This window comes from Nyctereutes procyonoides, unplaced genomic scaffold (genome assembly GCF_905146905.1).
Source record: "Nyctereutes procyonoides isolate TBG_1078 unplaced genomic scaffold, NYPRO_anot_genome, whole genome shotgun sequence".
Classification (NCBI taxonomy): Eukaryota; Metazoa; Chordata; class Mammalia; order Carnivora; family Canidae; genus Nyctereutes; species Nyctereutes procyonoides.
In genome coordinates, this window is record NW_026575126.1 from 36,989,458 (window position 1) to 37,061,336 (window position 71,879).

General features: G+C 41.8%; 3 protein-coding genes and 2 pseudogenes across 3 annotated transcripts; 3 read left to right on the plus strand and 2 right to left on the minus strand.

Moving 5' to 3' along the window:
- The first annotated feature begins 471 nt into the window (after window positions 1–471).
- CHIA (chitinase acidic) lies at window positions 472–11,871 on the plus strand. The gene is made up of 11 exons (XM_055340927.1): window positions 472–496; window positions 1,864–1,893; window positions 2,418–2,619; window positions 4,400–4,456; window positions 5,145–5,310; window positions 8,654–8,778; window positions 8,933–9,056; window positions 9,339–9,524; window positions 9,996–10,115; window positions 10,203–10,344; window positions 11,585–11,871. Exons 1-11 carry the CDS (start codon window positions 472–474, stop codon window positions 11,869–11,871), a joined length of 1,464 nt encoding a protein of 487 aa, XP_055196902.1.
- Window positions 11,872–31,733: 19,862 nt separating this feature from the next.
- Window positions 31,734–43,439, plus strand: PIFO (primary cilia formation). The gene is made up of 6 exons (XM_055340811.1): window positions 31,734–31,805; window positions 32,025–32,167; window positions 32,785–32,883; window positions 40,460–40,587; window positions 42,045–42,162; window positions 43,154–43,439. The coding sequence occupies exons 1-6, from the start codon at window positions 31,802–31,804 to the stop codon at window positions 43,220–43,222; spliced, it is 561 nt and encodes a 186-aa protein (XP_055196786.1). The 5' UTR covers window positions 31,734–31,801; the 3' UTR covers window positions 43,223–43,439.
- Window positions 43,440–44,165: 726 nt separating this feature from the next.
- On the minus strand, window positions 44,166–44,682 carry LOC129519963 (60S ribosomal protein L21-like; annotated as a pseudogene).
- A 13,182-nt stretch (window positions 44,683–57,864) lies between these two features.
- On the minus strand, window positions 57,865–70,167 carry LOC129520266 (pepsin B). The gene is made up of 10 exons (XM_055341352.1): window positions 70,112–70,167; window positions 69,381–69,537; window positions 68,099–68,216; window positions 67,480–67,598; window positions 66,573–66,772; window positions 65,678–65,690; window positions 65,091–65,197; window positions 59,225–59,372; window positions 58,245–58,343; window positions 57,865–58,017 (listed from the first exon to the last, which is right to left on the minus strand). The coding sequence occupies exons 1-10, from the start codon at window positions 70,165–70,167 to the stop codon at window positions 57,865–57,867; spliced, it is 1,170 nt and encodes a 389-aa protein (XP_055197327.1).
- Window positions 59,491–59,942, plus strand: LOC129519278 (mitochondrial transcription rescue factor 1-like; annotated as a pseudogene).
- Window positions 70,168–71,879: the final 1,712 nt, after the last annotated feature.

Genomic DNA, 71,879 nt, shown 5'->3' on the forward strand with positions numbered 1-71,879 from the left:
CTGATTGTACAAATTATACATGAATAATTCCATGAAGAAAAAAGGTTTAAAAACAGCTAGTAACTTCTAAGTGTTTTTATTATTTGCTTTCCAATAAAGATATGCTTTCATGCCAGGCACGAAATGTCCACAATATAAAAACCTAACCAGAATGTTTAAACAGATGCTTATCAGTGTTGGGAACTGCCATAAAAGCTATTATGCTGGTGATTTCCATTGTGATGGTCTCTACCACCTTATTAGGGGTCATAGCATTACTTTGTCCTTATTGAGCATAGAAAGTGGTGGTGGTAGGAGACTATAGGTTGCAAGTCTAAGGGTGGTGTTTGTAGAGGAGATTTGTTGATTTACTGATTAGCTACATACACATCTGAGTTCATTGTTCTCCACTTGGAAGCCCTTATGATAACCTGGGATTGGATGGTATAAAAAGTAAATCCAGGCTTTCCTAGACCAGTACCAATAATAGCCATGGCAAAGCTTATTCTCCTGACAGGTGAGTCTGCACTCAGAGACAGAGCCTTACTTTTACCTGATTTCCTTTTCTTTCTGCATCTGACAAGCCATGAAGGAGTCTTCACATTATACTTCTAGGGTGTTCCATTCTTCTTTCATCATTTCAAATTACCAAGAGAATCCTGACATATACGAATCAGTCTATCTTTTATTCCTTTAATCTCAGTTATCTCTAGTAACATTTCTACCTTCATTGATCCCATAGGCATTGTCCTAAAAGAAAGGCTTGTTTTCGTTCAATGCTTATCTTATTGTCATCCCTTATCGATTGTTTCTTGTTCTGTATTCATCTTCCTGCGGCCACCTCATTTTAATTGGTATTATTTTTATCTACATGCTTGCATCCTTGGTCTAGCTTTTCCAGGGATTAAAATCAGTAGAAATTATGTGTACTGTTTTTAGAGTTACTTGTCTTTTATCCTCTACTGTCCTACTGACTTGCTGATGTACCATAAAAATTTCAGCTAGAAACTCAGTCATTTAAAGGAATTAAACAAGTAGATTGTTTAGGACAATTGATTTATTTTTATTTTTTTAAGATTTTATTTATTTATTCATGAGAGACACACAGAGAGAGGCAGAGACACAGACAGAGGGAGAAGCAAGTTCCTCGCAGGGAACCCGATGGAACTCGATCCCAGGACCAGGATCATGCCCTGAGCCAAAAGCAGATGCTCAACCATTGAGTCACCCAGGGGTCCCTAGGACAATTGATTTAGAACAGTTGTTTAGAACAATGTGATTTACAACCCTTTTATAGTTTCAGAACCTTTTCTCAGTGAAACCTCTAATTCAATTTATAGAACAATCATGTCAGAAGTGCTCTGGTAAGACCAGGGAGAGGCATCTGGTCTTGCCTCACAGTTACTGGTACTTCTTTTCTACTGCAAGAGCTCCTAAAAGGTGGCTCCCCAAAAATTCCAAGGCTCCGGGAGACACTGATGCACTGCTTCAGAGGATGCCTTGTCTGTGGAAGGTTGTACTCATCCTGGTTCAGGGAGATGAAGCATGGATGGTTGTGTACTTATTGAGTAGAGTACATTCTGGGTAATTTCAGTAGAAATTCAGTAGATCTTCCATAGATAGTAGACTGTGAACTCTGCATTCAGGAATATATATTACTGACATGAAAAGTGGGAGAAGAGAAACCATGGCCATTTTTTACTAAGAGGAGGGAAGCGTAGATCTGTTGGTGCCTTCTTGGAAAGCCTATTCTTCAGCAGAATCCCTATATGCCACTGGGTTGTAACAACCTATGGCAAATAAGATGGCACCCAAGGCCTCAGAATTAGATTCCATACGGTATAGACAATTGATTCAGAGTGCACGTGTTTTCCTTCCCTCTAGGTCTGGCTCTTCTGCTGAATACTCAGCTAGGTAAGTCATGAGCTCTGTCTTTTATATTTTCCTACCATAAACCACAAATCTCTATAAATTACTCATAATGCAATTGTCTGAATAATGTATTTTTTAAAGTATATCAAGAGATAAGCCATATGAGGTAAAGAGAGCTACTGTCTACTTCATAGATGAGTTTGACATCGGGAGAACCTATTATTTTGGATTGACTGTCAGTGCTATCCTCCTTAGCATGACCACTGGGAGTTTAAGTTGGTATTCACTGGGTTCCACAGGAGTAATGGAGATCTTTTCTTACGTGGTTCGTAGGCTTAAGATCCCCAAATGACTCTGTTAAAGTAAAAAATAACTAATCCCAAGTCAGTGACTAGTTCCCAAGTTAGACTATTTTAACTCACTTGCAAGAGTATTTATATTAAATACCGCCACATAGAGTTCTGGCATTGAGGCAAAATGAGGGAAATAAAAGTAGGGCCCAAACTCACAGCACATTTCAGTGGCACCTAAATCAGGGCATTATTCTCACTTCTTACTACTCTCAGGTTCTGCTTACCAGTTGACATGCTACTTCACTAACTGGGCGCAGTACCGGCCAGGCCTGGGGAGCTTCAAGCCTGATGACATTGACCCTTGCCTATGTACTCACTTGATCTACGCCTTTGCTGGGATGAAGAACAATGAGATCACCACCATCGAATGGGATGATGTGACTTTCTACCAAGCCTTCAATGGCCTGAAAAACAAGTAAGAGATGGTGGAGATATCTAATTTGGTGTCTCCTAGGTCAGTGCTTCCCAAACATTAATATGCAAACAAATTACCTGATATCGTCTTAAAATGAGTTCAGATTCAGTGAGTGTGAAGTGAGGACCAAGATTCTACATTTCAAACAAGCTCCCCAATGATGCTGATGCTTCTGGTCCAGGAAACTACACTTTCAGTAGCAATGATATAGATAACATAGCACATTGCCTGCTTTCTAACATATTCAAAATATATCCGTTCTGTCTCTTCTTTTCCCTGCCAATATCTTTCATTATGACCCAAGAAACTGCAAGCCATCGTAGCTACTTATAAGAGAATGGAAGAATAGGAGAGAATAGGAGGTGGAAGATAATGAAGATTAGACATCACTGAGCCCCCAAATCAGAAATGTCTCTGTATCTTAAGAGTTCTATTTGTGTAAAAAGGAAACATAACAAAGAAACAATAACCCTGGTATCTTTTAATTTCTGGTTTTCTCAGTTTAGCTATTTCTAGGAAAAATAAGGCTACATACCATCACTACCACCAGTAGTGGTACTATCTTGAATGTAGCTGCTAGAATTAAAGCTGTGATAGAGAGGAAATAAACTCCTTTGGAATGGTATTTTTTGAAGTGTGATCCATTAACTCTGCATCAAAATCAGATGGGATACCTGATAAAAATGTCAATTCCTCCCATAGTTCAACTAAATCAGAATCTCTGAGAAAGGGGCTATAACACCAAAATTTTAATGATTTCCCACTCTGACCCTTTTATTCCATTCTTATATAAACTGAGAGCCACTATTCAAAAAATGTGCATAATTTTAATCAATTGATTTATATTCATTATCTTGGAGGCTGAGAGGGTAATTACGCTCAAGCAACATTTATCATTTCATCTGAAGGAACAGAATATGATTTAATTATGCTTTTAAGTTTTATATATATTATGTTGGCAAATTAAAACACAATAAAAAAGTTTTATAGATATTATGGCTAATGGATTCATATTTTTACAAAATCTGCTCTCATAGTTTGGATTTCCTCAAAGAATTTTGACTGCATTTATTATAGCCACAATTTTTGTTGTTATTGAAGTATAATTAACACACAGTGTTATATTAGTTTTCAGGTTTGCAATATAATGATTCAACAATTTTATACATTACTTAGTGCTCATTATGATAAGTGTACTCTTAATCTCCTTCCTATTTCACTCATCCCCCTATCCACCTCCCCTCTGATAACTACCAGTTTGTTTTCTATATTTAAAAGTCTGTTTTTTGTTTGTCTCTTTTTTGTTTGTTTTATTAAAGTCCACATATGATTGAAATAATATGGCATTTGTCTTTCTCTGATTGACTTATTTCACTTAGTATTATACTTAGTATTGGATAACAGCATAATTTTTATAAAGAAAGTCTTCAGTACTGATGGAAAATTATCCTACAGGATATCTTTTTTAAAAAATTTATTTTATTTATTTGACAGAAAGAGAGAGTACAAGCAGGTGGAGCAGCAGGCAGGGGGAGAGGGAGAAGCAGGCTCCCTGTGGAGCAGGGAGCCCAACGTGGGGCTTGATCCCAGGACCCTGGGATCATGACATGAGCCAAAGGCATGCCCAACCAACTGAGCCACCCAGGGGCCCCTATCCTGCAGAATATGTTATCAAGGCAACATCAAAGTATATGACCAGGCCCAATGCCAAAGCAATGTTATTTTAAATAGAAGGACTTGTGAATTTTGAAGCTTCTCTTTTCTATTCTTCACTTTATAGGAACAGCCAGCTGAAAACTCTCCTGGCCATTGGAGGCTGGAACTTTGGAACTGCTCCGTAAGTCCTCTGTGAGAGAGCCTGGTGTTCATTTGTTATTGAAAACACGTTATGTTCCTTAAACTTCACAATCTAAGACAGGTTATGAAGGATGTGTATTAAACAAATAGGCTACTGGGCTACTAGAGTAAATTACCAGAACCTCAAAATTATTTATTCTATACAAAATAAAATTATTTATTTTACATTTAGATGGATATTCTGGGATTCTATTCACAGCCATTTAGTTACTGAGATTTCAAAACAACCTGTTCCTAAAGTATTTCAAAAGCACAATCCCTGCGTAGAGTGTGATAGCACTCCTATTTATCTTCTAGGAGAAGAGAAGAGAAGTCATGCAAATAAACCAGAAGATTTCTTTGAGGGCATATGAACTTGGGGAGGGGGGGCGGCCAAGGTTTGGAGAGAGAACAGTGAGCTGGGAAGCCAGGTATTCAAAGCAACAAGTGCAACCTAGGAAAAAAATTAGAGCTGGGTAGATAACAAAATAAAGAGAACACTGAGGTCCCATGGCTGACTGAGCACTGATTACAAAGTAAGTACAAGAGAAAATCAGAAGCATATTTATATTCAGGTTGTGGGTCCTGGTGAAGAGCTCTGAGGTGGAAATATAAAAGTTTAATTTTACCACAAGGTGTTAGGATCACCAAGGCACTCCCTCACCTTTCTTTCTTTGGGTCTCCCTCAGCTTCACTGCCATGGTTTCCTCTCCTGAGAACCGCCAGACTTTCATTGCTTCAGTCATCAAATTCCTGCGCCAGTACGAGTTTGATGGGCTGGACTTTGACTGGGAGTACCCTGGCTCTCGTGGGAGCCCTCCTCAGGACAAGCATCTCTTCACTGTCCTGGTGCAGGTGAGGATGGAAATGGCAGTCTTTAGCCCAAGAAAATTCAAAGCCTTTTCTTTCCACAGAGAATCTAGTGGTTCCCAACTACAACTAAACTGGAATTTAGAATTATGGAATCTTCACATCGCAGATTCTTAGAGATCATGCCTTCATTCAAGAGCATTTCACAATGATAACAAGAACACATGTGTGCTATGTGCCAGGCACTATTCTGGTTTATTCTACTATTCTATTTTAAAAATTATAACTCATTTCACTTGTACATCTAGTCTATCATCTAGGTACTATAAGTATCACAATCTTTATTTACAGAGGAAACTAAGGTTTAAGTAAGTTGCTTAATACCTAGACCCTGATCAAAGATTTTCAAGCCCAATTCTCAGAAAAAGGTTCCCATACACAAATGTACACACACCCAGGGGTGGCAGCAGCTCCCCCTCCCAACAATACACACTAGTGTCCCCTAGGCAGCTAGGCCAGGCACACAATGATGGCTTTGACATGTCAAAGCCTCCAGCTATTCAAACACCAACTTGGATGTTGATGTGAAGCCATTTTGCAGATGTATTCAAAGCCCCTAATCAACTGACATTAAGCAAGACTATACTGGGTAATTTGCGAGGCTTGATTCAATAGCTTAAAGGTTTTAAGGGCAGAGGCTCTCCCCACGAAATCCCACCTGAGAACAGCAGCTTCAACCTGTGCCATGTGGGTTCCAGCCTGCACATGATATTCTCTGACAGCCAGGCCTGATTTTGTATTTGCTTATTATATTAGCTAGCCCCCCCCCAATCACATAGGCCAATTCTTTGTAATGAATCAAATGCACGTATACATACATAGAAAGTCTTGTAGTGGTTCTGCTTCACAGCTTTAGCCCTGGTTAACACCAATATTAAGGACAAGACCCCGCACCTAAGCTGAGGGGTTAGACACCTATGGAAGTCTCCCAGGAGCACTCAATCCACCCCCTCTCCAAGATATGGTTAAAGAAAAAAAAACCTAGTAGGGGTCATAACTACCCTTGTAGTCTGGCTACCAAGCCCCCTGCCTCTAACCATTGCACTAGACTGCCTATTATTACTGAACACCTACTCTGTCCCAGATACTGGCTTAGGTGTCAGGTTGAAGATAAGAATAAAATAATCCTTGGCTTTAGGGAATATAATATGAGGTGGCAGGTTGAAAAATAACCAGCAATTATAGTATGCTTTGAGTACACTACAGCAGGTATAGAGGGTACCTAATTGTACTCTGGGAAAGGATCGAGAAGAGCTTCCTAGAAAAAGTGACACTTGGGCTCAATCTTGAAAGCAACTGGTATTAGCAATGAATAGGGGAACCTCACAAATGAAGACATGTGGATGATTGAGTCATATGAGTCTGCATATGTGGCAAGAAACAGATCATGTGGGACTTGTATATGATGTTAAGGAATTTGGGTTATATCTCAAGGTTGTAGGGCAGCTTTGAAAGTAATGGAGAGATATGATGAAATTTGTGCTTTAGAAAGGTAACACTGGCTTAACCATGGAGGACGAATCAGAAGCAAGTAGGAAGGCAGGGATATAGTGCTGATGGCCCAAACAAAGGTTCTAACAGTGAGGACAGACAGGGCAAGTATACAAGGGACATTAGGAGGGTACAATCGATAGGATTTGGACACCAATTGGAAGTGGAAAAGAAAAATAAAATAAGATAATAAAAATAAAGGAAGTGGAAAAGAGAGGACTTTCAGTTTACTGACTTTGAGAAGGATTTGATTGTGTTTCTATTAACTAAAATGTAAAAACAAGAAGAGTAGATTTGAAACAAGAAAGACTCATTAATTTGTCTTTGAACACCAGGAGTGAGAGGAATCTGTAGGACCTCCTATAGGAATGGCCAATAGTCATTGAATGAATACCACTCCGGAGTTCAGGACAAAGAAACTAACTTTATATACTATATTAAAGTTATCAGCAAAAGCAAATAATTAAGAGATCACCAAGGAAAAGTGAATGGAGTAAGAAAAGCCAAGGATGGTTTTTAGATCTATTCTCTTCCAAGATAGATTGTTTCTACACCATCTCACATACTAGATCATCAGTCAGCCTCCAAAAGGTTTCAATGTTAAGTACTCACTAGTTGAAAAGTCGATCTACTTATTTGTTGAACAGCTCTAGGGATTAAAAAGAACATCTCTATTCTTAGCCAAAACATGCCCCCAGTCATAATTTATGACTTCTAGTCATTGGGAGTCTAGCTCTGCCCATCAAAATAACAAAGGATAAAACACCTTTTATAATTTGTCATTCAATATTTGCAAACTGCCATAACATCCTGCTTATAATTTCTCTTCCTCAAATTTAAATATCCTAATTCCTTTAACCAGTATCACATGACAATTCTCAGACCCACCCTTCACTCTGACACATACTAATAATACAATTATAAAAACTGAACCCAGTCCTCCAAATGAGATTAGAGTCACCCAAAGTAAATATGCTAGTGCTGGATGGGAACCTATCACCTGGTAACCACTTCCTTTTATTGGCCAAATCAGCTTTCATTTGATGGGATGTCAGTCCTATGAAGTAATTTGTTTACTGGATGAAGGGAAGCAACATATATACTGCCAAAAGCTGGATATAGGTTACTGCAGCAAATTCAGAATATAGTGATATAAATGGAGCTCTGACAGGTCACCTGGGACCTACATCTGATCATGACCTGGCTACTAACTTGCTCTGGGACTTTGGTGGAATTGTCTAGCATCTAGTCATATTAGATAGCTATAAAACTGATTAATGTCATCTAAAGTAAGACAAAATGGATAAAGAAGATGTGGTTTATGTATACACTGGAATATTACTCAGCCATTAGAAACGACAAATACCCACCATTTGCTTCAACATGGATGGAACTGGAGGGTATTATGCTGATTGAAATAAGTCAATCAGAGAAGGACAAACGTTTTATGGTCTCATTCATTTGGGGAATATAAAAAATAGTGAAAGGGAATAACGGGGAAAGGAGAAAAATGAGTGGGAAATATTAGAAAGGGAGACAGAACATGAGAGACTCCTAACTCTGGGAAACGAACTAGGGGTGGTGGAAGGGGAGGTGGGCAGGGGGTGGGGGTGACTGGGTGACGGGCACTGAGGTGGGCACTTGATGGGATGAGCACTGGGTGTTATCCTATATGTTGGCAAATTGAACACCAATAAAAAATAAATTTATAAATAAAAAATAAATAAAGACAAAATATATGAAAATATTTTGAAAAAGAAAAGGGTGATACAAACTTATTATTTAAGGGGCTGAAATCATATGCATAGATGACTTACCGTATTTGATTATTTTATAGGAAATGCGTGAAGCTTTTGAGCAGGAGGCCCAGCAGATCAACAAGCCCAGGCTAATGGTCACTGCAGCAGTCGCTGCTGGTATCTCCAACATCCAGTCTGGATATGACATCCCCCAGCTGTCCCAGTGAGTGATTCACTTTATCCTCAAACTCACTTTTGCAAAGTAGACTTGTCCTCAGTCTCTCTTACTATTTAGGGACCTTGTTCAGGAGGCTTTGGAAATGGTATCTTTTGCCTACATAGGAAAAGACTATCACAAATGTTTTTAAATCCTTTAGGTACCTGGACTACATCCATGTCATGACCTATGACTTCCATGCCTCCTGGGAGGGCTACACTGGAGAGAACAGCCCCTTATACAAATACCCTTCTGACACTGGCAGCAATGCCTACCTCAATGTGGTGAGTCCCTGCACACATGCAAATACAGACCAGGTATGGCTGTATATCACATGGAGATTCAGGGACAAAACAAATGAAAATTCTACAAATATCTCACTTGGATAACTATCCGTTCTAGGGGCTAAGCATATCTCATTAACTATAATTTCACCAAAATGCTTTGAAAAAATACTATCTGTCATTAACATCATATAATTTTGCCTATCAGAACAGCAGACTATCATAACTAAGCACTGGGTCATCCACAGGGTGGTATCTTTAGCTAACACCCTGCCATTGCAGGATTATGTCATGAACTACTGGATGGACAATGGGGCCCCAGCTGAGAAGCTCATCGTTGGATTCCCTGCCTATGGCCACACCTTCATCCTGAGTGACCCGTCCAACACTGGCATTAACGCCCCCACCTCTGGCGCTGGTCCTGCTGGGCCCTACACCAGGCAGGCTGGGTTCTGGGCCTACTATGAGGTATGTAGATTAGGCTGTGCAATTCTGTGGATTCCATGCCCTGTGCTAAACAGAATGAGTGCTTATTCTGTCTACTGTGTATCTACTTAAAGCACAGCTATCATTCCAAATGCTTCAAGTATTTAAATAAGCTATTCATTTACCTAATCCAGTATGAAGAGCACTTATAATGAACAATATCCCTTCAAGAAACAGACTACATATTTAAGGTCAATTATATTAGCATATAATGGAATAAAAGAACTATATGTCTCATATTAATGTGGGTTCCTAAAATCAAGCATTAAGGATAGGGATAACAGGAATATTTCAAAAGCAACTTGATCCCATTAATTTCAAATAACAACCCATAATTAGAAAACAGGAAAATCCCAATTGAAGACAAGAAAGAAAAATAATCAAAGAGACAAGTGTTTATTTTTTTCCCATGGGAATCATATTTAAAAGATTTGATCTCTTGACTTTTTAAAGATCTGTACCTTCCTGAAAAATGGAGCCACTCAGGCATGGGATGCTCCTCAGGATGTGCCCTACGCCTATCAGGGCAATGAGTGGGTTGGCTATGATGATGTCAAGAGCTTCGGAATTAAGGTAAGGTCAGCCCCTCTGACGTACTGTGGGCCCAAGCATGAGTCCAGGGAAGTAAAATGACCTTTGGTGTCCTTGATCCTTAAATAGGCTCAGTGGCTTAAGGAGAACAATTTTGGAGGTGCCATGGTCTGGGCCATTGACCTGGATGACTTCACAGGCACTTTCTGCAACCAGGGCAAGTTCCCCCTGGTCAACACCCTGAAGAAAGCCCTTGGGCTACAGAGTGCAAGTAAGTGAAAACAGGAGAATGCCAGGGGTAGACAATGACTCCTCTCTAATTCAAAAGGCAGCTCTAACATCTGTCTGCCCCACAGGCCAGAGAGTCACTTCTCATTTCACCTCACTGCTCTTGCCCACTGAGACACACAGGTGCTGCATTATTTCCCTACCCTTGAACTCCCAGGTCAGGAATATTATGCTGTTGTGGAAAACTAGGCCTACCTGGGGGGGGGGCATGTTGGCTAAATCTTAAAGGTATGGGAAAGCCCCCAAGAAACTAGGCTGACCTTCAAAATATAAGCATTTTACTTTTTCCTCATTAAAAGTCTCTCTCAGTCCACCTGGAGACTGAACAAAAAACTCTAAGTACTGCTCACATGTTTTTAATCTATAATTCAGGGGAGATACCACATCGCTAAACTTTTTCCAGATTTTTCTCTTAGAGCTTATTGGCTTGCCCCTTATATACCGAGATCCTAGAAAAGTATTTTGGACATACTGGCACCCAGTAATTTTTTTAAAAAGTTGGGACACCTGGGTGGTTCAGTGGCTAAGCACATGCCTTGGCCCAGGGTGTGATCCTGGAGTCCCAGGATCAAGTCCCACATCGGGTTCCCTGCATGGAGCCTGCTTCTCCCTCTGCCTGTGTCTCTGCCTCTCTCTCTTTGTGTGTGTCTCATGAATAAATAAATAAGATCTTTTTAAAAAGTTATTTTGACATTATAAAGGAAGGGAGAACTTTTTGTTTTTTTTTTAATTTTTAAATTTTTTTTATTGGAGTTCAATTTGCCAACACATAGCATAACACCCAGTGCTCATCCCGCCAAGTGCCCCCCTCATTGCCCATCACCCAGTCACCCCAATCCCCCGCCCATTTTCCCTTCCACTACCCCTTGTTCATTTCCCAGAGTTAGGTGTCTCATGTTTTGTCACCCTCACTGATATTTTCACTCATTTTCTCTCCTTTCCCTTTATTCTCCTTCACTAATTTTTATATTCCCCAAATGAATGAGACCATATAATGTTTGTCCTTTTCCGATTGACTTATTTCACTCAGCATAATTTAAAACCAGAGTAGCTTGAAATTGTAGCTTTCCCTGAGTATGGAGTTCTCTTGTGATCTCCTCACTAGTAAGGATCTAGAGCTAACGGCACCCCACCTCCAGACCTTCAGGGCCACTAGTCTCCTCACCTCTAGGAGTCGCTGGGAGCCTCTCCCAGGTCCATGAATCTGTTTTGTGCTGTTTCAGGTTGCACCGCCCCTGCTCAGCCTGTGGAACCCATACCTTCTCCTCCCAGGAGTGGAAGTGGGAGTGGGAGCAGCAGCTCTGGAAGCAGCTCTGGAAGCAGCTCTGGAAGCAGCTCTGGAAGCAGCTCTGGAGGCAGTGGATTCTGTGCTGGAAAAGCCAATGGCCTCTATCCTGTAGCAAATAACAGAAATGCCTTCTGGCATTGCCTGAATGGAGTCACATACCAGCAAAACTGCCAGGCTGGGCTTGTCTTTGACACCAGTTGTGATTGCTGCAATTGGGCATAAACCTGACCTGTCTCCATTCCCGAGTCTCCTTTGCTTAGTACATCTTGCTCCTACCTAGAGTTCTGCAATAAAAGCCATTAGTCAAAACATGAGTGTTTTGGGTTTTAATTGCTTTGGGTGGAAACCTATCTAGATGTCAAAAGACAGGCTGCTCAGGGGGAGGAGGTGGTGAGGAAATGGGAGTGCCAGCAACCCCACAGTCTTCTCTTTGCCTAGGTTGATCTGCATGAAAGTTGGAGGCTGTCAGGAGGAAATGCTTGAATATTTAGTGTTGGGATCGGATGAAGAAGATAGGTCTGTAGCCTGGTGACTGTGCTCTGGAAAGAGCCAGAATGATTCTGTGAGACTTGGGGGCACAGGCATGTGTGGCTTACTCAAAAAGCAGATGCCCAGGGCATTCTGTCCATATCTACTGAGGTCCCCAATCTGGTCCAGTGCCTCCTAGACCAGGTACTGGGAAGATATGTGTAGTGGACTCCTTTGGAGATGTCTGCCCAGCCTGTGGACCAGGAGTGTCCCTTTATTAGGATATTGTCCCCTTCTGCTGCCGTGCTTATACTACATCTTCTCCTACCCTGGTTGGCTGATTGGCTAGGACGGACATCAGACTTAAGAGGGCTAATCAGATTATCAAGCTTTAAAATCTGCAACTGACAACAAGGAATGGCTGTCATACCCTGAGTGGCTTGCCCTGGGATATTTAAACTCAAGAGGTATAGTGAGGGACTGCAGAGAAGGGCAGTTACAGAGCAAGAAGACCAAAGGGGAACTACAGAGAAAAGCCACTATGAGAGATGGAGGACACTCACTGATAGCTTTCCACCTTCTGATTACAGCTCCTTACTGAGACCCAGATGCATTTCTGCATTTGGGCTCTGTGAAGCACCTTCTATCTATACGATAAGTTCCTCTTTGCTGCTTAAGCTGGCTTAAGTTTGTTTTTATTTCAACTAAAAGAATCCTAATCCTAATGTCTCCTATTCTTTTTCTGCCAGACTTAATGTATGTCAAACTCTGTTCTTGGTATTTTACATGTATCTTATTATTTAATTCTCCCAGCCACCATGTGAGGAAGATTAACATTAATTCCAGGAAACTGAAGCACAGAGGAATCAAGTCACCTGCCTGAGATCATATAATAGGTGCAGAGCCAGATCTCAAGCCAGGCAGGCTGGCACCAGGGCTCACAGTCCTAACTTGTATATTTTACCACCTCCCTTCATACAGATGTCAGCGTTCACACAGTAGATGGCCACGTTGGTGATAGTGATGAGGCACAAGCAGCTTTATGAGTAATGATGACACACTCATAAGCTCACAGCCCTTAGTCATTATTATGTGCCAGGTAATATTCTAGGTACTAAAGACATAGTAGTAAATAAGATAAAGACTCTACCCCTATGGTGATTATATTTTGATGCTGAGAGTGTTAGGCAAACAAAGAAATGAGAAAAGTGTAATAATGATAGAAAATGACAAGGGAACAAACGTACTTTTGTTTGGACAGTCCAGGTAGGCCTCTGGGGGGGCGGGGGGCTCCTGGGTGATACAGTTGAATAAGTGTCCAACTCTTGGTTTCAGCTCAGGTCATGGGATCAAGCCCTGGGTCAGGCATGGAGTCTGCTTGAGATTCTCTCTCCCTCACCCTCTGCCCCTCTCCACACCCCACTCAAATAAATAAATAATATTTTAAAAAGGGGGAAAGGCTTCTGTGGGGAGTTCCCAAATGGGATGAGCCTTGATATTCAAGAAGAACCAGTCATTTTGAGATCTGGGAAGAGGGCATTTCAGGCAGAAGTGCAGCAGCTACAAAGTCCTTGAGCTAGAAATGAATGTGGCATGTTAGAAAAAAGACCAGGGTTGCACAGAGGTAGTGAGCAAAGAAAAGAAATAAGGAGGAGTCAGATTACATAAGGTCTTGAAACATGTTTAGAAGTTTGGATTTTGGGGCACCTGTGTGGCTCAGTGGCTGAGCATCTTGCTTCGGCCAGGTCATGATCCCAGGGTCCTGGGATCAAGTCCCACATCGGGCTCCCCACAGAGAGCTTGCTTCTCCCTCTGCCTATGTCTCTGCCTCTCTCTTCTCTCTCTCTCTCTCTTTGTGTGTGTGTGTCTCATGAATAAACAAAATCTTTATAAAAAATAAGTTTGTATTTTATTGTGAATGAGCTGTGGAGCCATTGGAAGTTTATGGCAGGGATGGGGAGGTGGCGTGTGATCTAAATTCACCATTGCGAAGACAGGGCTGGGACAGCATTACAGAATGTGGGAAAATCGGAGAAGGACAAACATTATATGGTCTCATTCATTTGGGGAATATAAAAAATAGTGAAAGGGAATAAAGGGGAAAGGAGAAAAAATGAGTGGGAAATATCAGAAAGGGAGACAGAACCTGAGAGACTCCTAACTCTGGGAAATGAACAAGGGATAGTAGAAAGGGAGGTGGGCAGGGGGTGGGGGTGACTGGGTGACGGGCACTGAGGTGGGCACTTGATGGGATGAGCACTGGGTCTTATTCTATATGTTGGCAAATTGAAACCAATAAAAAATAAATTAAAAAAAAGAATGTGGGAAAATCACACTCATGGTGATTGTAGCTGATGTATTGACTTCTGAGCACTTACATGACATGCCTTGGAGATCAAAAGCATAGATACAGGAGTGTCCTCAATAAGCAGGGGAAGGCAAAAGCCAGTAAAATTGGGTATTATTATTAATATAAACACATTTCTTTTTTAAGATTTTATTTGAGAGAGTATGCGAGCACAAGCCGAGGCAGAGGCAGAAGGAGAAGTAGACTCCCCGGTGAGCAGGGAGCCTGACACAGGCCTCAATCCCAGGACCCTGGAACCCGGGTCCCAGGATTATCCAACTGAACCACGTAGGTGCCCCAAAGTAATTACACTTCTTGGCAAAGAATAAGAAAGCCTAGAGTAAAACAGAGCATAGGAATTTGGGCAGTCTTTTTGGAAGGAGTTTCCATTTAAGTCACTACTATGGCAAATGACACTGAGGAAAGGATATGCAGGGAACTAGACTTGGTGAAGGACATGAAAGAGGCCATTGATCTGAGGAAAAGTGTCTTTGAACAACACAATGACCAGCTGCTAGATCAAAGTGGTTTCCCAGACATACCTTCTTCCAATGCCACTATTTTCCCATAATGATTGATTCTGTCATCATTTCTAGAATGCAAAAACTACTGCAGCCCCCCAAAATGGTGTCTCCCATTTCTCCTGCTACATTTACATATTAACTAGTCTATCAAATGAAAGTTTACCGCACCTGCTACATGCAAGAAGAGGACAGGCACAATCTGGCTCTAGATCTATGAAGGCTCTAACCTCACCTCCTTTGACTCTTCTCATTCCCTCTATTTTACCTAGTTCAGCTTCTTTTTCTGTTTCTTCAAGTAGCCCAGGCATGTTACTGCCTCAGGGCCTTTGCACAAGCTACGACACTCACCTCAGATTTCCATTCGACTTTTGACCTCACTTTCTTCAGGTCTTTCTTCAAAGCCAACTTCTCAGGGAGGCCATTCCTGGCTGCACAACCTAAAATTGAAACCTCCTTATTCCTTCTCCCCTTCCTGTGCTTCTTTTTTCTTGGTACCTGCCATATCATACATATTATATATTTATCATTTTTATTGTCTGCCTCCTTCAGGAGAATTAACCTCTGTGAGGATAAGGATTTGGGTTTACTGCTATGTTCCCATTGCCTAGAGCAGTGCCTGGCATATTGTAAGAGTTTAATAAGTGCTTGTTTAATAAATAAATTAATGAGGACAGGAAGGGAGACAGGAACTAATATGGTGAGTATTCCAAGCAGGACATGAGGTACTTTATATAGGCTATCTCCTGCGTGGTGAATATTGTCCCCATATTATAGGTAAGGAAATTAAGATCTTGTGAGAAAACCTTGCCCCAAATTGTGCAATTCAATTAATAATTAGAAGAAATGATTTTCAAAGTGGGGCCTTTCTGGCTTCCTTTTCACCATGATGCGACCCTTCAGAAAGTAATGTCACAATGACTTGGAGGATTTCAAGGGTGGGGCTGCTGCTTAGCAGCCAGTCTTAGTTATACCCTTCATTTTCTTGGTTAAAGTATTTTTATGGAGTGGTGACTCATGGAGCTATTCTTAAATGAGAGAAAAGAGTCAATTCAAAGGCCTTCTGATGGGGACATCTGGTACACAACTTCTTGGAGATCTTTAAACTCTATACCATCTCATCCATTTGAGAATTTGAGAGACAACAAAGCCATTCCATGGATCACCCATCCATTTCTTTGGAACTTCGCTAATGGTAATCATGTTCTTAAACTCTAGTACATCTATGAAAACTCATTTCTTCAGTGTGGGAGTCTAACCAGAAAGAGATGGTATATCCACAGGATTCCATAAAAGCCCTAATCCAGGCAGGGCTGGGGCAGTGCTCTTCTCACCAAGTCCTGAGCCTTGATAAGAGGTGGCACCCATTCAGATGAAAGGGTAACTTATATACTTATTTATTTATTTATTTATTTATTTATTTATTTATTCATTCATTCATTCATTCATTCATTCCCATAAAGGAACTCTGGGAGTTAGCTGTGGCTCTGGACACAGACGTGGTAGATCAAAAGTGCTTTATCAAAAGTTAAATGCCTTTAACTAGCCTAAATTTTAGGCTAGTCATTTGCTGTGTAATATTTGTCTTGCATTTCTTAAATTCCCATGGTAGCCCTAAGGAGGCAAGAAATAATTAGTGCCATTTTAGAGATATGTCAAGCCTAAGTAGCTTCCACAAAGTCATGTTGCTAGTAAAGGACATACCAGTACCTTTTGGAAACCAGTTGAGAATCTTCAAAGCCTGTGTTCATTCCTCCACCACCAGATGAGAGAAGCTGGTACTTAATAAAGTCTGGAAAGTGGGATTAAGAAAGTCTATGTTCCTCTCCTTCTACCTTCTGAAGACACATCCATTCTCCCGCAGAACCCTTATTCTCTAGATAGAAGTTCTCAATCCTCTTCAGACCCAAGTAACTTCGAGTAACAAATTATTTTTAATACTCCTTTTATTATCCTAAAATTAAATTCATTGAAACATAACCTAAAATGAATAATATGTCACAATTGTAAAGAAGAAAAATAATGTTTTTCAACATATAAATGCTCAGATGTGACTACTTTATGAAGTAGTCAGACTCTTGCACCATATAATAAATAATGAATAAGCCTGTAATTAAGAAGGAAGATTAAATGTCATCTCATATAAGCAGTTTAGGAAAACAAAAAAGTAGATTTATAAGTGGACACCAGAAAAAAGCTAGTATTAAGAAAATTACTACCACTCCAGACTTACTGCTTCCTTATAACAGAAAGAGGTGAACAGCTTTATTTAAAGTAGGGATAGGGGCAGCCTGGGTGGCTCAGCAGCTTGACGCCTGCGTTTGGCCCACAGCATGATCCTTGAGACCCGGGATGGAGTTCCGTGTCAGGCTTCCTGCATGGAGCCTGCTTCTCTCTCTGCCTGTGCCTCTGTCTCTCTGTCTCTCGTGAATAAATAAATAAAATCTTTAAAAAATAGAGGGATAGGGATCCCTGGGTGGCGCAGCGGTTTAGCGCCTGCCTTTGGCCCAGGGCGCGATCCTTGAGACCCCGGATCGAATCCCACGTCGGGCTTCCGGTGCATGGAGCCTGCTTCTCCCTCTGCCTGTGTCTCTGCCTCTCTCTCTCTCTCTCTCTCTCTCTCTCTCTCTCTGTGTGTGTGTGACTATCATAAATAAATAAAAATTAAAAAAAAAGAATTCCCTTTACCTAGATTCCCCAAACCTAAATATTAAAAAAAAAATAGAGGGATAATACTCAACAAATTACAAACCAATGAAAAAGGAAAAGAAGTATGACTATATTATATTTGAAAAGAAGTAAATAATGTTAATGTGCTTCCTCTAGGATTGCCAGATTGTTAAAAATAAACTATTTTATGGGTCTATCATATATACCAAAAAAGGTCCAAATCATAACTGAACAGATTAATAAAATATGCAAAGTGAACTCTGCATAAGGAGTACCCAGTCCAAGAAAGGGATCACCATTATCTCTCCAAAAGCCCTCTCGTGTCCCCTCTCTTTTATTGCTTTTCATCCTCCTTAAAAGGTACAGCCATCTTAACTTCTAACACAAATTAGTTTTGCCTATTTTTGGATTTATGTAAATATACTCATACAGTATGTAAATGTTTGTGTCTAAATTATTTCATTCAAAACTGTGAGATTGGGATGCCTGGGTGGCTCAGCGGTTGAGCGTCTGCCTTCGGCTCAGGGTGTGATCCCAGGGTTCTGGGATTGAGCCCCACATCAGGCTCCCTGCATGGAGCCTGCTTCTTCCCCTGCCCGTGTCTCTGTCTTTTTGTGTGTGTGTGTCTCTCTGTGTGTGTGTCTATTATAAATAAATGATAAAATCTTAAAAAAAATTTAAAAAACTGCGAGATTAAGCTATATTGTTACATGCACAGGGTTTTTGTTCCTATTCATTGTTATGTAGTATTCCTTCATCTGAGTATTGCAAAACTTATTTTTCCATTCTACCATTAATGGACATTTGTTCCAGTTTGGGACTGTTATAGATCATGTTGCTTTTAATGTTCTTATACATGCCTTTTGGTGCACAGTTGTATGCATTCCTAGCTAAGTAAGTACCAAGGAGCAGGAAGTATTAGGTCATAGGGATGTCCTTTCATCTTTGGTAGATACAGCCAAACAATTTTCCAAGGTTAATATCAATCCGCATTCACACTAAAAGAATATTCAGCTGTTTTGCTTCTTAGCAGCACCAAGTGCTATCTGTTTTTATAATTTTAGCCATCTTGTGGGTAGCTCATTATGGTTTAAATTTCTAACTCCTTTATGACTACTGAAGTTGAACACTTTTTATATGTTCACTGGTTATTTGGATATTCTTTTTTCTGAGTTCCCATTCAAGTATTTTATCTATTTTTTTTATTAAGTTGGTTTTTTCTTACTGATCTGTAATAGTTGTTTTATATATCCTAGATCAGCACTATTCAATGGCAATATAATGTAAGCAATGTGTTAAGTTTAAATTCCTAGTAGCCACATTAAAAAAGTAAAAGAAAGAAAAAATTAAAAAAAGTAAAAAGAAACATGTGAAGTTAATTTTACTACTATGTGGAATCAGAAAAGACCCCGAATAGCCAGGGGAATCTTAAAAAAGAAAACCATAGCTGGGGGCATCACAATGCCAGATTTCAGGTTGTACTACAAAGCTGTGGTCATCAAGACAGTGTGGTACTGGCACAAAAACAGACACATAGATCAATGGAACAGAATAGAGAATCCAGAAATGGGCCCTCCACTCTATGGTCAACTAATATTCCACAAAGCAGGAAAGACTATCCACTGGGAAAAGACAGTCTCTTCAATAAATGGTGCTGGGAAAATTGGACATTCACATGCAGAAGAATGAAACTAGACCACTCTCTTGCACCATACACAAAGATAAACTCAAAATAGATGAAAGATCTAAATGTGAGACAAGATTCCATCAAAATCCTAGAGGAGAACACAGGCAACACCCTTTTTGAATTTGGCCACAGTAACTTCTTGCAAGATACATCCACGAAAACAAAAGAAACAAAAGCAAAAATGAACTATTGGGACTTCATCAAGATAAGAAGCTTTTGCACAGCAAAGGATACAGTCAACAAAACTAAAAGACAACCTACAGAATGGGAGAAGAGATTTGCAAATGACCTATCAGATAAAGGGCTAGTTTCCAAGATCTATAAAGAACTTATTAAACTCAACACCAAAGAAACAAACAATCCAATCATGAAATGGGCAAAAGACATGAACGGGAATTTCTAGAGGAAGACATAGACATGGCCAACAAGCACATGAGAAAATGCTCTGCATCACTTGCCATCAGGGAAATACAAATCAAAACCACAATGAGATACCACCTCACACCAGTGAGAATGGGGAACATTAACAAGACAGGAAACAACAAATGTTGGAGAGGAAGTGGAGAAAGGGGAACCCTCTTACAGTTGGTGGGAATGTGAACTGGTGCAGCCACTCTGGAAAACTGTGTGAAGGTTCCTCAAAGAGTTAAAAATAGATCTGCCCTATGACCCAGCAATTGCACTGTTAGGGATTTACCCCAAAGATACAGATTCAGGGAAACACTGGGACACTTCACCCTGATGTTTATAGCAGCAATGTCCACAACAGCCAAACTGTGGAAGGAGCCTCGGTGTCCATCGAAAGATGAATGGATAAAGAAGATGTGGTCTCTGTATACAATGGAATATTCCTCATCCATTAGAAACGTCAAATACCCACCATTTGCTTCAACGTGGATGGAACTGGAGGGTATTATGTTGAGTGAAATAAGTCAATCGGAGAAGGACAATCATTATATGGTCTCATTCATTTGAGGAATATAAAAAATAGTGAAAGGGAATAAAGGGGAAAGGAGGGGAAATGTGTGGGAAATATCAGAGAGGGTGACAAAACATGAGAGACTCCTAACTCTGGGAAACAAAAAAGGGGTGGTGGAAAGGGAGGTGGGTGGGGGGTGGGGGTGACTGGGTGACGGGTACTGAGGGGGACACTTGATGGGATGAGCACACTGATGGGTGTTGCTATATGCTATATGCAACATATGCTATATGGTGGCAAATTGAAATCCAATAAAAAAATTTACCACTATGTTTTATTTAACCTGATAAATCCAAAATATTATTTCAGCATGTAACCAATATAAAATTTATTAATTTGGTATTTTGTACTTTTTTCATTCTAAGTCTTTAAATTTCGATGTGTATTTTACACTTACACAAATTTCAATTTTAAATATGGGTAGTGGCTGGTACATTGATGGACACTCTAGGTCTTGATGCTTTTGTGCTTATGTCTTCCTCGGTATCTTGGCTTACTTTCTCACTTTTGTAATGGTATATAGCTTTTAACTATTATTTTCAAGCATTTTCAAACCTAAAGAAAAGTTGCAAAGACAGTACAAGGAATTATCTTACCTATTTGCCCCAAATTCTTCAATTATTAGATGTTAGTAACCCTTTCCTCCCTCTTTTTTCTTTCCTCCCTCCCTCCCTCCCTTTCTCTCTCTCCATATATATATACATCCAGTTGACCTTCAAACACATGAGATGAAGAGTGCTCACCCCCATGTAATCAAAAATTCACCTATAACTTTTATTCCCTCAAAACTTAACTAATAGCCTACTGTTGATCAGAAGCCCTACAAATAACACAGAGAGCTGATTAACATGTAGTTTGTATGTTATATGCATTATACAATGTATTCTTACCATAAGATAGCTAGAAAAAATTAAATCTTATTAGGAAAACACATTCACTGTTCTGTACTTTAAAAAGATCTGCGGAGGATGGCGTAAGAGTAGGGTCCCCAAATCACCTGTCCCCACCAAATTACCTAGATAACCTTCAAATCATCCTGAAAATCTACGAATTCGGCCTGAGATTTAAAGAGAGACCAGGTGAAACGCTAGAGTGAGAAGAGTCCGTGCTTCTATCAAGGTAGGAAGACGGGGAAAAAGAAATAAAGAAACAAAAGGCTTCCAAGGGGAAGGGCCCCGCGAGGAGCCGGGCTGAGGCTGGGGCGAGTGTCCCCAGGACAGGAGAGCCCCGTCCGGGAGAAGCAGGAGCTGCACCAACCTCCCCGGGTGGAAAGGGGCTCCCAGGGAGTTGGAGCAGGACCCAGGAGGGCGGGGATGCTCTCGGGCTCCCTGGGACACTAACAGACACCTGCGCCCCGGAAGAGTGCCCCGAGCTCCCGCTGCAGCGCACAGGGCGGGACTCGTAGCAACTCGAGGGGCTCGGGCCTGGCTCTGCGGGGAGGGGGCTGCGCAGCCGGGAGCAGCTCGGAGGGGCTCGGGCAACGGCTCCGCAGAGAGTCGGCTGCGCGGCCGGGAGCGCGAATCCAACAGCGCAGGCCCCGGAGCACAGGGCGCCGGGACACAGCCCAGGATCCGGCCTCCCCCCCCCCCCCCCCCCCCGACAGGCAGAGGCCGGGAGGGCCCAGGACACCAAGGACGCTCCTGCCCAGAGCTGAGCAGATCAGCGGCCCCGCCCCGGAGCCTCCAGGCCCTGCAGACGGAGAGCTCAGTAGTTACTGCGGGGGCTGAATCCAGGTTTCCAGACTTGCCGAAACCATTGTGGCTGTTCCTCCTGGGATCTCACGGAGTAAACAACCCCCATTGAGCCCTGCACCAGGGAGAGGGCAGAGCAGCTCCCCCAAGTGCTAACACCTGAAAACCAGCACAGCAGGCCCCTCCCCCAGAAGACCAGCTGGACGGACGAGTTCCAGGGGAAGTCAAGGGACTTAAAGTATACAGAATCAGAAGATACTCACCCGTGGTTTTTTTTTTTTTTTCTTTTTGATTTCTGATTGCTTCCCCCACACCCCCCTTTTTTTCACCTTTCTTTCTTTTTCCTTTCTCTTTTTCTTTTTTCCTTTTTTTTCTTTTTTATTTTTCTCTTTTCTTTCCTTCTCTCTCTTTTTCTCCTTTTCCCAAAACAACTTGTTTTTGGACACTCTGCATTGAGCAAAATGACTAGAAGGAAAACCTCACCTCAAAAGAAAGAATCAGAAACAGCCCTCTCTCCCATAGAGTTACAAAATCTGGATTACAATTCAATGTCAGAAAGCCAATTCAGAAGCACTATTATACAGCTACTGGTGGCTCTAGAAAAAAGCATAAAAGACTCACGAGACTTCATGACTGCAGAATTTAGATCCAATCAGGCAGAAATTAAAAATCAATTGAATGAGATGCAATCCAAACTAGAAGTCCTAACGACGAGGGTTAATGAGGTGGAAGAACGAGTGAGTGACATAGAAGACAAGTTGATGCCAAAGAGAGAAACTGAGGAAAAAAGAGACAGACAATTAAAAGACCATGAAGATAGATTAAGGGAAATAAACGACAGCCTGAGGAAGAAAAACCTACGTTTAATTGGGGTTCCCGAGGGCCCCGAAAGGGACAGAGGGCCAGAATATGTATTTGAACAAATCCTAGCTGAAAACTTTCCCAATTTGGGAAGGGAAACAGGCATTCAGATCCAGGAAATAGAGAGATCCCCCCCCTAAAATAAATAAAAACCGTTCAACCCCTCGACATTTAATAGTAAGGTTGCAAATTCCAAAGATAAAGAGAAGATCCTTAAAGCAGCAAGAGACAAGAAGTCCCTGACTTTATGGGGAGGAGTATTAGCAGACCTCTCCACAGAGACCTGGCAGGCGAGAAAGGGCTGGCAGGATATATTCAGGGTCCTAAATGAGAAGAACATGTAACCAAGAATACTTTATCCACCAAGGCTCTCATTCAAAATGGAAGGGTAGATAAAGAGCTTCCAAGACAGGCAGGAACTGAAAGAATATGTGACCTCCAAACCAGCTCTACAAGAAATTTTAAGGGGGACTCTTAAAATACCCCTTTAAGAAGAAGTTCAGTGGAACAATCCACAAAAACAAGGACTGAATAGATATCATGATGACACTAAACTCATATCTGTCAATAGTAACTCTGAATGTGAACGGGCTTAATGACCCCATCAAAAGGCGCAGGGTTTCAGACTGGATAAAAAAGCAGGACCCATCTATTTGCTGTCTACGAGAGACTCATTTTAGACAGAAGGACACCTACAACCTGAAAATAAAAGGTTGGAGAACCATTTACCATTCAAATGGTTCTCAAAAGAAAGCAGGGGTAGCCATCCTTATATCAGATAAACTAAAATTTACCCCGAAGACTACAGTGAGAGATGAAGAGGGATAGTATCTCATACTTAAAGGATCTATCCAACAAGAGGTCTTAACAATCCTCAATATATATGCCCTGAATGTGGGAGCTGCCAAATATATCAATGAATTAAAACCAAAGTGAAGAAATACTTAGATAAAAATACACTTATACTTGGAGACTTCAATCTAGCTCTTCCTATACTCGATAGGTCTTCTAAGCAAAACATTTCCAAAGAAACGAGAACTTTAAATGATACACTGGACCAGATGGATTTCACAGATATCTACAGAACTTTACATCCAAATTCAACTGAATACACCTTCTTCTCAAGTGCACATGGAACTTTCTCCAGAATAGACCATATAGTGGGTCACAAATCGGGTCTGAACCGATACCAAAAGATTCGGATCGTCCCCTGCATATTCTCAGACCATAACGCCTTGAAATTAGAACTAAATCACAACAAGAAGTTTGGAAGGACCTCAAACACGTGGAGGTTAAGGACCATCCTGCTAAAAGATGAAAGGGTCAATCAGGAAATTAAGGAAGAATTAAAAAGATTCATGGAAACTAACGAGAATGAAGATACAACCGTTCAAAATCTCTGGGATGCAGCAAAAGCAGTCCTGAGGGGGAAATACATCACAATACAAGCATCCATTCAAAAACTGGAAATAACTCAAATACAAAAGCTAACCTTACACATAAAGGAGCTAGAGAAAAAACAGGAAATGGACCCTATGCCCAGCAGAATAAGAGAGTTAATAAAAATTCGAGCAGAACTCAACGAAATTGAGACCAGAAGAACTGTGGAACAGATCAACAGAACCAGGAGTTGGTTCTTTGAAAGAATTAATAAGATAGATACACCATTAGCCAGCCTTATTAAAAAGAAGAGAGAGAAGACTCAAATTAATAAAATCATGAATGAGAGAGGAGAGATCACTACCAACACCAAGGAAATACAAACGATTTTTAAAACATATTATGAACAGCTACACACCAATAAATTAGGCAATCTAGAAGAAATGGACGCATTCCTGGAAAGCCACAAACTACCAAAACTGGAACAGGAAGAAATAGAAAACCTGAACAGGCCAATAACCAGGGAGGAAATTGAAGCAGTCCTCAAAGACCTCCGAAGACACAAGAGTCCAGGGCCAGATGGCTTCCCAGGGGAATTCTATCAAACGTTTAAAGAAGAAATCATACCTATTCTACTAAAGCTGTTCGGAAAGATAGAAAGAGATGGAGTACTTCCAAATTCATTCTATGAGGCCAGCATCACCTTAATTCCAAAACCAGACAAAGACCCCACCAAAAAGGAGAATTACAGACCAATATCCCTGATGAACATGGATGCAAAAATTCTCAACAAGATACTAGCCAATAGGATCCAACAACACATTAAGAAAATTATTCACCACGACCAGGTAGGATTTATCCCCGGGACACAAGGCTGGTTCAACACTCGTAAAACAATCCATGTGATTCATCATATCAGCAAGAGAAAAACCAAGAACCACATGATCCTCTCATTAGATGCAGAGAAAGCATTTGACAAAATACAGCATTCATTCCTGATCAAAACTCTTCAGAGTGTAGGGATAGAGGGAACTTTCCTCGACGTCTTAAAAGCCATCTACGAAAAGCCCACAGCAAATATTCTCAATGGGGAAGCACTGGGAGCCCTTCCCCTAAGATCAGGAACAAGACAGGGATGTCCACTCTCACCACTGCTATTCAACATAGTATTGGAAGTCCTAGCCTCAGCAATCAGACAACAAAAAGACATTAAAGGCATTCAAATTGGCAAAGAACTCAAACTCCCCCTGTTCGCCGATGACATGATACTCTACATAGAAAACCCAAAAGCCTCCACCCCAAGATTCCTAGAACTCATACAGCAATTTGGTAGCGTGGCAGGATACAAAATCAATGCCCAGAAATCAGTGGCATTTCTATACACTAACAATGAGACCAAATAAAGAGAAATTAAGGGTCAATCCCATTTACAATTGCACCCAAAAGCATAAGATACCTAGGAATTAACCTAACCAAAGAGGTAAAGGATCTATACCCTGAAAACTATAGAACACTTCTGAAAGAAATTGAGGCAGACACAAAGAGATGGAAAAATATTCCATGCTCATGGATTGGCAGAATTAATATTGTAAAAATGTCAATGTTACCCAGGGCAATTTACACGTTTAATGCAATCCCTATGAAAATACCATGGACTTTCTTCAGAGAGAACAAATTATTTTAAGATTTGTGTGCTGTCAGAAAAGACCCCGAATAGCCAGGGGAATTTTAAAAAAGAAAACCATAGCTGGGGGCATCACAATGCCAGATTTCAGGTTGTACTACAAAGCTGTGGTCATCAAGACAGTGTGGTACTGGCACAAAAACAGACACATAGATCAATGGAACAGAATAGAGAACCCAGAAGTGGACACTGAACTTTTTGGTCAACTAATATTCGATAAAGGAGGAAAGATGATCCCCTGGAAGAAAGACAGTCTCTTCAATAAATGGTGCTGGGAACATTGGACATCCACCTGCAGAAGAATGAAACTAGACCACTCTCTTACACCATACACAAAGATAAACTCAAAATGGATGAAAGATCTAAATGTGAGACAAGATTCCATCAAAATCCTAGAGGAGAACACAGGCAACACCCTTTTTGAACTTGGCCACAGTAACTTCTTGCAAGATACATCCACGAAAGCAAAAGAAACAGAAGCAAAAATGAACTATTGGGACTTCATCAAGATAAGAAGCTTTTGCACAGCAAAGGATACAATCCACAAAACTAAAAGACAACCTACACAATGGGAGAAGAGATTTGCAAATGACATATCAGATAAAGGGCTAGTTTCCAAAATCTATAAAGAACTTCTTAAACTCAACACCAAAGAAACAAACAATCCAATCATGAAATGGGCAAAAGACATGAACAGAAATCTCACAGAGGAAGACATGGCCAACATGCACATGAGAAAATGCTCTGCATCACTTGCCAGCAGGGAAATACACATCAAAACCACAATGAGATACCACCTCACACCAGTGAGAATGGGGAACATTAACAAGGCAGGAAACCACAAATGTTGGAGAGGATGCGGAGAAAAGGGAACCCTCTTACACTGTTGGTGGGAATGTGAACTGGTGCAGCCACTCTGGAAAACTGTGTGGAGGTTCCTCAAAGAGTTAAAAATAGACCTGCTCTATGACCCAGCAGTTGCACTTTTAGGGATTTACCCCAAAGATACAGATGCAATGAAACGCCAGGACACCTGCGCCCGGATGTTTCTAGCAGCAATGTCCACAATAGCCAAACTGTGGAAGGAGCCTCAGTGTCCATCGAAAGATGAATGGATAAAGAAGATGTGGTTTATGTATACAATGGAATATTCCTCAGCCATTAGAAACGACAAATACCCACCATTTGCTTCAACGTGGATGGAACTGGAGGGTATTATGCTGAGTGAAGTAAGTCAATCGGAGAAGGACAAACAGTGTATGTTCTCATTCATTTGGGGAATATGAATAATAGTGAAAGGGAATATAAGGGAAGGGAGAGGAAATGTGTGGGAAATATCAGAAAGGGACACAGAACATAAAGACTCCTAACTCTGGGAAATGAACTGGGGGTGGTGGAAGGGGAGGAGGGTGGGGGGTGGGGGTGAATGGGTGACGGGCACTGAGGGGGACACTTGACGGGATGAGCACTGGGTGTTATTCTGTATGTTGGTAAAAAGAACACCAATAGAAAATTAATTTATTAAAAATAAATAAATAAATCAGCATAAAAAAATAAATAAAAAGGTCTGCATCTAAGTGAAACTTTTTGTGCTTCTCAGCTGTCAATTTTCCCCTGCATTTCCTGTCCTTTTGCATCTCCAAGTTTCAAGTCTAAATACTTTCTTCTGATTCAATTCCCAATTCTTTCATTTTTTTTCAGCTTTTATAATCTGCTGTTATAGTCATGTCTTGAGTTCTTTCAGAGATGGTGCTTTCTTTCTTTCTTTTTTTTTCCCTCCTGCAAGCCTCACTGGGATTGTTTTATTTTAAGAAAATGTTCAAAAATCTAGTCTCACAAAAAATATGAATTAGAGAACATGAATTGGCCTTACAAAATGTGCTCTATTTGAAAACTTTAAAAATAGAATTTGACATAGAGAATATTTTGCATATAAATCTTTGGGAACTGCATGAACTAATATTTGTGTTTATGTAACATTCTTAAAGGAGCATTTGTTGAATAGTACAAAGGAATATAGGGAATATTATATATCCCTTAGAACTGCCCCCCTCTTTTTTATTTTATTTTTTGTATTTTTTATTGGAGTTTGATTTGCCAACATACAGTATAAGAGGACGCTTTCTATTTGTGCAATTTTTATTTGACTCCTTTTTATTGCTTCTAAAATTCTCCAACTTATCATTTCTTGAATTACCAGCTTTATCCCCTTTGCTAAATTGATTTCTTATTTAATTCAATAAATTTTTAAATGAGACAAAAATCTATTTAAAACACTATACTAAAATAAATAAATAAATAAATAAATAAATAAATAAATAAATAAATAAATTTAAAAAAACACTATACCAGAGGCAGCCCGGGTGGCTGAGTGGTTTAGCACCACTTTCAGCCCAGGGTCTGATTCTGGGGTCCCGGGATCGAGTCCCAAGTTGGGCTCCCTGCTTGAAGCCTGCTTCTCCCTCTGCCTGTGTCTCTGCCTCTCTCTCTCTCTCCTCTGTGTGTGTGTGTCTCTCATGAATAAATAAAAATCTTTTAAAAATTAAAAAAAAATAAAACATTATACCAAAAATCAAATCTATTTAGCCAGTTCAACTAGATCACTGCAAAAGAGCAGGTGGTTTCCCAGAATAAGAATTCTTTTTATTTTTTAAAAGATTTATTCATTTATTTGAGAGAGAGAGAGAGTACGAGAGAGAGAGAGCACAAGTGGAGGGTAGGGAGGGGAGGTAAAGGAGGAGGAACAGACTCCCTACTCAACAGACAGCCTGATGTAGGGCTCCATTCCAGCACCCTGGGATCATGACCTGAGCCAAAGGCAGATGCTTAACCAACTGAGCCACCCAGGAGCGCCCAGAATAATAATCCGTACAATGGCCTCATACACAGACATACACAGAAAGCTGATAAACTGTCTGATAAAGCTAAAACAGTCTCCATAAACATCAGGCATCCTTGATGTTATAACTAACTATGGTTAGAAATCTACATGATGGGAACTGCAAAATTCTTTACTTAAAGTCTTCATCAGAAGTGGCCCCATGATAAAACCTTTGTCTAAACATTCTTTGGTCCTAGACAATCACCTGCATAGGTTCCTTTGTGTGTGATTATCATTCAAACATTGAATCCTTGATAATCCTTAGAGCTGCCTGAACTTCTACCTTAACTTCTCAGGTTTACCATTACATAATTGGTTATACAGGAGATACATATAGCATATAAACAGTTCATCTTTGACTATATGATGCTTGGATTGGCTTTAATGAAAAGTTGATAAATTTGCATCAATCAGGATATAGGTGGACACAGTTGTGTGTTACATTAGTAACATGAACAGGAAGACTGATGGGGAAAAATTATCTTTCTTGAGTACAGTAGGATCTTTACTGACCCTGTCTTTAGGGTCTAATCACTTTTTTCTTTTAGCCTCTTACCTCAGAAGCCAAGAATTTGCTTGATGGTTCTTACTTTCTCTTGCTTTGCATGTTTACCCTGAAGTCTGAAGGCTTCCTCCAAAATCTCGGCCAAGTACAGTTACTTTAAAGTCCATGTTTGAAAATTTCAATCTCTGGATTTCCTTTAGGTTTATTTTTACCCTTTTTTTAAAAAAAAATATGAGTTGCTGTTTTATATTGAATGCCAAACATTTTGCACGAAAAATTATAAAATTAGTTAATGCTTTGGATGATATTATACTCAGAGATAATTTACTTTTTTCCCTCTGGTATGCAGTAAAGGTAGAAGCAGATTACCTTAATGCTGTTGGAGACTATGTAAATATAAACGTGGATTTCAGCGTTTTTGGAGAGCTGGTCTATTTTTTATTTACTCTTATTCCTAGAGTTTATCCCTTTAGGGTCCCAGCTAAAAGCCCAGGTGCTTTCCAGTCTCCCATCCTCCATGACCAGCCTAATTTTTGATCCTCAGCTTTCAGAAACATACATGTCCAAAGTTCCACTTAAATCCTCTGCTTCTTGGCCACTTATTGATTAACAGATGTCCAAAGAGAACAGCAGCACCAACTGTGGCTCACCATTTTAGGCTTTCCCTCTGTCTGCAATCTTGGCCCTATATATTCTTTCATGGTATATCTCTGATGTCTCCAAACATACATAATTTATTTTGCCCAACTTTTCTACCTCTTCTCAGCTGGAAGATTAGTCGGAAGCAATCCAGTCTACCAATGAGGAATTGGATGCCGTAATATCAAAGTACTTTGCAAAACATGTTTCATGTCACTAGTAATGTAAACAGTAATTTCAAAACACACCTGTGGGTACCTAAAAATATTAATATTACCTGAAATATTAATGAAAGTGAAAATTATCAAATCAATACCAATATTTTTATATTTTATTTATCATCAGTTTTACTGCAATTATATTTTGAGGAGAGAGAAGGCTTAAAGCAAATTATTCAATAATTTTGAGAGTGTGTCTTTATTTCATTTATAAGCTTTGTTTCTCACACAACCTTGTCCTATATTACTGGGTTTCATGCATTATTTCTTGTAAAAAATTTTATCAATGTTATATGTAAGTCAGGTACAACCAATTATTTCTATAAAGTCCAGCAGGACATCTGAATGTTATGCAAGACATGTGACAATGCACCATGTGTTGGGGCAACACACTGCAGGGTGTCCAGCCTCCTTGGCCCCATGACCAGGAGCATCCCCTCAGGAATTTTTCACAAGCAAAATGCTTCCTCGAGTTTGCAAAATATCTTGTTGTAGCCAGTATCACCTTTCTTGGAAGCCCTACATTAAATATATGAAATCATCCTGCAGATAGTTCTATGCCAGGGTGTGTGTGGATCCCAGGGTCATCCTTAGAGGCCAAAGAGTAGCATGGACCAGTCACACTGTATATGTCTGCTGCTTCCCACATCTGATAACTCCTAAAGCTATCCAAAATTCAGGACAGAACAGGTTGGTGTTAATATGCAGGACACTTGATGGGATGAGCACGGGGTGTTATACTGTATGTTGGCAAATTGAGTTTAAGTTTTTAAAAAGGTAAGAAAATATGCAGGGTAAAGGCAAAGAAGCCAATACACACCGCGATGTTTCTTTTTGGGTTAGGATGGGAGTGCTCATAATGGGGCTGGATACCATCTTCATAATAACCTCTTGCCATTGTCACCTGCCAAGTACCAGGGACTGATTGCTTTCAACCTGTTCTCTTAATCCTGCCATTACCCAATAAAGAGGAATTATTATTCCCAATTTGGAGATGAGGAAACTGAGACTTAAACATTTAAGAGATGGCCAAGGTTTTACAACTATTAAGCACTTCTGTGATTCCTCTGCAATCCCACTGCTGCACTCAAGGCTCCCAACCCTTTTAAAGCCTCGTGCATGCTACGGTTAGAGGTAGAAGGGGGCAACCTGCAGAAAAATGGGTCTAAGAGGGGCCTAGTAGGGAACTGTCTAGGCTATGCTCTATTTAGTCCACATTCCCCGGCTGTAGGCGTGGTCCTGGAAGCCCATCCCACTCGCCATCATTTTCCAGGTCCCTGACCCTAGCAGTCCGGATTTCGGGGTATTCTAAATCCAGCGTCCCTCCCTCTTCAGCCCCGCATCCCGGTGGCCCGACTTCCAAAGCCCTTGTGCTCAGTCCTTCACCCGCGCAGGCGCTGTGGCTGCGAGGCCAGCAAACCCTCCATCTGCGCCCCACCCCCCGCCCCGCCCCGCCCCGCCCCACCCCGCTCCGCTCCGCCCCCCGCCCCCGCAGAGTTCGCCGGGCTCGGGGGCGGGGCCCGCTCCGCAGGGCGCAGGCGCTTGGAGCCGCTCGGGGGCCTGTCGGCGCCCCCGCGTTCCCTTAGCAACGCGGTACCCAAGCGCTGCCCTGCAAGGCGCGATGGGTGCGCGGGGCTGTGATAAGGCATCGAGGGTGGCAGGAGGAGGAGTGGGGAGGCTACGGGGGTGGGATGCAAGCCGTCCCCTCCACCGGGTTCCGTCAGGTGTTTGTTCTGGATCGGGCCCCAGCGATCTGGGCCTCCCCGCAGCCCACGCGCCCCCAGAGCGCTCACTCAGACAGGGGCCTTCCTCAAGTGGAGTTTCTGCTCTTTCTTGATCTTCAGAGTCACTGGTTAACTACCCCTTTGGAACAAGTCAACCGAGGAAGCTCTTTCCTCATCACCACCCCCCAAGCTTGTTGGGGAACAAGTTTCTCCCTCTTCGAGGAGCGCCCCACAGAGGCCCTGGATGTTACATAGCAGAAGATGTGAGTATTCACCTTCTCTTGGGTGGGTTTCGGTCCCCTGACTATGCGAGGATACCCAGGTTCCATGGAAGAAAAATTCACAGGATTTGTAATCTTTGGGGTGGCAACATGAAAAGGTGCCCTGTTCCTCTGCAGCCAGCTGTCAGGTCCAATGTCAGAAATTAAGGGACCCTTTTGCTCCACCTCCAACATCCACCAAACGCAACCCTTTCTTCATACAGTCCCCACTGCATTCCCACCTTCAAAAGTCTCTGAATCAATGCCTCCCATTAGTCCAAATTTGGAATGTGGCTGTGATGCTAGGTCAGTTTATGAAATAATGTAATCAGACTGAGGGTGGGATTAGGGCAAATTCAGCTCAGGGGCTTACAGGACTGGATGCACTGGAATACACAGGAAGGTCATTTACTCTACCTGGCCAGCCACATTTCTTTGCAGACTGGTATGCCGGCCTTGCTTATATCATTGTTTCTATGGTCGTCACTCAGAGGAGTTAAGATAGAAAAAGCAACTTTTGCAAAGGACATTCAGATAAGAACATTTTGAGTCCACTCTGTTTTGATGACTGTAATATTCTCTACATGTTTTATTTCTTTTTCTTTATATACTACCTGAAGGTGTATGGATTGGCATATAACCTCTCTAAGATCCCGACCAGTAAAAAAGGATATACTTTTGGTGCCAGAACAGCTGAGAGGTTTAAGACAATCAACAAGGTTAGAAATGGCTGAATGTGCTTAGATTTTATTGGGATCCATGTTGCTGCATGTATTTGCCTCAGGGAATGAAGTTGGGAGAGCAGGAGGTTACCATAAAATGTGCCCTGAAATTCAAGAAAAATATTTAGACAAAAGCTACGAAGAAGTCTGTCTGAGAAGCTTAGGTGTTAGCATCTCAAATGTGTGTGAGTCCCTGGAGAGTGGAAAACAATTCTGGAAAGAAATGGTACCAAGACCCTGCTTCAGGGCTGACACAGCTGACATTAAGTATCAAAGTTTATTTACATGCATCCTATTATCTTGCCACTTAAAAAGCAAATTCCTACTTTTGAACTCCTTTTGTCTGATTGGATTTCAATTCTAAAAGTCTTCTGTATTGGATCCTAATCCGTTGTTGGGCATTTTTCTGACTCTTGCACTCAAAGAGAGGGCTCTAAAAAAAATTCTGAGTGGAATGATAGGGGCAGCAGATCCAAAGTCACCTTGTTTCTTTACCTCCCATAGATCTCTTTCTGCAACCTCAGCATGTGTATCTTTGGCTAGCCAAACCCATACTTATCTTGATTTTCTCCCTGTATCTATAGCCTGGGTAGTGAAACTATAGCTGGTACATGAACTGAAAGAGGATGAATTGGCCTATATTATATTAATTATATTAATTATATTAATTATATTATATTATATTATATATAATAAAGAACTTTGAGCTATGATAGAAGAATTTGTTAAAGATGGTGATGGAAAATAAATCAAGAGGAGTTCATCGCAGGGGTGGGGCAAGATGGTGGAGTAGTAGGGTCCCCAAGTCACCTGTCCCCAACAACTTACCTAGATAACTTTCAAATCATCCCAGAAACCTATGGATTCGGCCTAAGATTTAAAGAGAGAACAGCTGGAATGCTACAGTGAGAAGAGTTCACACTTCTAACAAAGTAGGAAGAAGAAAAAAATTAAAAAGCATCCAGTGGGAGAGGGGCCCCGTGAGGAGCCGGGCTAAGGCCCGGGAGAGAGCTCCCAGGACAGGAAAACCCAGACCCAGAGATGCAGGAACTTTAATAATCTTCCTGGATGGAAAGGCGCTCTCAGGGATCTCGGGCAGGATCCCAGGGGGAGGAGTGGAGCCCCCAGGTTCCTGGGTTAACTAACAGAGGAACTGCACCCCGGGGAGAGTGCACCACACACTGCGGGCCGAGCACCTTAAAGAGCTGGAGCACGTATCCCACTGGCCCGGGAGCAGCTCGAGGGGCGGCTTGGGCGGCGGCTCCACACGGAGCGGGCTGCGCGGCCCTGGCAATGCAATTCCACCCGTGCAGGCCCTGGAGCCCAGGGCACCAAGGGACACAGCCCACGATCCAGTGTTCCCCTTGGAACAGGCAGAACTTGGGAGGACACAGGACAGTGAGGACGCTCCTGCTGCCGGGTGCCCCCAAGCTGTGCAGATCAGCGCCCACCACCACTGGGAGCATCCAGGCCAGTGTGGACTGGGAGCTGCAGTAGTTACTGTGGGAGCTAAATCCAGGGCTGGAGAGCTGGCCGCTGCCAGTCTTGTTGTTCCTCCTTGTGTCACCCAGTGCCTGGGACAGAGCAGGGATGCCGGGGAATAGAGGCCTCACGGGATAAACAGCTCCCACTGAAGCCTGCACCTGGCAGGGGGCGGAGCAGCTCCCCCAGGTGCACACACCTGAGAATCAGTACAACAGGCCCCTCCCCCAGAAGACCAGCTGTAAGGGAAGGAGAAGACCAAGTTCTAGACCGAGCAGTGCTGGAAAGTTCCAGGGGAGTCAAGAGACTTACACTATATAGAATCAGAGGATACCCCTCCTGGTTTTTGATTGTTTGTTTTTGGGTTTTGGTTTTTGCCCTCCCCCCTTTTCCCATCCTTTTTACAGTACAATGCATTTTTAGCCACTGTACACTGAGCAAAATGACTAGAAAGTAGAACTCACCACAAAATAAAGAATCAGAAATACTACTCTCCAACAGAGTTACAGATTTGGATTACAATTCAATGTCAGAAAGCCAAATCAGAAGCACAATTATAAAGCTACTGGTGGCCCTGGAAAAAAAGCATAAAGGATTCAAAAGACTTCATGAATGAAGAATTTAGATCTAATCAGGCCAAAATTAAAAATCAATTAAATGAGATGCAATCCAAACTGGAGGTCCTAACAACGAGGGTTAACAAGGTAGAAGAATGAGTGAGTGATATAGAAGACAATTTGATGGCAAGGAAGGAATATGAGGAAAAAGAGAAAAACAATTAAAAGATCATGAGGAAAGGTTAAGGGAAATAATGATAGCCTCAGAAGGAAAAATCTATGTTTAATTGGGGTTCCGGAGGGCACTGAAAGGGACAGAGGACCAGAAAGTGTATTTGAACAAATCATAGCTGAGAACTTCCCCAACTTGGGGAGAGAAACAGGCATTCAGATCCAGGAGATAGAGAGATCCCACCTAAAATCAATAAAAACTGTTCAAAACCAGACATTTAATAGTGAAATTTGCAAATTCCAAAGATAAAGATAAGATCCTTAAAGCAGAGAGAGACAAGAGATCCCTAACCTTTATGGGGAGTAGTAGGTTAACAGCAGTCCTCTCCACAGACCTGGCAGCCAGAAAAGGACGGCAGGATATACTCAGGGTTCTAAATGAGAAGAACATGCAGCAAAAAATACTCTATCCAGCAAGGCTCTCATTCAGAATAGGAGAGAGAAAGATCTTCCAAGATAGGCAGAAACTGAAAGAATATATAACCACCAAACCAGATCTGCAAGAAATATTAAGGGGGACTCTGTAAAAGATAGTAAGCCAAAAGAAACAATTCATAAACAGGGACTGAAAAGATATCATGATGACACTAAATTCATATCTTTCAATGGTAATTCTGAACGTGAATGGGCTTAATGACCCAATCAAAAGACGCAGGGTTTCAGACTCGATAAAAAAGCAAGACCCATCTATTTGCTGTCTACAGAAGACTCATTTTAGATGTAAGGACACCTACAGCCTGAAAATGAAAGGTTGGAGAACCATTTACCATTCAAATGGTCCTAAAAAGAAAGCAGGGGTAGCCATCCTCATATCAGATAAATTAAAGTTTAACCCAAATACTGTAGTAAGAGATGAAGATGGACACTATATTATATTTAAAGGATTTATCTAATAAGAGGACCTAACAGTCATGAATATTTATGCGCTAATGTGGAAGCTGCCAAGTATATCAATCAATTAATAACCAAACCTAAGACATAACACAATAATACTGGGAGACTTCAACACGGTGCTTCATGCAAATGACAGATTTTCTAAGCACACATCACCAAAGAAACAAGGGCTTTAAATGATACACTGGACCAGGTGGATTTCACAGATATTTACAGAACTTTACATCCAAACGCAACTGAATACACATTCTTCTCAAGTGCACACGGAACTCTCTCCAGAATAGACCACATACTGGGTCAAAAATCACGTCCCAACAGACCAAAAGATTGGGATTGTCCGCTGCATATTTTCAGTCCATAATGCTTTGAAACTAGAACTAAATCACAAAGAAGAAATTGGGAAGAAACTCAAACACGTGGAGGTTAAAGAGCATCCTGCTAAAAGATGAAAGGGTCAACCAGGAAATTAGACAAGAATTAAAAACATTCAAGGAAACTAATGAGAATGAAGATACAACCCTTCAAAATCACTGGGATGCAGCAAAAGCAGTCCTGAAAGGGAAATACATAGCAATACAAGAATCCCTCAAAAAAACTGGAAAAAACTCAAATACAAAAGCTAACCTTGTACCTAAAGAAGCTAGAGAAGGAACAGCAAGTAAAACCTTCACCCAGCACCAGAAGAGAGTTAATAAAGATTCGAGCAGAATTCAATGAAATAGAGACCAGAACAACTGTGGAACAGATCAACAAAACCAAGAGTTGGTTCTTTGAAAGAATTAATAAGATAGATAAACCATTAGCCAGCCTTATTAAAAACAAAAGAGAAAAGACCCAAATTAATAAAATCATGAATGAAAAAGGAGAGATCACCACCAATAACAAGGAAATACAGACGTTTTAAAAACATTTTGAACAGCTATACACCAATAAATTAGGCAATCTAGAAAAAATGGACGCATTTCTTGAAAACCACAAACTACCAAAACTGGAACAGGAAGAAATAGAAAACCTGAACAGGCAGATAATCAGGGAGGAAATTGAAGCAGTCATCCAAAACCTCCCAAGACACAAAAGTCCAGGGCCAGATCGCTTCCCAGGGGAATTCTATCAAGCGTTTAAAGAAGAAACCATACCTATTCTACTAAAGATGTTCTGAAAGATAGAAAGAGATGGAATAATTCCAAAGTCATTCTATGAGGCCAGCATCATCTTAATTCCAAAACCAGACAAAGACCCTACCAAAAAGGAGAATTATAGACCAATATCTCAGATGAACACAGATGCAAAAATTCTCAACAAGATACGACCCAATAAGATCCAACAATACATTAAGAAGATTATTCATCATGACCAAGTGGGATTTATCCCTGGGATGCAAGGCTGGTTCAACACTCGTAAAGCAATCTTGTGATAGATCATACCTATCACAAAAACAAGAACCATATGATCCTTTTAAGAGATGCTGAGAAAGCATTTGAAAAAATATAGCATCCATTCCTGATCAAAACTCTTCAAAGTGTAGGGATAGAGGGAACATTCCTCAGCATCTTAAAAGCCATCTATGAAAAGCCCACATCAAATATCATTCTCAATGGGGAAACACTGGGAGCACTTCCCTTAAGATCAGGAACACGACAGGGATGTCCACTCTCACCACTGCTATTCAGCGTAGTACTAGAAGTCCTAGCCTCAGCAATCAGAAAACCAAAGATTAAAAGGGATTCAAATTGGCAAAGAAGTCAAACTCTCCCTCTTTGCAGGTGACATGATATGGTATATAGAAACCCAAAAGACTCCACCCCAAGACTGCTAGAAGTCATCCAGCAATTCGGCAGTGTGGCAGGATACAAAATCATTGCCCAGAAGTCAGTGGCATTTCTATACACTAACAATGAGACTGAAGAAAGAGAAATTAAGGAATCAAATCCATTTACAATTGCACCCAAAAGCATGAGATACCTAGGAATAAACCTAACCAAAGAGGTAAAGGATCTATACCCTAAAAACTACAGAACACATCTGAAAGAAATTGAGGAAGACACTAAGAGATGGAAAAATATTCCATGCTCATGGATTGGAAGAATTAATATGGTGAAAATGTCCATGCTACCCAGGGCAATTTTCACATTTAATGCAATCCCTATCAAAATACCGTGGACTTTCTTCAGAGAGTTGGAACAAATCATGTTAAGATTTGTGTGGAATCAGAAAAGACCCCAAAGAGCCAGGGGAATTTTTAAAAAGAAAACCATAGCTGGGGGCATCACAATGCCAGATTTCAGGTTGTACCACAAAGCTGTGGTCATCAAGACAGTGTGGTACTGGCACAAAAACAGACACATAGATCAATGGAACAGAATAGAGAATCCAGAAATGGGCCCTCCACTCTATGGTCAACTAATATTCCACAAAGCAGGAAAGACTAAGACTATCCACTGGAAAAAGACAGTCTCTTCAATAAATGGTGCTGGGAAAATTGGACATCCACATGCAGAAGAATGAAACTAGACCACTCCTTGCACCATACACAAAGATAAACTCAAAATGGATGAAAGATGTAAATGTGAGACAATATTCCATCAAAATCCTAGAGGAGAACACAGGCAACACCCTTTTTGACTTTGGCCACAGTAACTTCTTGCAAGATACATCCACGAAGGCAAAAGAAACAAAAGCAAAAATGAACTATTGGGATTTCATCAAGATGAGAAGCTTTTGCACAGCAAAGGATACAGTCAACAAAACTAAAAGACAACCTACAGAATGGGAGAAGATATTTGCAAATGACCTATCAGATAAAGGGCTAGTTTCCAAGGTTTATAAAGAACTCCTTAAACTCAACACCAAAGAAACAAACAATCCAGTCATGAAATGGGCAAAAGACATGAACAGAAATCTCACAGAGGAAGACATAGACGTGGCCAACATGCACATGAGAAAATGCTCTGCATCACTCGCCATCAGGGAAATACAGATCAAAACCACAATGAGATACCACCTCACACCAGTGAGAATGGGGAAAATCAACAAGGCAGGAAACAACAAATGTTGGAGAGGATGCAGAGAAAAGGGAACCCTCTTACACTGTTGGTGGGAATGTGAACTGGTGCAGCCACTCTGGAAAACTGTGTGGAGGTTCCTCAAAGAGTTAAAAATAGACCTGCCCTACGACCCAGCAATTGCACTGTTAGGAATTTACCCCAGAGATTCAGATGCAATGAAACGCCGGGACACCTGCACCCCGATGTTTCTAGCAGCAATGTCCACAATAGCCAAACTGTGGAAGGAGCCTCGGTGTCCATCGAAAGATGAATGGATAAAGAAGATGTGGTTTATGTATACAATGGAATATTACTCAGCCATTAGAAACGACAAATACCCACCATTTGCTTCAACGTGGATGGAACTGGAGGGTATTATGCTGAGTGAAGTAAGTCAATCGGAGAAGGACAAACAGTGTATGTTCTCATTCATTTGGGGAATATAAATAATAGTGGAAGGGAATATAAGGGAAGGGAGAAGAAATGTGTGGGAAATATCAGAAAGGGAGACAGAACATAAAGACTCCTAACTCTGGGAAACGAACTAGGGGTAGTGGAAGGGGAGGAGGGCGGGGGGTGGGGATGAGTGGGTGACGAGCACTGAAGGGGGCACTTGATGGGATGAGCACCAGTGGTATGATATATGTTGACAAATTGAACTCCAATAATAAAAGAAACATTTACTACTAAAATTATGGAGAAAAACATAATGCATTCTACAGTTTATAAATAAATAAATAAATACCCCCAAATAAAAAATATAAAGTAATAAAAATTGAAAAAAAATAAAATACAAAAATAAAATACAAAAATAAATAGAGTTCATTGCTATTGTGACTGGTGACATTTAAAGAATTACAAGGTAAACACTAAGAATGTTGCAGTTCTCATCTCATATTCTATTTTTGTGCCTGGAGCCATGTTAAAAAAAGAAAAGAACAACTCAGTTCTTTTTTTCCAAAAAGACCAAAAATAAGTGTCTTATGTATTAATATTTTAGTAGTGTTAAGTTTCTTTGTATCAACAGTACTGTTAGCACTCTAATAGTTTAGCTTTGTATTTATTATACTGATTTTATATAAGTTTCTTTGTTAAGTTTCTTTGTATGAACAGTACTGTTAGCACTCTATAGTTTAGCTTTGTATTTATTATACTGATTTTATATATATATGTTTATATATATATATATGAAGTTTAAAAAATTGAATCGTGGTATACATTCTCTTAAAGTTTTTTATTTGGCATCAGTAGTGACTTTGTTTTTATGCACATGTTATAGACTTTCATTAAAAATGCTTATTTTAGTAGTATTTAATATATATATATTTTTCACCCTCTAACATGTTATTTTTTTCTGAGAAACAGGACGTGATGCTTTATCCAGGCATGTACCAGGTTGCAAATCCTCAGGAGCAAATACACAAACAAAATTTTGCACCATTTAATGCCTCGTTGCCTCGATTTAGGACATCAAAGGACTCTTCTTATCCTGGGTATGTCTCCTCTCTTCTGGAGCACTTCACCAAACAGCAATAGGAAAGAATGTACAAAGGAGGGATTCCATCGAAACCATGGCAGCTGAATAGGAAACCACCCACCCATCTTTAAAGCACCAACCTCTGACCTTCTGGACCTCTGGCATTATAGAACTCTAAATCATAGTGGTTCATTCAATCAACATTTATAAGTGTCAGGCACTTTCAAGGGATCCAGAGATTTTGCATAAACCCATCACACAAGGCTCCTCATTCCTTGGAACTTACACTCGAGTCCAGACAGATGAGAAGCAAATACACTAAAACAAACAAACAACAACAACAACAACAAAAAACCCAATGGTGATAAGGATGGTTACCATATAATTAAGCAGTCAGGCAATGACACGTCTGAGAGAAAGCTTACTAATTATACCAAGACAGTAGCCATGAGCTAGGACTGTCACAGGCACACCAGGCAGGGTGGTGACCCGGTGATGTGCTATCTGTGAAGATGGTAAACAGGGTGGTGGTGATGGGATGGGTGGCGCTACTTTGGCAAGGATGTCCAGAAAGTTCCTTAGGGGAAATGACACTGGATCTGAAGTCTGAATGACAAGACTGAGCCAGCCCTGTGAAGATCTGGGCCAGGGCTTCCCAGGCAGGAGGAGCTGCAAGTGCAAAAGCTGTAAGCTGGGAAGGAACTGGTGGGAAGAATAAGGAGGAGGCTGGTGTGGCTAGAGTGTGGTGAGCAAGGAGGAACTGAAAAGAGCACATGGTCCCTATAGACCAAGTATTTCAGGAAGCCATTCAGCATGTGTGGAGCTGAGAGGCAAAGGGTCAAGGTCTTTGGTTTGCTCATGAGAAATCCAAGGATCAGTGGCTGACTGTAACTTTCTCAAGGTCGAAGTAAGGAAGTGGAAGTGTTGAACATTGGCCCCTATGTTCATTCTAAGTATGATTTCTTTTTTTTTCCCCAAGTACGATTTTCAACACAGCAAAGAGTCTACCCCAAAGACCAAGTGTTATGAACAAAGGCAATTATAAATGCCATGTCAATCAAAATGTAACTGGTTTTGCCTTCTTGTCCTGCAATTGCTGATATTGCTGATTGAATTATCATTACACTTTTATCCCCAGTTTCAAAGCACAGCAGTACTTGTTCATGACTTTGGTAGGCTATTTCCTTACCCACCACTCCTGGGATCCTCAGCCAAGGATACTGAGCTGCCAAAATGTTTTTCAAACTAGAGTCGATTTTAATCCTAACTGGGATGTCAAGATTAGATATATTTAACACTCACACCTAATCAGAAATACATGAACAGGCAAGGGACCTCCACACTTACCCCACATTAAAAAGATGATTAAGATGTTGCCTGTTTCTCAAGGAATTAGACCAAGTGCAGATATAGATGGAATTCATATATGGCTACTAAGTCATTGCACGGGATGCTTTGTATTTTCATTTCTAGCCCTGGCACATATAACCCAGAGATGAAACCACCCCCCAAAATCACCTGGCCAATGAAATTTGGATCTCCAGACTGGGCTCAAGTTCCATGTCTACAGAAAAGACCCCTAAAAGCTGAGGTATAAGGCTGGAATTGTGTAGAACTCTCTATCTGCTACTTTCATATGTGTCAGGGGTTTTTATCCAGGAGTGTCTGAATGAGCTTCAGAAAGTCCTTGTTCCCCTGACAGGATATGCAGTTTTGTGCGAATATGCATATGGGTATCTTTTTCTGACAGTTTTGTTAAATTTTTTAAAGGTGGATACAACAGAAAAAGTCACATTTTATTACCTAATCCTCAAGTGTAGGAGCAGGAGAATTATACCTTGATGATAGAGGAAGAAAATCAGGCTCTGATGGATTAAGTGACAAGTGCACATTGACAACTGGAATCTAGATCTTGTGATTCCTAAGCCAGTGCTCTTTCCATACACTACTAGAATATTAGATCATCATGGGGCTGTAGAACATTCTCAGAAGAACATGGATTCAGGGGACAGATTGCCTGGGTTCAAATACTAGCTCCCATATTACTGGCTGTGTGATCTCAGGCAACTTTTCTAAGACCCAGTTTTCCTTACTTTAAAATAAGTATAATAATAGAGTCAATCTGATAACATTGTAAAGATCGAGCTAATGTAGAAAAGCACTTAACATAGTACCTATAACATAATGAATGCTCAATCCATGTGAGCTATCATAATTCCAGAGGTGCCATATTTTGAGAGGAAGCTTGGATTCATTCTACAACTATTTGTGAAATGCCTAGAGTAGCAATGTTATCATGTTAGACATATGCGTAACATTCAGGAATCAAACATATACTCTTTGTTTTTGAGTAGCTTGCCAACTAACTTGGAGATTTACCAAGTAGAAAACAATTCCTAGCGGGACAGCAGAGTTAGATGACAGAGTAGCTGTTGACAGAATCCTAAGACTAGGCTCCAATGGGGTGGGCTTCAGCTGGGCCACAACAGTGGTGATGTGCAGTTCATTTTGCACAGCCAGGAAGACAAAGGCAGAGGCTTCTCGCTGGAATATTGACCTAGACAAAGTTCCTTCCATTGCAGCTGTCCACTGACAAGGACTTCAGAAAGCACCAGAACCGTGTGGCCTACCTAAGCCTGTTTTACAGTTGAGGAGCTGTGACTACCTTCACCCACTCCTCCTGACTACAGCTCCGGGATTGAGGACAGAGCTGGTCTTCCGCCTGCACTGCTGTACTCTCGTCTGCCAGCATGGATCCCAGGGAGGGGAAGGGGCTCATAACTACTTCCTGTGTGAGTGTGAGAACAGAAGGACTACTTCCGAGCATTCTGTGTCCATGTGCTGGTTTGTCATTTACATACATACGTGGGCCTGGAGGGTTCCTGCCCAGTGTTCAGTGGGGTGGCTCCATTTTACTTAGATGCTCATGGGTCTTTGTCTTCATGCTAAGTTCCCAGGTTCCAGTTTTATGTCATCTACCACTAGCCCTGGGAACAGGGGCTATTGGCCTCTAAGTAGCAAGGATTGGATGGCTTCTTTGGCTTATTTATACTTGGGCTTCCTACACACAGATGATACATACAGGCAGAGTAAAACATTTATATTTTAGAAACTCTTCCAGATTTCTGAGTTCCTGGCATGGAGTGGGCAGATACGGATTTTGTTGCCTTTCCCAGACTGATATTAACCTCACTGAATCAAAATTCCTCAATTCCAGGGAACCTGAATGGCTCTGTTAGTTAAGCATCTGTTTTTGGCTCAAGTTGTGATAGCAGAGTCCTGGGATTGAGCCCCATCAGGTTCCCTGCTCAGCACGGAGCCTGCTTCTCTCTCTCCTTCTACCACTCCCTGTGCTCATGCTCTCTCTCAAATAAAATATTTTATTTTTTTCTAGGAAATAAAAAATTTAATGGGGAAAGACAGCCATGCAAACAAATAATTACAGCTTTGAGTTAAGTGTTAGTAGAGACATGAACCAAGTATGAAAATACAGGAGAAGCATTTCCTTCAGCTGGGGAATATCAAGAAAGGCAGCCTGGAGGAAGTGGCATTTGAGGGAAACCATGACATATGAGTTGAATTTTTTTTTTTACAATCCTGAGGTCTTTTATTTTCTTTACAGTTATCATTCCATGAATTCATAGGGAATGGGTTCCAGCAGTTCAGGCTCCTTTCCATTGGTTCTCACAAAGTGTGTTTCTCTGGGTGGGGCAGGCTGCCACTTCAGTTGGACCCAAGTACCCTACTCTTTGGCTTCCTTCTTTTTCTGATCATTTTCCTTCACGCGCTTCAGGAAGCTACCTCGACTCTTTGAGTGTTTAATATGCTCAATGCGGACATTAATTCTCTTGGCAAAAATCTTGCCCTTAACTTGTTTGTTTACAACAATGCCAACAGCATGCTGAGTAACATTGTAGACTCTTCCAGTTTTGCCATGGTAATATTTGTGGGGCATTCCTTTTTGAACAGTGCGCATTCTCTTGATGTCCACAATATCACCTTTCTTATAGATTCGCATGTATGTGGCCAAAGGAACAACTCCATGTTTTCTAAAAGGCCTAGAGAACATATAGCGAGTACCTCTCCTCTTTCCCTTTGTGTTGGTCATTTTGGCAAATTACTGGAAGATGGCGGTTCCGAGTTGAAATTTTCTAGGCAGAAAAGACATGGTAAGAAAGAGCCTGGCCACATTTAAAAGTAGATGGCTAGAGGGGCTTAAAGACAGTAGTTTACTGACCTTTACCCTTAAGAATAAAAGGTGAAAACTAGCATCCAATAGGCTTTCCACAAATCAAAATTTAACAGATCTGCCAATTTCATTGCTAAGCTGGTGTTGCTCAAAATTTCTTAAGGAAAGGAATACGATAAGGATGAAGTTGGAGATGGGTTATAACCTAAAGTAACTTTTAGGGAACTCAAGATATCTGTAGTGTTATCATTTTTATATTAACTATGGGGTCAGCAATTCTGCACTCTGCCACCTATTTTCATAAATAAAGTCTTATCAGAACACAGGCACACTATTACATATGCTTTTGTATTACAACTGCAGGGTGAAAAGTTGCAAAGCATCATCTATCCACAAAACAACATATTCCCCATCTAAACCTTTAATAGAGTTTGCACTAGAGCTATAGATTAATAAATCTCAGAAAAATAATACTGAGTTAAAACGTTTCAATATTCAAAAGAATCATGTCATATAAACCTTTTTTAAAATAAATTTATTTTTTATTGGTGTTCAATTCACCAACATACGGAATAACACCCAGTGCTCATCCCATCAAGTGCCCCCCTCAGTGCCCGTCACGCATTCACCCCCAGCCCCCGCCCTCCTCCCCTTCCACCACCCCTAGTACATTTCCCAGAGTTAGGAATCTTTATCTATGTCTCCCTTTCTGATATTTCCCACACATTTCTTCTCCCTTCCCTTATATTCCCTTTCACTATTATTCATATTCCCCAAATGAATGAGAACATACACTGTTTGTCTTTCTCCGATTGACTTACTTCACTCAGCATAATACCCTCCAGTTCCATCCATGTTGAAGCAAATGGTGGGTATTTGTCATTTCTAATGGCTGAGGAATATTCCATTGTATACATAAACCACATCTTCTTTATCCATTCATCTTTCGATGGACACCGAGGCTCCTTCCACAGTTTGGCAATTGTGGACATTGCTGCTATAAACATTGGGGTGCAGGTATCCCGGCGTTTCATTGCGTCTGTATCTTTGGGGTAAATCCCTAACAGTGCAATTGCTGGGTCGTAGGGCAGGTCTATTTTTAACTCTTTGAGGAACCTCCACACAGTTTTCCAGAGTGGCTGCACCAGTTCACATTCCCACCAACAATGTAAGAGGGTTCCCTTTTCTCCGCATCCTCTCCAACATTTGTGGTTTCCTGCCTTGTTAATGTTCCCCATTCTCACTGGTGTGAGGTGGTATCTCATTGTGGTTTTGATTTGTATTTCCCTGCTGGCAAGTGATGCAGAGCATTTTCTCATGTGCTTGTTAGCCACGTCTATGTCTTCCTCTGTGAGATTTCTGTTCATGTCTTTTGCCCATTTCATGATTGGATTGTTTGTTTCTTTGCTGTTGAGTTTAATAAGTTCTTTATAGATCTTGGAAACTAGCCCTTTATCTGATACATCAATTGCAAATATCTTCTCCCATTCTGTAGGTTGTCTTTTACTTTTGTTGACTATATCCTTTGCTGTGCAAAAACTTCTTATCTTGATGAAGTCCCAATAGTTCATTTTTGCTTCTGTTTCTTTTGCCTTCATGGATGTATCTTGCAAAAAGTTACTGTGGCTGAGTTCAAAAAGGGTGTTGCCTGTGTTCTCCTCTAGGATTTTGATGGAATCTTGTCTCCATTTTGCACTAGAGCTATAGTGCATTTTGAGTTCATCTTTGAGTATGGTGAAAGAGAGTGGTCTAGTTTCATTCTTCTGCATGTGGATGTCCAATTTTCCCAGCACCATTTATTGAAGAGACTGTCTTTCTTCCAATGGATAGTCTTTCCTCCTTTATCAAATATTAGTTGACCATAAAGTTCAGGGTCCACTTCTGGGTTCTCTATTCTGTTCCATTGATCTATGTGTCTGTTTTTGTGCCAGTACCACACTGTCTTGATGACCACAGCTTTGTAGTACAACCTGAAATCTGGCATTGTGATGCCCCCAGCTATGGTTTTCTTTTTTAAAATTCCCCTGGCTATTCGGGGTCTTTTCTGACAGCACACAAATCTTAAAATAATTTGTTCTAACTCTCTGAAGAAAGTCCATGGTATTTTGATAGGGATTGCATTAAACGTGTAAATTGCCCTGGGTAACATTGACATTTTTACAATATTAATTCTGCCAATCCATGAGCATGGAATATTTTTCCATCTCTTTGTGTCTGCCTCAATTTCTTTCAGAAGTGTTCTATAGTTTTCAGGGTATAGATCCTTTACCTCTTTGGTTAGGTTTATTCCTAGGTATCTTATGCTTTTGGGTGCAATTGTAAATGGGATTGACTCCTTAATTTCTCTTTCTTCAGTCTCATTGTTAGTGTATAGAAATGCCATTGATTTCTGGGCATTGATTTTGTATCCTGCCACGCTACCAAATTGCTGCATGAGTTCTAGCAATCTTGGGGTGGAGGCTTTTGGGTTTTCTATGTAGAGTATCATGTCATCGGCGAAGAGGGATAGTTTGACTTCTTCTTTGCCAATTTGAATGCCTTTTATTTCTTTTTTTGTCTGATTGCTGAGGCTAGGACTTCCAATACTATGTTGAATAGCAGTGGTGAGAGTGGACATCCCTGGCTTGTTCCTGATCTTAGGGGAAAGGCTCCTAGTGCTTCCCCATTGAGAATTATATATGCTGTGGGCTTTTCATAGATGGCATTTAAGATGTTGAGGAATGTTCCCTCTATCCCTACACTCTGAAGAGTTTTGATCAGGAATGGATGCTGTATTTTGTCAAATGCTTTCTCTGCATCTAATGAGAGGATCACGTGGTTCTTGGTTTTTCTCTTGCTGATATGATAAATCACATTGATTGTTTTACAAGTGTTGAACCAGCCTTGTGTCCCGGGGATAAATCCTACTTGTCATGGTGAATAATTTTCTTTTTTTTAATAAATTATTTTTTATTGGTGTTCAATTTACCAACATACAGAATAACACCCAGTGCTCATCCCGTCAAGTGTCCCCCTCAGTGCCCATCACCCATTCACCCCACACCCCACCTCCTCCCCTTCCAGCACCCCTAGTTCGTTTCCCAGAGTTAGGAGTCTTTATGTTCTGTCTCCCTTTCTGATATTTCCCACACATTTCTTCTCCCTTCCCTTATATTCCCTTTCACTATTATTCATATTCCCCAAATGAATGAGAACATACACTGTTTGTCCTTCTCCGATTGACTTACTTCACTCAGCATAATACCCTCCAGTTCCATCCACGTTGAAGCAAATGGTGGGTATTTGTCGTTTCTAATGGCTGAGGAATATTCCATTGTATACATAAACCACATCTTCTTTATCCATTCATCTTTCGATGGACACCGAGGCTCCTTCCACAGTTTGGCTACTGTGAACATGGCTGCTAGAAACATCAGGGTGCAGGTGTCCCGGCGTTTCATTGCATCTGAATCTTTGGGGTAAATCCCTAACAGTGCAATTGCTGGGTCGTAGGGCAGGTCTATTTTTAACTCTTTGAGGAACCTCCACACAGTTTTCCAGAGTGGCTGCACCAGTTCACATTCCCACCAACAATGTAAGAGGGTTCCCTTTTCTCCGCATCCTCTCCAACATTTGTGGTTTCCTGCCTTGTTAATTTTCCCCATTCTCACTGGTGTGAGGTGGTATCTCATTGTGGTTTTGATGTGTATTTCCCTGATGGCAAGTGATGCAGAGCATTTTCTCATGTGCATGTTGGCCATGTCATGTCTTCCTCTGTGAGATTTCTGTTCATGTCTTTTGCCCATTTCATGATTGGATTGTTTGTTTCTTTGGTGTTGAGTTTAAGAAGTTCTTTATAGATTTTGGAAACTAGCCCTTTATCTGATACGTCATTTGCAAATATCTTCTCCCATTGTGTAGGTTGTCTTTGAGTTTTGTGGACTGTATCCTTTGCTGTGCAAAAGCTTCTTATCTTGATGAAGTCCCAATAGTTCATTTTTGCTTTTGTTTCTTTTGCTTTCGTGGATGTATCTTGCAAGAAGTTACTGTGGCCAAGTTCAAAAAGGGTGTTGCCTGTGTTCTCCTCTAGGATTTTGATGGAATCTTGTCTCACATTTAGATCTTTCATCCATTTTGAGTTTATCTTTGTGTATGGTGCAAGAGAGTGGTCTAGTTTCATTCTTCTGCATGTGGATGTCCAATGTTCCCAGCACCATTTATTGAAGAGACTGTCTTTCTTCCAGTGGATCATCTTTCCTCCTTTATCGAATATTAGTTGACCATAAAGTTCAGTGTCCACTTCTGGGTTCTCTATTCTGTTCCATTGATCTATGTGTCTGTTTTTGTGCCAGTACCACACTGTCTTGATGACCACAGCTTTGTAGTACAACCTGAAATCTGGCATTGTGATGCCCCCAGCTATGGTTTTCTTTTTTAAAATTCCCCTGGCTATTCGGGTCTTTTCTGATTCCACACAAATCTTAAAATAATTTGTTCTAAGTCTCTGAAAAAAGTCCATGGTATTTTGATAGGGATTGCATTGAACGTGTAAATTGCCCTGGGTAGCATTGACATTTTCACAATATTAATTCTGCCAATCCATGAGCATGGAATATTTTTCCATCTCTTTGTGTCTTCCTCAATTTCTTTCAGAAGTGTTCTATAGTTTTTAGGGTATAGATCCTTTACCTCTTTGGTTAGGTTTATTCCTAGGTATCTTATGCTTTTGGGTGCAATTGTAAATGGGATTGACTCCTTAATTTCTCTTTCTTCAGTCTCATTGTTAGTGTATAGGAATGCCATTGATTTCTGGGCATTGATTTTGTATCCTGCCACGCTACCAAATTGCTGTATGAGTTCTAGCAATCTTGGGGTGGAGGCTTTTGGGTTTTCTATGTAGAGTGTCATGTCATCGGCGAAGAGGGAGAGTTTGACTTCTTCTTTGCCAATTTGAATGCCTTTAATGTCTTTTTGTTGTCTGATTGCTGAGGCTAGGACTTCCAATAATATGTTGAATAGCAGTCGTGAGAGTGGACATCCCTGTCTTGTTCCTGATCTTAGGGGAAGGGCTCCTAGTGCTTCCCCATTGAGAATGATATTTGCTGTGGGCTTTTCGTAGATGGCTTTTAAGACGTCGAGGAAAGTTCCCTCTATCCCTACACTCTGAAGAGTATTGATCAGGAATGAATGCTGTATTTGTCAATGCTTCTCTGCATCTAATGAGAGGATCATATGTTTCTTGGTTTTTCTCTTGCTGATATGATGAATCACATGGATTGTTTTACGAGTGTTGAACCAGCCTTGTGTCCCGGGGATAAATCCTACTTGGTCGTGGTGAATAATTTTCTTAATGTGTTGTTGGATCCTATTGGCTAGTATCTTGTTGAGAATTTTTGCATCCATGTTCATCAGGGATATTGGTCTGTAATTCTCCTTTTTGGTGGGGTCTTTGTCTGGTTTTGGAATTAAGGTGATGCTGGCCTCATAGAATGAATTTGGAAGTACTCCATCTCTTTCTATCTTTCCGAACAGCTTTAGTAGAATAGGTATGATTTCTTCTTTAAACGTTTGATAGAATTCCCCTGGGAAGCCATCTGGCCCTGGACTCTTGTGTCTTCGGAGGTCTTTGAGGACTGCTTCAATTTCCTCCCTGGTTATTGGCCTGTTCAGGTTTTCTATTTCTTCCTGTTCCAGTTTTGGTAGTTTGTGGCTTTCCAGGAATGCGTCCATTTCTTCTAGATTGCCTAATTTATTGGTGTGTAGCTGTTCATAATATGTTTTAAAAATCGTTTGTATTTCCTTGGTGTTGGTAGTGATCTCTCCTTTCTCATTCATGATTTTATTAATTTGAGTCTTCTCTCTCTTCTTTTTAATAAGGCTGGCTAATGGTGTATCTATCTTATTAATTCTTTCAAAGAACCAACTCCTGGTTCTGTTGATCTGTTCCACAGTTCTTCTGGTCTCAATTTCGTTGAGTTCTGCTCGAATTTTTATTAACTCTCTTATTCTGCTGGGCATAGGGTCCATTTCCTGTTTTTTCTCTAGCTCCTTTATGTGTAAGGTTAGCTTTTGTATTTGAGTTATTTCCATTTTTTTGAATGGATGCTTGTATGCGATGTATTTCCCCCTCAGGACTGCTTTTGCTGCATCCCAAAGATTTTGAACCGTTGTATCTTCATTCTCATTACTTTCCATGAATCTTTTTAATTCTTCCTTAATTTCCTGATTGACCCTTTCATCTTTTAGCAGGATGGTCCTTAACCTCCACGTGTTTGAGGTCCTTCCAAACTTCTTGTTGTGATTTAGTTCTAATTTCAAGGCATTATGGTCTGAGAATATGCAGGGGACGATCCGAATCTTTTGGTATCGGTTCAGACCCGATTTGTGACCCACTATGTGGTCTATTCTGGAGAAAGTTCCATGTGCACTTGAGAAGAAGGTGTATTCAGTTGTATTTGGATGTAAAGTTCTGTAGATATCTGTGAAATCCATCTGGTCCAGTGTATCATTTAAAGCTCTCGTTTCTTTGGAAATGTTTTGCTTAGAAGACCTATCGAGTATAGGAAGAGCTAGATTGAAGTCTCCAAGTATAAGTGTATTTTTATCTAAGTATTTCTTCACTTTGGTTTTAATTCATTGATATATTTGGCAGCTCCCACATTCGGGGCATATATATTGAGGATTGTTAAGACCTCTTAATGGATAGATCCTTTAAGTATTAGATAGTGTCCCTCTTCATCTCTCACTGTAGTCTTCGGGGTAAATTTTAGTTTATCTGATATAAGGATGGCTACCCCTGCTTTCTTTCTTTTGAGGACCATTTGAATGGTAAATGGTTCTCCAAACTTTTATTTTCAGGTTGTAGGTGTCCTTCTGTCTAAAATGAGTCTCTTGCAGACAGCAAATAGATGGGTCTTGCTTTTTATCCAGTCTGAAACCCTGTGCCTTTTGATGGGGTCATTAAGCCCATTTACGTTCAGAGTTACTATTGACAGATATGAGTTTAGTGTCACCATGATATCTATTCAGTCCTTGTTTTTGTGGATTGTTCCACTGTACTTCTTCTTAAAGGGGAATTTTAAGAGTCCCACCTTAAAATTTCTTGCAGAGCTGGTTTGGAGGTCACATATTCTTTCAGTTCCTGCCTGTCTTGGAAGCTCTTTATCTCTCCTTCCATTCTGAATGAGAGCCTTGCTGGATAAAGTATTCTTGGTTGCATGTTCTTCTCATTTAGGACCCTGAATATATCCTGCCAGCCCTTTCTGGCCTGCCAGGTCTCTGTGGAGAGGTCTTCTGTTATCCTAATACTCGTCCCCATAAAGACAGGGATTTCTTGTCTCTTGCTGCCTTAAGGATCTTCTCTTTATCTTTGGAATTTGCAAACTTAACTATTAAATGTCGAGGTGTTGAACGGTTTTTATTGATTTTGGGGGGGGGATCTCTCTATTTCCTGGATCTGAATGCCTGTTTCCCTTCCCAGATTAGGAAAGTTTTCAGCTAGGATTTGTTCAAATACATATTCTGGCCCTCTGTCCCTTTCGGCACCCTCGGGAACCCCAATTAAACGTAGGTTTTTCTTCCTCAGGCTGTCGTTTATTTCCCTTAATCTATCTTCATGGTCTTTTAATTGTCTCTTTTTTTCCTCAGTTTCCCTCTTTGGCATCAACTTGTCTTCTATGTCACTCACTCGTTCTTCCATCTCGTTAACCCTCATCGTTAGGACTTCTAGTTTGGATTGCATCTCATTCAATTAATTTTTAATTTCTGCCTGATGGGATCTAAATTCTGCAGTCATGAAGTCTCTTGAGTCCTTTATGCTCTTTTCTAGAGCCACCAGTAGCTGTATAATAGTGCTTCTGAATTGGCTTTCTGACATTGAATTGTAATCCAGATTTTGTAACTCTGTGGGAGAGCGGACTGTTTCTGATTCTTTCTTTTGAGGTGAGGTTTTCCTTCTAGTCATTTTGCTCAGTGCAGAGTGGCCAAAAACAAGTTGTATTGGGAAAAGGAGAAAAAAAGAGGAGAGAAGGAAAGGAAAGAGAAAAGGAAAAAAGAAAAAGGGAAGTAAAAAGAACAAAAAAGAAGAAAAAGAAAGGAATAAATGGGTGGGGGAAGCGAACAACAACAACAAAAACAACCACGGGGAGTATTTCTGATTCTGTATACTTTAAGTCCCTTTACTTCCCCTGGAACTTGTCCGTCTAGTTGGTCTTCTGGGGGAAGGGCCTGTTGTGCTGATTTTCAGGTGTTAGCACTTGGGGGAGCTGCTCTGCCCCCTGCCTGGTGCAGGGCTCAGTGGGGGTTGTTTACCCTGTGAGGCCCCAGGAGGAACAACCACAGTGATGGCGGCCAGCTCTCTAGCCCTGGAGTCAGCTCCCACAGTAACTACGGAGCTCTCTGTGGGCAGGGCCTGGAGGCTCCAGGGTGGGGCCGCTGATCTGCTCAGCTCAGGGCAGGAGCGTCCTCTCCGTCCTGTGCCCTCCTGGCCTCTGCCTCTCCTGGAGGGAGGCCGGATCCTGGGCTGTGTCCCGGCGCCCATTGTTCCCGGGCCTGCGCTGCTGGATTCGTGCTCCCGGCTGCGCAGACCCCTCCGTGGAGCCGCCGCCCGAGCCCTTCCAAGCTGCTCCCGGAGACGCGCAGCCCCCCCGCACGGAGCCTCTTCCTCTGCCGAGTCCCTCCGAGCTGCTCCCAGGCCGTGCAGCCCCCTCTCCGTGGAGCCGCCCCCCGAGCCCCTCCAAGCTGCTCCCGGGTCCAGCCATCCGCGCTGCAGCCCTTCAGGGAGCTCGGCGCACTCTCCCCGGGGCGCAGTTCCTGTGTTACAGTCCCAGGGAGCCTGAGGGCATCCCCTCCCTCCTGGGGTCCTGCTCCAAATCCCTGCGAGGCCTTTCCGCCCGGGAAGATTGGTGCAGCTCCTGCTTCTCCGAGATGGAGCTCTCCTGTCCTGGGGGCACTCGCCCTGGCCTTAGTCCAGCTCCTCGTGGGGCCCCTCCCCCTTGGATGCCTTTTGTTTCTTTATTTCTCCCCCCCCCCCCGCCCCCGTCTTCCTACTTTGATAGAAGCGCGAACTCTTCTCACTGTAGAATTCCAGCTGTTCTCTCTTTAAATCTCAGGCCGAACTCACAGATTTTTCAGGATAATTTGAAGGTTATCTAGGTAATTTGGTGGGGACAGGTGATTTGGAGACCCTACTCATCCACCATCTTGCCTCTCCTCTCTCAAATAAAGTATTAAAAAAATATCCATATCTCCCAATCCCTCATCTATGTCACTTGTCACTTAACATATAAAATGAGTTCCAACCATGTGTCAGGCACAATGGCAGGGACTGGGGATACAGCAGGAATTGAAATAACCTCATCTACTGGTCCAGAAGCTACAGAAGCAGGGCCCAAGTCTAGATGTATTCAGGGGATGCCTGAATTGCTGGAACACACCTCTAGGTCTTTGAAATGTTGTATTTTGTTCCTTTAGCACTTTCTAGCAACCCACAGAGAACCTCACTCTTTGAATTCTGATATCATATCTGGGTCAGATACACAGGGGTCTTTCATTTCTGTTTAGGTCTTTCAGCTATGATTATGAGCCTAAGAAAATGTCCAGAGTTCTAGAGCAGATGCTCCACAGGGAACAAAGGCTATGCATCTATCTGGAGTTGAGTTTCTGGGGGACCCCAGCGGAGGGCTGGTCAACAGCAGAGGAGCCCTGCCAGCAGAGCCCTCTACCTCAAATATCTTAGGTCTCTCCTCCGCTAAAACCCGTTATGGGACCCCTTGACTGGAGAATCAAGTCCAGACACTTAGCAAGACCCTTCCCATCTGGCCACAACCCACCTTGGATGCCTCATTTCCTGCTATCCTCTCAGGTGCCTTGTGTCCAGCCAGTTGAGACATCCTGCCACTCGCTGTTTACACAAATTCTCCAGCCCCTTTGCTGTTCTTATGCTGATTTCTGCATGAGATCCCTTTTCTAACTTTTTCTACTCAGTGAGTCCCTCCTGCATATAGTTCAAGATGAAATCTAACATGCTTTCCTTTGTGATACCTTCCTCTTTCCTGCCACTGTCGGGCACCATTCACTGTAACAGCATTTATGTCACTTGTATCATCATGAATTTGGTGGTATATAATTGCTAAGCACTTGTTATCAGAGGACACGTCAGATCTGGGGACTTAAAGAGAATAATAAAGTCTCTTTCCTCTAGATCATAATTGAGTTGGGGAGACAGATGTGCAATGGGTAAAATACAGTGCATTGTGTAGTGCAATGTCAGAGGTACAAAGTGCTGTGGGAGGAGGAAAGGAGCAGTAGTTACCTCTCATAGCTGTTGAGAGGGTAGGCAGAGGAGATGCAAAAGGATGTCAAGGACCAGGGAAGATTTTACTTACACAAAGACAGTTCAATAAATACTTTATGAACAAATGAATGATATTTCATAAGTAGTGATGACATAAGAAATAAAAGCTCTAGAATACTTTTACAAGTATAACCCAAACATAGACTAGGGTCCATGTGGCCACTTTCTGCATGAATTACATTTAAAAACCACATTATATCTGCCAAAAATAATTTAAAAGGAATTCCAATCTTTTTTGTCTCTTGCAGAACATTAAAAAGTCTCTCATCTGTGGGGTCTAGGGTGGCTCAGTCAGTTGAGTGTCCATCTGACTCTTAATTTTAGCTCAGGCCATGATCTCAGGGTCTTGGATAAGCCCCTCGTGGGCTCTGTGCTCAGAGGAAAATCTGCCTGAAATTCTCTCCATCTCCCTTCATCCCTCCCTCTACTCGTGCCCTCTAAATCAATCTCTCAATTTTTTAAAAAAAAATCCTAATTTTTAAGTATATGCAACTTTTCTCAAAATCTTCCTCCTACATGCTCCCCCAGATATGTTGGTGTGGAACATCTCCCCCAAGAAATTCCAAATTCTAAGTTTCTATTTTCGTCTCCCCCACCCATAATTTCTATTCCTTCTTTTTCCCCTGTTGCCTTCCAGATCTTTTTTTATAAATTTATTTTTTATTGGTGTTCAATTTGCCAACATATAGAATAACACCCAGTGCTCATCCCCATCAAGTGCCCTTCCAGCTTTTTAAAAATCTCATTTACTCCTCCTTCTTTTTACCTTTTTTGACCTAGTGGCCTCTCTCTTTCTCTCTCTCTCTCTCTCTCTCTCTCTCTCTCTCTCTCTCTCTCTCTCCTTCTCCAGTCCCTCAGTCTGTATACATATAACATAAGAAACAGGAATCAGACAGACAAGATCTTTATTAGTGTGATGGGGACAGAGTGGGAAGGTGGGAAACAATCACATATTAATAAATCTTGTCCCCATCCTACAATGATAGACAAGGTGGAATAGACCATAAGCTGTGGAGAGCTGCTCTTGGTTGCTAGTTTCTAGAATCCAGGAGCAGAGAATTTCTAGCTTTGGCTTTACCAATACCTTATGTTGCTCCAGTGGATGAGGACAGTCCCTGCTGATGAATTTCAGCTTACTCATGAGAGTTTCGAGCAATCATATCTCCATCTCAAGATCTTTGCACTCTATAGTTGCGGCCAACCACCAGAGCATGAATAGAGGTGATACTGAGGCAGGAACAGTGGCTGACAGGGCAGGGATGAGAATGCAGGTGAATTGGGGCTGAACTGAGCTCCCTTCTCTCTGACCAAAAAAAGGCCATCTCTCCCATAAAAGAAACACAACAGAAAGAAAAAGGAATGGCCAAAGTGCAGACATTACCCAACTCCTTAAGATCAACTTCGTTATGGGTTGGTGGAGGGGAATGATGCAACAGTGTAGAAAATGGATACCTCCATCCACCACCACCACCCACACACATCTGGGTTGAGAATTCTTTGCATCTTTCTTTCCAGGTATGTCCTTCTAATTACATTTCTTGAAACAAGTTTGAACCCCAGAGCGATACCAGTTTTTAACTCCATAAAGGCAGCATTACTGCATTAGAAGAAACCACTGCAGGGATCCCTGGGTGGCGCAGTGGTTTGGCGCCTGCCTTTGGCCCAGGGCGCAATCCTGGAGACCCGGGATCGAATCCCACGTCAGGCTCCCGGTGCATGGAGTCTGCTTCTCCCTCTACCTATGTCTCTGCCTCTTTCTCTTTCTCTCTCTGTGACTATCATTAATTAATTAATTAATTAATTAATTAAAAAAAAAGAAGAAACCACTGCAGATGATTGTTCATAACCTATTATGGAATGCGAGTTCAGCTACTGGGCTTACTTCAGACAGGAAACATGCTCAAAAGCAATATGTTGTACTTGCTAGAAAATTCCTAGTGTGCCAACGCCATGCCTCATTTGTAATTGTGTGCCCCCATGGCTAACATGTAGCAGAGTTTATTATATAACAGAATTAAAAAATGTTTAATGCACAGTTTTGGATCTGATTTTAACACTAACTGTATGATAACAGGTCTGTGCCTCTCCTTCTTATACTGTAAAATGAGACTGGGTTTCAAAACTCAAAAACTTTCAGGACCAGGCGGGTGAATTGTATATGCGAACAGCTTGAGACCATCTGTATTAAGCAGGCAGGAATGGGGTCTGTGAAAATACCAGAAACTATTCATTAAAAATGTGCTACTCCCTTCAAGAAAAACTACCATTTTCTGATCTGCTTCCTCAGAGAGCCAGTTTGAAACATTCTCTAAGGTTACTTTTTTCTTCTTTAATATTCTTGAGTTAGAGACTACTCTGTTTCACATTCTTTTCTAAGAATGGAGTGAAAAATGTGTTGGAAGTGCCAGTGCTGGGAGGACTGGCCACCTCTACGAGAGTACCTCATGTAGGTACTACTGTGTCCTTAATGTCTGTGCTGTGCGTCCTCACTCAGAAACCTTTGCTCCATGTCCTTTCCCATTGGTGAATTAACAGATCCCCCAAAGAGCTATTGCTAACTTTCAATTTAGAAGAAACTACTATAAGCAGAACACAAGACATTTGGAAAGTACAGCAAGGATGTTTGGAGATTCTTAATTTATTAGTTACAGGAAAAAAAGACTAGTGCACAGAAGGGTCAGATAGTCCAAAATGCTGCTATCAGCCCAGAGAAACAGTAGGACAACCCCAGAGTCCTTCTGGGAGGATGGAGACAGCTACCTTTTGCTAGTCTAGGAAGAGAACGAAAAACCCACTCTGTTGGCAGCCATATCATAGACTGTGTAATATTCCCTGAGGAAGACATCTCCCAGAATCCACAGAGGCTGCCCATTGGGGGAGGGCAGGTAAGTGACCTCAATCCCAAGTGTGCAGTAGCCATTGTTCTGAAAATACAAAGAACATGAGGATATAACCAGGTAAATGGAAAGGCCTTTCCCCACAGGAACTTCCCACCCTATATTCCATGACACCTATAGGGTCTCTGGCCTCTTGTTCACCCTCAGCCCTGCCACTGATGACTTCCCATAGGTGCCCAGATGTGAGCTGGGACACAGAATGGCATTTTGGGTCATCCAATCCCATATTCATGGAGCCTGGGGTACATACATACATTAAGAACATAGGTAGATGGAGGCAGAGGTAAAGGTGACCCGCTGATGACAAAGGTGATGGTGGGCATGCTCTGTATGGAGTTGCAGTTGACCACAAACTGAGAGAGAAGATAAGCAGAACTGTAGAGTGGCAGAGGACTGAGGTCCCCTTTCCCAGTGAAGCCAGCTTCCTGACTTTCCAGCAGAGGTTGGTTGAGAGAATGGAAGGCAAAGCCTAATTCATAGGCACAACACTGACCAGGTGCTTCCGCTTTCCTGGGCCTCCTTGGACACATCTCAGCTCCAAGATTCCAAGATCTTGGTTGTACTTTTATGGCCATAATTAGTTAGACTCTTTTCAGATCACAGGATTCTACTGCCAGAATGTACCACTTACAGAGAAGCATGGGCACACCCTGTGGAAGTGTGCTTTTGAAAATTCATACCCACGCTTGTGTGCACCTGTCAATGTACTACACACACACACACACACACACACACACCCTGAAGAACCAAGATTTAGTCTGACTATACTAGACTCTTGCATGCAGGAGGATCAAACTACAGAAGTGTATATAAAGGGATCTGGGATAGGCACAGGAGGCTGCTCAGAGTAAAAGCCAAAGGAGAACTCCTAGACAAGAAAAAATCCCAAGTGGAATGGACAAATGGAATATGCCTGGCTCTGTTGCATATAGTCAAATGACAGTGGCCACGTCAAGGTGAGATGTGTTCGTAAGGCCTGCCCAGGAATAGTCACCCCTCTTGACAACCATTCAGCCCATACTTATGGTATGGAGTTGGTATTATTCCCTCCCCATACCCATTCTTGCATTGAAGGTTCATGATTGAAAGAACATGGTGTTCCCCACCTGTTATATCTGACCAGGGGGACAGTTCTCTACCACTTCTTCCTCCTGTCTCTCATGAACTCATTCCACTCAGGCTCCTATGCTGAGGCTGCCCGGATGTGCAAGGAACCTTTCTTCTGGGTACTCACATTGCCACTTTGATCTTGCTGGGCTCCTGTTGCCTTCACAAAGGTGTCCAAGTACTGCTGAGGAACAGTCAGTGGGAAGGTTCCTGTATCCACGATGCCTTGACAGCCCTGAGAGCACAAGCCAGTGGCCTGGTTACCGATGAGAAACCTGAGGGGAACACCAATACAAAAAGAGTCAGGTGTTTCTAGGGATAACTGGGTGACACAGTCAGTTAAGAGACTGACTGGTTTTAGTCTGGGTCGTGACCTCAGCGTCAGGAAATTGAGCCCTGGCCAAAGAGGAAGAGGACTCTGATGAAGAGAGTGATCGTGAGATGAGTGAGCAGGAAGAGGAGCTCGAGAATGACCCCAGTGTGGTCAAAGACTATAAAGACCTGGAAAAAGTAGTGCAGTCTTTCTGGTATGATGTTATCCTAAAGACAGAAGAAACAAAGTGGAAGATGCATTCTACAAAGGTGAACTCAGGCTGAATGGGGAAAAATTATGGAAGAAAAGCAGAATGGTGAAAGTGGGAGATACATTGGATCTTCTAATTGGAGAGGATAAAGAAGCTGAAACAGAGACAGTCATGAGAGTTCTTCTGAAAAAAGTGTTGGAGGAAAACGGAAAGTGAAAGGTACAGAGTGGTCCTACGCCGGTGGAAAAAGTTAAAAAGTTGCCTAAAAAGAGTATGTCTAAACAAATGGATTGCTTTTTTACAGATAAGGCTGCTTTCTAGTGATGGGAGAAAGGGCCGGCTTCAAGAGGACATTTTTATCAAAATAAAGTTCTCTTACCTTCACTGGAATCTGCTGAGCTATTTTAGGGAAATTGGGATCCATAGCTTGGAGACACTGCCCATGGCCTGGATTCTTCTCCAGGGCTTGATTTGTGCTCATTTTGACCTCGTTTTGGCCTCGTGAGCGTGAATGAGATGTGTGCTGAATGAACTAACCCCAGAGAGGGTTTTAATGACTAGCCTGCTGTTTCCCATATTAACTACTTCGGGAGTCTGTGTAAAATAAACTGGCCTTGTTTGTGCTTTCAAAAAAAGGAAATTGAGCCCTGCATCAGGCTCCATGCTCAGTGTGGAGTCTGCATGGGATTCTCTTCACCCTCTGCCCCTTAACCCTGCTCTCTCTCTCTCTCTCTCTCTCTCTCTGAAATCATTCAATCTTTATTTTTATTTTATTTTTTATTTATTTTTATTTTATTTTTAATTTTTATTTATTTGTTATAAATTTATTTTTTATTGCTGTTCAATTTGCCAACATATAGAATAACACCCAGTGCTCATCCCATCAAGTGCCCACCTCAGTGCCCGTCACCCAGTCACCCCCACCCCCCGCCCACCTCTCCTTCCACCACCCCTAGTTCATTTCCCAGAGTTAGGAGTCTTTCATGTTCTGTCTCCCTTTCTGATATTTCCCACTTATTTTTTCTCCTTTCCCCTTTATTCCCTTTCACTATCATTTATATTCCCCAAATGAATGAGACCATATAATGTTTGTCCTTCTCCGATTGACTTACTTCACTCAGCATAATACCCTCCAGTTCCATCCACGTTGAAGCAAATGGTGGGAATTTGTCATTTCTAATGGCTGAGTAATATTCCATTGTATACATAAACCACATCTTCTTTATCCATTCATCTTTCAATCTTTTTTTTTAAAGAGAGGGTCAGGCACTTTTGCCATAAATAAGTCTGACATTCACCCCAATGTCCCAACCCTACAGCTCTGAAAATATGCCACTTCCAAAAAACCAGGCTATATCTTGACACTGTATTCCATGTAATAATTCTGTGTCTTTGTGACTATTGGAGTAATATTCTCAGTTTTGCTCTGGTAACCCCTCCAGCTCTGACTGAAAGCACTGGGGAGGTAGGGACTGTGTCTTATCCTCTTTACTCTGCCTATATGAGGCCCAGAACATAGTGCCAAATGTAACTACCACTGGTAATCACTTAATAAATACACATTGGCCATTTACTATGTACAAGGCACTCTTAAAAGAATTATGATGATATAAAGAGGAGTAAATTGTATTCACTGTGTTCAAAGACTGCATTCTAATGACATGAGACAACACCGTACATGAGGCACAACACAATAGGACAGCAGCTGATAATCTCCATAATCTAGTCCTATGTGATTCAGTTCCCGATTCCTCATTCAGTTTTTTCTGCAGCTCTACCCTTCCTCTTCACTCCATTTATATTTTGAGCACTGTTGGTGAATCAAGGCACTTGGATATAATGGTGAACAAGATAGACACCACAAACCTAACAGAAACACACAAATGGTACTTAATTGTAGTCCTGGTGAGTGCCATGAAAAAAATAAGGAGGCCAGAGAAGAGGGGACTTGATCTACTATGGGTGTGAGAAGTACTCGGTCAGACAAGGATTTTTCAGAGAAGAGATGCTTAAAGGGTGAGTGCCATTGGTCCAAGTGACAAGACCCCTCTATTCCAGGCACAGAAAACTACTTGCCAGATATTCAACTGCTTATCTCCCTGTCTATTCATGCACATTGGGCTGGTGTCCCTGTGGCTACCCTGAAATGAGGAGATACAAGTTGGGATACACGCCAGTAATACTATGGGACTGAAAGAGAGATTGAGCCCCTAAGAGACCTTTTCGAGGGAGAGAGGACTTCATCTGGGCTCAGAAGGATGCACCCAGGACATGAGGGGGGCACTTCAGGTGATATAGTCAAAAGAGAAGCAGCAAGAAAGTCATGGCGAGGTGCAAGGACATGGTGAAGTCTGTGCTGCACATGAGGAAGTGGTGGGAAGGCTGTACCCGTAGGAAGTGCCCCGCTGTTATATATGGTCTTGAGTATAGGCCAAAGAAGTGTATCTTTAATTGGCAGTGATGGAGATTTCCTGAAGGCCTGGAGTGTAGAAGTAACTGAGTCATAGTCCTGAGCTATGGGATCAGATCCCTGGGCTCAAATTTGGAAATTTGTGAAATGTATGACTTTGGATAAGTTACTTAACCTCTGAGCCCTGATTTCTTTATCTGTGCAATGAAATATACTACTGACCACCTTATAGTGCTGCAGTGAAATACACATACAATAATATATATATAATATTTAGCACAGTATCTGGCACATAGAAAACATCGATGGCAGCTGTTACTCTTACTTATGAAGGACTTGATAAAGATTGTGCTACTTGAGATAATGAAGCTTCAGGGAACAAAGACATGGGTTCACAGAAGTCTAGGAATGACCACCTGCTGGCATGACAAGGCTCAATGACAAGTCAAAAAGTTTAGTCTAAATAGGATCCAACAACACATTAAGAAAATTATTCACCATGACCAAGTAGGATTTATCCCCGGGACACAAGGCTGGTTCAACACTCGTAAAACAATCAATGTGATTCATCATATCAGCAAGAGAAAAACCAAGAACCACATGATCCTCTCATTAGATGCAGAGAAAGCATTTGACAAAATACAGCATCCATTCCTGATCAAAACTCTTCAGAGTGTAGGGATACAGGGAACATTCCTCGACGTCTTAAAAGCCATCTACGAAAAGCCCACAGCAAATATCATTCTCAATGGGGAAGCACTGGGAGCCTTTCCCCTAAGATCAGGAACAAGACAGGGATGTCCACTCTCACCACTGCTATTCAATATAGTATTGGAAGTCCTAGCCTCAGCAATCAGACAACAAAAAGACATTAAAGGCATTCAAATTGGCAAAGAAGAAGTCAAACTCTCCCTCTTCGCCGATGACATGATACTCTACATAGAAAACCCAAAAGCCTCCACCCCAAGATTGCTAGAACTCATACAGCAATTTGGTAGCGTGGCAGGATACAAAATCAATGCCCAGAAATCAATGGCATTTCTATACACTAACAATGAGACTGAAGAAAGAGAAATTAAGGAGTCAATCCCATTTAGAATTGCACCCAAAAGCATAAGATACCTAGGAATAAACCTAACCAAAGAGGCAAAGGATCTATACCCTAAAAACAATAGAACACTTCTGAAAGAAATTGAGGAAGACACAAAGAGATGGAAAAATATTCCATGCTCACGGATTGGAAGAATTAATATTGTGGAAATGTCAATGTTACGCAGGGCAATTTACACGTTTAATGCAATCCCTATCAAAATACCATGGACTTTCTTCAGAGACTTAGAACAAATTATTTTAAGATTTGTGTGGAATCAGAAAAGACCCCGAATAGCCAGGGGAATTTTAAAAAAGAAAACCATAGCTGGGGGCATCACAATGCCAGATTTCAGGTTGTACTACAAAGCTGTGGTCATCAAGACAGTGTGGTACTGGCACAAAAACAGACACATAGATCAATGGAACAGATTAGAGAACCCAGAAGTGGACCCTGAACTTTATGGTCAACTAATATTCGATAAAGGAGGAAAGACTATCCATGGGAAGAAAGACAGTCTCTTCAATAAATGGTGCTGGGAAAATTGGACATCCACATGCAGAAGAATGAAACTAGACCACTCTCTTGCACCATACACAAAGAAAAACTCAAAATGGATGAAAGATCTAAATGTGAGACAAGATTCCATCAAAATCCTAGAGGAGACACAGGCAACACCCTTTTTGAACTTGGCCACAGTAACTTCTTGCAAGATACATCCATGAAGGCAAAAGAAACAAAAGCAAAAATGAACTATTGGGACTTCATCAAGATAAGAAGCTTTTGCACAGCAAACGATACAGTCAACAAAACTCAAAGACAACCTACAGAATGGGAGAAGATATTTGCAAATAACATATCAGATAAAGGGCTAGTTTCCAAAATCTATAAAGAACTTATTAAACTCAACAGCAAAGAAACAAACAATCCAATCATGAAATGGGCAAAGGACATGAAGAGAAATCTCACAGAGGAAGACATAGACATGGCCAATATGCACATGAGAAAATGCTCTGCATCACTTGCCATCAGGGAAATACAAATCAAAACCACAATGAGATACCACCTCACACCAGTGAGATTGGGGAACATTAACAAGGCAGGAAACAACAAATGTTGGAGAGGATGCGGAGAAAAGGGAACCCTCTTACACTGTTGGTGGGAATGTGAACTGGTGCAGCCACTCTGGAAAACTGTGTGGAGGTTCCTCAAAGAGTTAAAAATAGACCTACCCTACGACCCAGCAATTGCACTGTTAGGGATTTACCCCAAAGATACAGATGCAATGAAACGCCGGGATACCTGCACCCCAATGTTTATAGCAGCAATGTCCACAATAGCCAAACTGTGGAAGGAGCCTCGGTGTCCATCGAAAGACGAATGGATAAAGAAGATGTGGTTTATGTATACAATGGAATATTACTCAGCCATTAGAAACGACGAATACCCACCATTTGCTTCAACGTGGATGGAACTGGAGGGTATTATGCTGAGTGAAGTAAGTCAATCGGAGAAAGACAAACAGTGTATGTTCTCATTCATTTGGGGAATATGAATAATAGTGAAAGGGAAAATAAGGGAAGGGAGAAGAAATGTGTGGGAAATATCAGAAAGGGACACAGAACATAAAGACTCCTAACTCTGGGAAACGAACTAGGGGTGGTGGAAGGGGAGGAGGGCGGGAGGTGGGGGTGAATGGGTGACGGGCACTGAGGGGGACTCTTGACGGGATGAGCACTGGGTGTTATTCTGTATGTTGGTAAATTGAACACCAATAAAAATCAATTAATTAAAAAAAAGTTTAGTCTAGAGCTAGATGCCAGAGTCTACTGAGCTCCTGGAATAATGAGCATGAGGATTTGCTGATTCTTTACGAAGTTTGTGCCAATGCAAGAACAGGAAATATTGTCACACTGGAGGAACACCCTAGGGGTATCCACAATCCATAGGAATTTTCCTCTGTACTTACTCATCGATGGCAACCTGCCAGTACATTTCCCGAGTGACTGGAGCCCAGACGATCTCACCAGAATAAAACTGTGTGTCCACACCTCCCAGGATGAGCTCTCCACCATACTCATAGGTTGGTTGGCTGGGGAGAAAAGGAGAAGAGCACAAGTTCTTCCCATAACTCACATAGTTTCAGGCAGCTCCTCCCTCCGCTTTAACTATCCCTCTGTCTTTCAGACACAGAGGAACCACAGCACAAGGGGTATCATCCTCTGACCTGCTCTCAGACTCTACCAGGCTCAAGGCACAAGGGAGAAGAGGCTCCTCAGAGGAACACCCAGAGTATCAGAGAACTGGAAACACAGACTATTCCCATAAAAGAGGAGATGGAATTGGAAACTAGGCCTGTGAAAACAAACTATCAAAGCATTCCAGGGAAACTCTCCTGGGGACAGAGTGAGAAAAGAAGAAATACCTCAGGGAGCACCTGGGATGGGGGCTGATAGAGAGAGAGAGAGAGAGAGAGAGAGAGAGAGAGAGAGAGAATGAGATCTAGTGTGCAGTCAAGAGGATACTCCTGTCATGCTCATGTTGGTAACTAGACACAGTGCCTGGCTGGCTCAGTTGGTTAAATGTCTGCCTTTGGGGTTCAGGTCACAAACCTGGTATCCTGGAATTGAACCCTGCATCAGGCTCCCTGCTCCATGAGGAGTCTGCTTCTCCCTCTCCCTCTGCCCCCCTGCTGCTCATGCTCTCTAATAAATAAACAAAATATTTTTTAAAGTTCATAAGTAGACAGTATTAAAAGGATTTGGGTCTCTTCTCTCCCCTACCCTGGGCCTGCCACTCACTGAAGAAAGACATTTGGACCAAGCACCCTGAGGATTGTTGTTCAGGAAAAAGATTCAGTGAGTAAAGTTTGCCATGAAAGCTCAAGGCTAGTAGAGTAGGAAGAGTACTGGATTTGTGACCAAGATATTCGCATTTGAGTCATGGCTTCATATCTACCATTGAGTTAATGGGTGACCTTGACATAGATCACATGTTTGAGCCTGAATTCCTTTTCTGGCAAAAAGAATCCAACAGAATTTTTGAGATGTCATTTGACGTTATTACTATGAGAACACTTTGGAAAGTCAGACATATATTGCTATATCATTTCATTGTTGTTCTCTTTCCTAGCAAGTTATCACCAGGCTTGTTCTATAGCTCTACAATTGTACAAAACTAATGAAATAACTTTAAATTTATTCATCAAAATCTGAGACACTATAGTTCATTTTAAAGAAAAGAATCATCTTATAGTTTATGGCCTGAATTGAAAATACTTCTAGTTTATTTAAAGTAAAATTCCCTCCAAAATGAAATAATAAAATTTCAGAGATGCATGAATTTCATAGAGCAACTTCTACTCATTGTATCAGGAAACTTTGAGACCTCAGCCCTGAAGGCACACACAGCACCTCATTTGCTGAAAACTACCCAGGGCAAGGGTACTCACCGAGAGAAATAGAAACTGAAGATGGGCTGGGTGAGCTGGCCCTGCTGCATCATGTTCTGCAGGACTGTTGGGCCATTATCTACTGCCAGGTTGGAGTAGGCCATTCCCAGGATACCATCAAAATATGAATAGTAAAATGGGTAGTTGGGTTCATTCTCACTCATGCCAAATAGCTGGTTATGGATGACAATGTTCTGAACCTGGGGCAATCAGAAAGAAAAGATTGACAATTCAGGGGGCAAATCCTTCCCAGACGTAGGTGCCCAGAGAATGGAATCAAGACCCTTTATTGGAAAAAAAAAACTTTATTGGGAGAGGACCCTTTTTTGGGAGAGGAGGTTGGCTTCATTCACAATTAGCACAATCATGGGGTAGGGTATGTAAGATGAAAGAACAAGAGCATCATTCAGTGATGTGTGTCTTGGAAAGAAGAGTGCAAGTATTGAGAAAGTGTTGTGCAGTTAGTTTCCACTTCCATGGACAGTGAAAGGACAGTGGCAGGTTTTATATTGAACAATCCACCTGCACAAATGACATAGAAACTGTGGGTGATTGATGTAAAAAAAAGAAAATACTGAAAGGAAAGTCTTCAAATACCTAGAGTAAAATCATGTGGAAGAGAAAGCAGATGTACTCCATGTGGCTGCAGAGGGCACGTTAAGACCACGGAACACAGTCACAGGGAAGCACAATGTAAAGAGTCTGCTGCGATCAGGACTGCTTGGGGGAGAGGTGGCAATTTTTGTTTTGGGAAAAAGGTTTAATTAGATGGCCTTGGCATCCTTTCCCACAATTAGCTTCTGGGAATTTGTACCTATTTAGTAATCGTGAGACTCTCTGATAGATGAAGGCTCTAGAAAAGGGGAACCAAAGAGCAGACCCACAGAAGTATGAGAACAGCACTCACAGTCACAGTGTCATATCCCAGGAGCACAGTCAGGCTGCCAAAACCATAGGCCAGTGTATAGGTTTGCTCGCTGCTTTGGTAGGTGGAGGATCTGCTGGGGTTGAACCTGTTGTGATTGGCTGTGTAAGATTAGAATGGAATGTTAATGTCAATATACTTTCCAAAAAACTTGGGGGACATCTATCTTTGATGGCCTAAGACCATCAGACCAACCCTGAGATTGGGCCTCAGCCTCAGATCCTTTATGCTGGAGACAATCTGTGGCCCCGAAAAGACTGTCCCCTTAGCAAACAGATGCTGCCCCAATTCCTTCCATTTCCTAAGGGATTGCTCAACACAAAAGTGCCAGGAATTGGGGCCAATAGGAGAAAGCTGAGGAAAGGGAACAATGTAGAAAGGAATGGAAGCCTTGGTCTATTTCTGCGGTCTCTCTCCAGAACTGTACTACTAGTGAAATCTAGACCAAGGCAAGATTTCTAGATGGTCTGAATTTAAGGAGGATGAGATCAAGGGTATGCACCGGGAACTTGGGACTTTGATGCTGAGTTTGTGATCAATTCTGACTCTGCCCCACCCTCTTCTCCTATCTATGGGTGGGTGGTGAAGGTGGTATACTCACAGCAGGCCTGGCTCTGGCAGTAGGTGGAGGGCACCCACAGGTTGGAGGAGCCCGTATCAAAGAGGACCAGGAAATTTTGTGGTGGTGTCCCAATGCTGATCTCTCCAAAGTAGTAGGACTGCAAAGACAAAAGATTGTCACTCTCATTCAGCTGCCAAGTCTTGTCTTGAATAGGGAGAGGTTGACTCACTAGAAGCAACATTTGCCCAAATCACTTCCTTGGGGGAGTTAATAACTTCTCCTTCCACAAGGTCTCCTTCATATCTGGAGCTAGATTCAATATTCCCGATTTTTGTCCCTAATTAGAAGCCTGTGACTAGCTGAGTCTGGCAAGACGATATCACTTCCAAAGCTTTTTGTACATTGCATCACGTAACACCTCCATGGATTTATCATTCTGTGCCAGAACATGCAAAGTTGGAGAAGCAATCACTTTTTTCTTCACTCCCAGTGTCCATCCATTCTCCCCATCTCTCTCTCTCTCTCTCTCTCTCTCTCTCTCTCTCTCTCACACACACACACACACACACACACACACACACACCACTTTCTCTTCCAGTATTAGATAGTTCCCCACCATTCTTCTCCTTCTGGTCACGAAGTAGCTAAGGCCCCAGGAAACCTAGAATGAGACATAGCATGGAAAGCAAAAAGATAACTTCACTGAGACACAGTTTCAGTTCTAAGTGAATTCGGGCCAGCCACGTCACTTACCTGCCTCTTCTTCTACATCAATAGAAAGGGGAAGTCCAAGTAGGAAATCCCTAGGGTGGTTTCTAGATCTGACACGCATGTAACACCTCACTAAAGACAGTCTATAGGACACCAGTATGATGAGATGCCCTGAGCAGACACTGCAGCCTAAAGAATGTTCAAATACTTGCCCTGAGTACCAGTGTATGTTTCCGAAAGGGAAGATATATAGCAGCTGGGGCCACTGGAGATTTTGCCTGGCAGCTTTGCACGTGCTCTCCTTCTTTCCCCTGCAGCTCATCACTGGGACTTCCTTCCTGGCCCTCTCAACTGACTTGAATATGTCACTGTGAATCTCTTAACCATATAAAGAGAGCTTTAGAGAGTGAGCCAGTAATGAGAGGAAAGAAGGAAGGAAAGGAAATACTATAGTGTCAGATGGTACCAACTCATTATCCAGATACTTTCCATAGGAAGTGAGACATAGGTTTAGTAAAAAGACCAAAATCAGAGCTAATGGGAGGTCTAAATAGGTATCAAGAGTGCTTATTAGCCAAAGGTTATGGACACAACCTCCCCCTTCACTTACATCCAGGTAGTTGGTGAAGGGCTCATAAGCAACAGCATCATTATTGAAAAGATACTTGGCAGCTGGGTCAACCTTTGGGTGGTTCCTCAGGAATGTCTCTAGGACACCCCGCTCTTCCATCACCTGGCGGATGGACTTGCCTTTCTTCAGGATAATTCTGTGGAGAATAGGCAAACAAAACGAGTGAGCTTCACCTTCCCCATTATAGCACTCCCTTCAATGACCTGATGTGGAGTTTTCAAACCTCCCTAGTCCTCTTAGAAGAGCCTCTTATGAGAAATCCTCCTGGATTTTAGTGAGTTCTGACCACTGCAGTCACTCCAGCATTTCCAGCAGCATTCCTAGCCTGAAAATCCACTACAAGGTATATTTGGGGTTTCCTGCTTGCATATTGTTTCCAAGGAATAAATTTCTGTTTATCCAAAGTCCCTCCTATGAACTTGAGACATGAGCCCTGTATCCCTCTTTCTTAGCCAACAAAACACCAACGTACCTTTAAAAACATACACACACACCACACACACACACCTACATACACTCATCATCATCATCATCATCATCATCATCATCCATTTTAAGTCTTTGGTCCCTGTGGTTTTGGGGTTCATGTACCAAGACACAATCTGCCCACTTTTCCATGAGATCTGCAGAGGAAGGTCTTTGCTCTACCCCAGCTTCTGATACTCAGCTTGGGGCTGAGTATCACTGTAAAGCTGAATCCCTATACACACCTTTCCACACCCTCTGAGAGGTGTAGGCAAACCAAAACCAAGACCAGGATCTTCATGGTGCTGATTTCAGTGGCCCACAGACACACAGGACACAGTGGCACACCCAAGAGTTGGAACAGACAGAGGGAGATTGAGTGTCTCTTTTATACCCTGATCTCCCTGTTCTTTCCCCCTGTTGGCATGTGGGCTTCTTAGCCTTGTACCAGCTTGTGCTCCTACACATCCATGGGTTCTGTTTGTTTTTCCTTCTGGCAAACACCTTGGCCTTTAATATCCACTCTGCAGTCAACTTAAAAAGTGATTAGTGGCTTTGCTGATGGAATCCAAAGGATATGATAACAAATGTGAAATGCACTGGGGACGAAGGATCCTGGTGCCCGCATCTACTGGGAAATGGGTGCTGGCAACTTCTGCCAGAACAATCTGTTCTTTGGCTCCAACGTCCATGTGCTTTCTGGAGATTTACAGTAGACTCTCCACTTCTGCTTGCCCTTTTCCTTCCTGTTCCTCTCATCAGACTCATCTATAGTCTTCTGCTGTGGTTCTCATAGCCCATGGCACTCTGATCTGTATTTTCTGTTTCTTAGTTCTCAATTAGCCAACGTTGATGGAAGGTCTGCTCCATCTTAATGCTTAGTGCTCACTTCTGCACTAAGCTCTGGAAGTACAAAGAAATTTCCGAATTGGTCCTGCAAAGTCGGCATCCTGCCTAATGACTGACACATAATCTAATTACAAGATGATGTGATGGCTCTATCATCCAAACATGTGTTGAATGATTGAGAGTGAGAAGAACAGTATTCATGAAGCAAGCACAGACAAGAGGTGATAGCTTCTGGGGGGATGGAAAAGCTTCAGGGAAGAGGTCACATTTGAGTTAGGATCTTGCAGGATGGTAGATGAGAAAGTGAGGAAAGTGGAAAAGCCACTGGAGGCAGAAGCAAAGCCTAAGCAATGGCACCCAGGAGTGCAGTTTGTGTCACGAAGTCAGAGAACACTGTGACCAGTGTGGCCAGAAGAGCAATTCACAACATGGCCTCTGCAAGCCAAGACCCACCCACAGGACCGACACTGGGTTTTCTCAGTGTTCCTCATGACAATTAGCTCTGGAAATTATTTTCTTTTTTTTATTTGGAAATTATTTTCTACTCAGGATTCCCTTGCAATGGAAAGCACTGTAAAAATAAAAGGAAAACTCTTGATTCTATAAAACTATATGAAAGCAGCATATATTCAGCATCCACAGAGTTTTAACCTCTCTTCCATCAAACTATTTATTATGCCTCATACTGGTGGAGCACACCCTGGAGCACCTGGGTAAACCTGGAGCACAGCACAAGGTGTTCACAGGGGCGCGACTGGATGGTGAGGTGGACCTCGTACGTCAGGCCAAGCAACATGGACTTTATTCCTTAAGCAGTAAGGAGCCATTGATTTTTTTTAATCCCAGAAATGACACACTTAATGCCTTCTAGATACCCTGTGTACTAGTTTCTAGGTTGGAGCCTTTTAGAAGATGTGGTAAAAGAGGCCAGTTTACAAAATGATTCCCTAAGTAAAGTTGTCACGGGCATGAGAGAAGTAACTGGAACTTTGTCATGAATCTACCTTGAAGCCTTTGAGCTATGCACAAATCTAGAGGGTTTCTAATTTCATATATATGATTTAATGCTTCTTTATAGAAACAAATTATTAGAGAGAAACTGGAAGATCTACAGAGGATATGCTTAACAACCCCCAATTACCGCCCTTGGACCAGGCAAATATT

Coding starts and splice junctions, on each gene's coding strand:
- CHIA (XM_055340927.1), top strand. CDS start 472: ATGGCAAAGCTTATTCTCCTGACAG. Junction 497..1,863: donor AAAGCTTATTCTCCTGACAG/GTGAGTCTGCAC, acceptor CCTTCCCTCTAG/GTCTGGCTCTTCTGCTGAAT. Junction 5,311..8,653: donor TCTTCACTGTCCTGGTGCAG/GTGAGGATGGAA, acceptor ATTATTTTATAG/GAAATGCGTGAAGCTTTTGA.
- PIFO (XM_055340811.1), top strand. Junction 32,168..32,784: donor GATGTTACATAGCAGAAGAT/GTGAGTATTCAC, acceptor TACTACCTGAAG/GTGTATGGATTGGCATATAA. Junction 42,163..43,153: donor AAAGACCCCTAAAAGCTGAG/GTATAAGGCTGG, acceptor CTTCCATTGCAG/CTGTCCACTGACAAGGACTT.
- LOC129520266 (XM_055341352.1), bottom strand. CDS start 70,167: ATGAAGATCCTGGTCTTGGTTTTGGTTTGCCTACACCTCTCAGAGGGT. Junction 68,217..69,380: donor CCTTCACCAACTACCTGGAT/GTAAGTGAAGGG, acceptor TTGTCTTTGCAG/TCCTACTACTTTGGAGAGAT. Junction 58,018..58,244: donor CATCTACCTATGTTCTTAAT/GTATGTATGTAC, acceptor TTGTATTTTCAG/AACAATGGCTACTGCACACT.